The sequence below is a fragment of the Miscanthus floridulus genome, chromosome 5, assembly GCF_019320115.1.
Source record: "Miscanthus floridulus cultivar M001 chromosome 5, ASM1932011v1, whole genome shotgun sequence".
NCBI lineage: Eukaryota > Viridiplantae > Streptophyta > Magnoliopsida > Poales > Poaceae > Miscanthus > Miscanthus floridulus.
In genome coordinates this window covers 14450738-14522826 of record NC_089584.1, presented here as the reverse complement: position 1 = coordinate 14522826, position 72089 = coordinate 14450738, and the positions used below count along the sequence as shown (strand labels likewise).

Sequence of the window (72089 nt, the reverse complement as noted above, 5' to 3'; positions counted from 1 at the left end):
TAAAGTGTGCCCACTTAGTCCCCAAGCCTGACAGTAGGTGACGTAGTCACGTGGTGCCAGGGTCCAAAGTAAAGAAAAGCACAAGACCAGCCGAGCAGGCAGCTAGTCCCCGGGTGTAGCCCCGAAATGAGAAAAGCACATTCACCGCGAGGTGAAGTCTGCCCACTTAGTCCCCGAGCCTGACAGTAGGTGATGTGGTCACATGGTGCTAGGGTCAGAAACAGTCAAAAGAAGAAAGTCCCCAGTGCGGTGAGGAACCAAGTCGTATTGATAACGCAGTCCCCGAGCCACAAGTGGAAATCTTGGAGAAAACAAATCGTGGAGAAAAAATTGGAGTAAGGGCTATACAGTAGTAATTACTGAGCCGTAACAGATGGCGGAGAAGTCGGTGAATATTCGATGTGTAGTAACAAATTGCGGTGATAAATGGGTGATACGGACTGCAGTTGTGCGAAAGCCCAGGTAACGGCCCACCACGCTGTTTTGGAGAATGCGGAGAGGCGCAAATCATGGAGTGGTTTCCCAAAAACCCTCGAATGCGAAAGGTGGGGGGAGTGCTATATAACTGTGTCGCCGCACCCCATGCTCCCAGCTTTGCCACTTTGCCATTTCGTCTTCCTTCTTAGCCCTCGCATTTCTAGATTCATACACACTTCCGCCGCCAATCCCAAACCAGATCTGAGAGATGGCGCTGAAGAAGGGAGCTAGAAACCCAAAGATGGCGGCCGCTGGAGCCAGCCACGACAATGAGTGGGTGCCGTCGGTCATGGGGGAGGCGGAGATCAATAGGATGATGGAAGCGGGCGTTCTCTCGGACCGTGTCACCACCGGATGGTGACCAGCGAGCGGTGAGCCCTTCCCAATGCCCCATACCGATGTAGCTGTAGTTTTTGAGGATTATTTCTGGCGTGGGTTAGGTTTTCCCGTCCATCCTTTCTTGAGGGATCTGCTAGAGTTCTGGAGAATTAGTCTATGCAACCTCCACCCAAACACCATTTTGCACTTCTCCATCTTTATCCACTTCTGTGAGGCATATCTCGGAGTTCTTCCCCACTTCAACCTCTTCTGTCATCTATTCTGGCTGAAGAAGAAGGGTGGCAGCGGTTCGAAGGTGGTCGACGATGTTTATCTTCAACTCCACGATGGAATGACGGGCGAGTACATCACTGTACTGCTGAGCACCTCACTGAAGGGGTGGAACACTAGGTGATTCTACATGAAGCAGAGCCACCCCACCATCCGCTGCGACGTCGACCACGTTCCGGAGAACTAGAGGAGCTAGTCAGAGAAGCCAAGTAGCACCGACATAGAGCAGGTGAGGGAGCTCCTCGACCTAATAAATGGCATGAAGATGAACGACGGACTGGTGGTGATGAGCTTCATAGTGCGCCGCGTCCAGCCCTGCAAGGAGAGGGCCCACACAGGCTCTGACTTCAAGGGAGACAACGATAGCACCCGAGAGAGTAGGGGGAGGCTGACGAAGGATGAAGTGCTAGAGCGGGCCACAGAGCTATTCGCTCCAAATGCCTCATTCAGTGTGTCAAAGTAGACGAGGGCCTTCAACTGTATGAATCTGCCTCCTCAGGTAAACATCCCAATTGTTTTATTCCTGATGCTTTTTATCCTTTACCGTTGCCGAGCAGTGAACTGATGCACTCATGGAAAGATCCATTCGCAGGAACTAGCAGTGTACTTCTCGGGCGTGCCGAGGGGTGACTGGCCACAGGCGGTAGATGCTCGGCCACTAGCTCAGCCTGAGGAGGGTGCCATCAGCGCATCATTGGAATTCGGAGGCGTCGATGCTGGTTGGACGGAGAGTACTCCCCAGTGTCGGAGAAAGTCTGAGGAAGAGGGCAGCGGCAGATGAGCTGGCCCGAAAGAAGAGGAAGATGGCAGGTGCCGTTCCCTGCAAGCCAGGCGGCATATCTCTTGGTGGTGACCAGACCACTCGGACATGGAGTGTGGTGATGTCCGAGTGGTCGAATGATGACAAGGCTCCAGTAGCTCCTCCTCTAAGCACTGAAGCGCCTCCGCGCAACACGCGGCAGGCAGAGGAGAGGCCGATGGTGGAGACCGCGAGACCTCCACCCCAAGGCACAAGAGTCGATCCCAGGGCCGCGCCTGGGGGCTTAGGTAGGCAGCGCCGGTTTAGAAAAGTGTACCGGCAGGCCGACACGTAAGTATCCTTGCCTTGGAGTTATTTTGCTGTCAGATCCTTATCACGGTGCTATTGACAAGCTAATCTGATGTAGAGCGAGGCGTACGGAGGAGTTGAAACCGTCTGCCTAGACTGGCGAGTAGCCAGGGGCTGGTCTCAGCGTAGAGGCGACGCCGGTAGATCCCATCCTAGAGTCTCTAGGTGCTTGGTAGCCTACGGAGGAGTCAAATGCCCCTGCTGATGGACTTGGGGCAGCAAACGGTTGGCACCGACGGCAGACGGGTCAGCGGCAGTGCCTAGGGCTATGGCGGTAGCCGCCAAGTCTTTGGAGGTGGACGCTAGAGTTGCTGATGATGCACCAGAGTTTGCAACGAATAAGCCAGTGGTGCCCGAGGAGTAGACAACGCTCCCTCAGGCATAGGAGCACATGGTCGAACACGTTGTCCGGTCACCAAGCCCCTAATGGTGCCGCCAGCTGTGGAGGAGGAGGACGAGGTGGAAGAGATCGAACGTGAGGAATCATGACCCCAAGCTGTCTGAATCCTCTGCAAGCAAGGCGATGAAGTGGTGGTCGTTGAGGAGGAGGACACCACCAGGGATTTCAGGAGACTAGAGTCTACCCTGTCGACGGTGGTGAAGCAGATCAAGGTTAGCATTGCGTCATCAATGTTCATCTTTAACGTTGGAGATTAGAGTTCTTCATAGTCTTAGTGCTATTGCAGGGGATAGCTCGGATTGCCGAACAGTGGCACCAGCTGATCAAGAGGATGGAGCCCCTTGCCGAAGAAAACGCGAAGCTGAAGGAGGTGATGAAACTTATGGAGAAGAACGTCTAGAGGGCCCAGCGCGAGCGAGATCTTGCTGAGTCTCAAGCGCATGATCTGGAATACCAGAAGGGGGCTCTATCCGAGCAGCTAGCGACTGTGTTCGAGCAGTTGCGGGGCTGGTCCGAGTAGCTAGCCACCATCTCCGAGTAGCTAATGAGTGTTTTGGAGCAGCTGGAGCGGAAATCCGAACAGCTCTAAAACGTCTTTGAGCAGAGAAAAGGCATGGCATATCGGTGACTTTGCTTTGCATTGTTGAATAGTCATGTTGTTGTTGATGAGTGTTGTGCTTGTAGAGCAAGATGCGGAGCACGGCCAGCTGCGACAAATCATCGGGCAACTCAAGGAGGAGAAGAAAGCGACTGGGTGAGCGGAGAAGCTGGCCGAGGAGCTAAAAGGTGAGTACTTTGTGGTCAGGGTTACTAGTGGAGTAATTTCTTTGGTTGACAGATCCTTGTGATGCCTGCAGTGTACCGTCGAAGGACCAAGGCACAGTTCGATGTGTTGGAGTAGGAGGCCAGAACCTAGAGGGGCAAGCTCGATGCCGTAGTTGCTGGAGTCAAGCCGGTGCTCGACTGCGTCGACCTTGAGGTGGCTCCTTAGCTCGACGGTAGGCCATCGTGTCCAGACACCATCATTGATAGGTGCAAGGCAACGTGGGAGAACTTCAAAAGCTTCAACCACGACACCACCGTCACTGCTGTTACACACGCCCTAGCGGTGGTCTGGTCCCACTACCCTGCCATTGACCTTCAAGCGATGGGGGCTAGGTTCACCAGAGGGACGAGCGCGACAGAGCATCAGCAGCTGGAAGATGAGGTCGAAGACGTGGCGAAGATACTGGCCAGCAACATCGACCTGTTTGGTGAGATGGATGGCGATGGCGGAGCCCAATGATCTGCTCGAAGAATATTCTGTAATAACTAGAGAGCGTAGTTAAAACGCGCAAGAGCACAGATAAACATTTATGGATATGTATAAATGTTATAAAGTGACAAGTGCATGTTTATGCAGTTTGCTAGTATTGCGGTGAAAAAATCATTGTAGTGTTAACCCTAACGCAATTAGTTCATTATTGAACTCTTGGCCTTGGCTAGCCCATAGTCCATAACATCGAGCGCGGAGCCCATGCACATATAGGAGGAACAGGCATGACCGAGGAACCATAGTCGACCACCCATAATGCAGAGCGCAGAGCCCGTAGCACGTGTAGGGAGAGATCGGAGACTGGGTCTTCTCCATAGAGAACAGAGCAGAACAGGTGCTGCTCAGCGGTTGACAAAATAACTTGGAGATATATGTAGTATAAGTTGCGTCCGAGCAGTTAGTTCTTTACTAGGCTCCTGGCCTTGGCTAGCCCATAGTCCATAATGTCGAGCGCAGAGCCCGTGCACGTCTAGGAGGAATAGGCGTGACCAAGGAACCGCAGCCGACTATCCATAACATAGAGCATGGAGCTCGTAGCACATGTAGGAGAGATCAGAGACTAGGTCTTCTCCATAGAGAAGAAAACCGAATGTGTGCTGCTCGGCGGTTGGCGAAGTATCTTGAAGATATGGAGAAACACGCCAGAGCATTTATGGAGATCACGTATTGGAGTTTATTAAGGAGTAGCTTAGAGCTGGTGACCGCAAATGGAGATTAAATCATAATGGAGAAATAATGGAGACAAATTATGGCGACCAAAACTTCATTCATTGTGGAGTGAAGAATACATATCTAGAGTATTTCAAGGATAGAAACATATAAGGTGCTCGATGTGCCATGAATTGGGGACATCGAGTCTGTCCAAGTCGCATAGCCGGTAAGACCCTGGTCAAGTAACCTCCTTAACCACATAGGGCCCTTCCTAGGGGGAGGACAGCTTGTGCATCCCTTCGGTTTTCTGTTTTCTATGGAGAACAAGGTCACCGACAGTAAATGAATGACCTTTGATGTTGTGGTTGTAGTATCTCCGCAAGCCTTCTAGATATTTGGCTGTGCGGACGTAGGTGATCAGGTGTTCTTCCTCGGCCCTGTCGACGTCCTTTATCCGAACAGCTATGGCTTGCTCTTCATTATAATATTCCACCCTAGGCGATTGGAAGGCAATGTTCGCTGGTAGTATGGCTTTTGAGCCGTAGACCAAGAAATATGGAGACACACCGGTGCTGCGGCTAGCTTGAGTGCACAGTCCCTAGACCACAGCTGGTAGCTCTTTGAGCCATCTGCCCGGATGCTTTTCTTCTTTCTGATATAGCCTCTTTTTGAGGGCATCAAGGATCATGCCGTTCGCCTGTTTGACCTAGCCGTTGGCTCTAGGATGGGTGATGGAGACGTATTTGACGGAGATGCATCGGTCTTCGCAGAAGTCCCAAAAATGATGGCCAGTGAATGTAGTTTCGAGGTCGGTGATAATGTTGTTCGGGAGACCGAATCTGTGGATGATATCTTCGAAGAGCTCAACTGCTTTCTTTGTGGTAGCCGAAACAAGCGGTTTGTATTCGATCCACTTGGAGAACTTGTCGATGGCAATGTACATGTACCGGAAACCACCTGGCGCAGGCTTGAAAGGCCCGATCATGTCTAGTCCCTAGTATGCAAAAGGCCAGGAAGGTAGGATGGTCTACAGTTCTTGTGCCGGCATGTGGATTTGCTTGGCGAAAAATTGACATTCTTCACAATGTCAGAACGAGGTCTTCTGCATCAGAGATGGCTGTGGGCCTATAAAAACCAACTCGGAAAGCTTTGCCGACCAGGTTTCTTGAGGCTGCATGGTTGCCGCAGGAACCAGAGTGAATTTTGAGAAGTAGTTTCACTCCCTCTTCTTGGGTGATGCATTTCTACAGTATCCCTTCCTTGACACTTTTCCTCATCAAGTTCCCGTCCACCAGCACGTAATGCTTGCTTCGTCGGATTAGGTGTTCGGTTTTAGTCTTGTTGGTGGGTATGTCGGAGCTGGTGAGGTACTTGATGAGCTGTTCCCTCCAATCGGCGGCCGACGAAGGTACTGTAAGTACCAGCTACTCAGTGGGGGGAATTTCTTGCACTTCTTTCTCTTCCTTAATAGACAATGTAAAGAGGTCTAGAATGAAAACCCCAGGCGGAATCGCAGCGCGAGAAGAGCCTACCTTAGATAGGTGGTCGGCGAGCTAATTTTGATCTCGTACCACGTGGTGGTACTCGATACCGTAGAACTTCCCTTCGAATTTCCTAATTTTAGCGCAATATACGTCCATCTTCTCACTGGAGCAGGACCAGTCTTTGTTGAGCTAGTTGATGACCAGTGTGGAGTCCCCGTATACCATGAGGCATTTGACGCCGAGCTCAATGGCTATATGGAGTCCATGGAGACACGCTTCATATTCGGCGGCGTTGTTGGAGGCCGAAAAATGTATTCGGAGAACGTATCGGAGTTTATCCTTGGTCGACGTAGTGAATAGAATGCCAACATCAGCACCGTTAATGTTGAGGGCACCGTCGAAGTACATCACCTAGTGCTCGGGGCAAGTAGCGGGGATGGGCTCGTGGATCTCGGTCCACTCAGCAACAAAGTCAGCGAGCGCCTGTGACATGATAGTAGGCCTGCTTCTAAATTCGATGGGGTAAGTGTTGAGCTCAACAACCCACTTGATGATGCGGCCATTGGCCTCTTTATTGTGGAGAATGTCCCCCAGAGGGAACTCGGTGACCACAGCGATCTTGTAATGCTCGAAGTAATGGCGGAGCTTGTGTGACGTGATCAGAATAGCGTATAGCAGTTTCTGAACTTGAGGATAACGAGTTTTGGGCTCATTAAGGACCTTGCTGATGAAGTAGACCGGACATTGCACCTTGTAGGCCTACCCGGCCTCCTCACGTTCGACGACGATAGCTGTGCTAACGACGCACGAAGTGGCGGCGATGTAGATCAGTAGAGTTTTGTCTGGTCAAGGCTCCATCATGATTGGAGGCTTCGTTAAAAACAACTTGAGCTACTCAAAAGCTGTATCTACCTTCTCCGACTAGGAGAACCACTTAGAGGCCTTGAGGAGTTTGAAGAATGGTAGTCCCTTTTCACCGAGGCGCAATATAAAGCGGCTGAGAGCAGCCATGCAACCTGTAAGCTTCTGTATATCCTTTACGGATGTTGGTCGTTTCATGTTGGTGATGGCGGAGACCTTGTTGGGGTTGGGTTCGATGTTGCTGGCGCTGACGATGTAGCCCAGGAGTATGCCAGATGGAACTCTAAAGATGCACTTTGAAGGGTTCAACTTTCATCTGTACCTTTTTAGGTTGGCGAATGTTTCCTCGTGTTCGGCGATAAGATTGTCGACGGTCTTGGACTTGACGACCACATCATCGATGTAAGCTTTGACATTGCGGCCTATCTGTTGATCAAGGCACATCTGGATGGCCCTTAGGTAGGTCGCCCCAGCATTCTTGAGTCTGAAGGACATGGTGGTATAGCAGTACGCACCAAAAGGTGTGATGAACGACGTCTTGATTTGGTCATCTTTCTTGAGGGAAATCTTGTGATAGGCGGAGTAATAATTGAGGAAGGAGAGCAGTTCACAGCAGGCAATGGAGTCTACAACCTTATCTATCTGAGGCTGATCAAAAGGGTCTTTAGGGCAGTGTTTGTTGAGATCAGTGTAATCAACGCACATTCTCCATTCCTTATTCTTTTTTTGAACAAGAATAGGGTTCGCTAACCACTCAAGATGATACACTTCTTTTATAAATCAGGTAGCTAGGAGCCATTTTATTTCTACCCTAATAGCCTCCTTCTTGTCTGGCGTGAATTGTCAGAGTTTCTGCTTGATCGGTTTGGCGGTCGGTAAGACATTCAAGGAGTGCTCGATCTTCTCCCGTGGTACCCCTGGCATGTCTGCAGGTTTCCAAGCAAACATGTTGGCCTTGGCACGTAGGAAGAAGATGAGCGCGCTTTCCTATTTGGGGTCGAGGTGAGCCTCAATCTTCACAGTCTTGGAGGAGTCGTCGAGGCCGAGGCCGACCTCCTTGGTTTCTTTGGACTTGGCGGAGGCGCGAGGAGGCTCCAGTGATGGGATCTCCAGGTTGTCGGTAGGCACCATCTTGGCGTCAGTGACCACACTGGCCATCTGGATGGAGAGGTTGCTGGCTTCGGCGAGGGCAAGACTCTCTGTCTTGCAGGTGTAGGTGATGGAGAGGTTGGCCCGTAGGGCCAGGACTCTTTGCAAGACTCAGCACTAGATAAGCGTAGTGTGGTACAGCCATGAACTTAGCTAGAGCTAGCTGACCAAGTATGGGGGGTAGGCGGTGTTGAAGTCGGCGACGTAGAAGTTGATGTGTTTGACACGGTAGTTGCTAGCCGTGCCGAACTGTACTGGTAGTATGATCTCTCCAAGCGATTTGGATGCCCTGCCAGGTAACACACCCCAGAAGGAGGAGTCGGAGGGTGTAAGATCTCCTATCCCAAGGCCCAGCTCCATTAGGGCTCCAACAAAGAGGAGGTTCAGAGCACTCCCGTCGTCGACGAGCACTTTTCTGAAAAGCACTTTCTGGATGGTTGCGTCAAGGACAAGGGGGAAACACCCTATGTAAGGGATGTCCACCCACTGATCGGCCCTGCTGAAGGTGATGGGGACCTCGGACTAGGGGCGATAGCTGGGGTTGGCGACGGCGTCTTCCGCATTGACGGCGAGCACCCGGCGGGCGGTGAGCTTCTGATCTCTTCTATTTTTGGCGGTGGCAAGGCCTCCAAAGATGGTGGCAACCACCTTGTAGTGATCCTAGAAGGCATTGTTGTTGCCCCCAGGTGGTCGGCGGTCTCTGGCTCCATCGTTGTTGTCGTCGTCCGGCTTTTTGGCCTAGAACTCCTTAGCCAAGCCTAGGCAGTCCTTCATCTTATGCTTGGCGTTTTTATGGAGAGGGCACGAACCTTTGAGGATCTTCTTATACTACTCGTCATAGTTGCGCTTGACACGAGGTTCATCAATGGCAGTGACAATGTGGTCTGGTCGGCGGCGATGATATTGACTAGATCTAGATCCTTTTGGCCGATCACGACCGCTATCCAGATGGTGACTGCGGTCGTCGTAGCGGCGGTCGCTATGGCATCGGTCGTCGGGTCGCTCGTCGTTGCATCGAGTTGGGCGATGAGTGCCTGTGTCCTTGTTGAAGTGCACTTTGGCTTCTTTGGCATCGGCGTACTAGTTGGCAGTCGTAATCATCTCGCCAATCTCTATGGGTGGCTTACGGTTGAACTTTGAGCGGAGGTCATGGTGATGGAGTCCTTGAACAAAAGCAGTGATGACCTCGGCTTCCATGATATTGGGAATAGAATTCCTCATCTCAAAAAAGCATCTGGTGTAGCTACGGAGGAGCTCAGATGACTTCTGGTAGATGCGGTTCAGATCATGCTTGGTGCCCGGCCGAGTACACATAGCCATGTAGTTGTTGGTAAAAACCTTCTTCAACTCTTCCTAGGATCCGATGGAGTCCAGGGCGAGGCTTGTGAACCAGTTCATCGTAGTTGGCGTAAGCATAATGGAAAGATAGTTCGCCATGACGCTGGTATCTCCCCCGGTGGCGCACACAGCAGTGGCATAGGCTTGTAGCCACTGTGTGGGGTTCATCCGTCCTTCATAGGGCTCAACCCCAGTGATTTTGAAACCAAGGGGCCACTGAAGTGTTCGGAGTGCCCTCGTGAATGCTGGGGGCCCTTCGGGATTGTCGTCGTCATGATCTACGGCATTGTCGATGTTGAGTGGCTGGAGGGCTGAGTCCAGATCACCGAATTCTTGCTCGTATTCTTGACGGCAACGTACTTCTTCTTCATGGCGACCAAAACGGCGCTCGTCGATATGTCATCACGCGTCTTGGAGATTGTTAAGGTGTACCCAGACATCTTGTTCGACCTCCTGGTCATGCTGGTGAGGGTGTTCAATGCGGTTGCCCCTAGCTCCCCCTGGAGGGGTTGTCCATCATCGCGGTGCTAGTTGGCAAAATGACTTTGGCTAGGGTGGCGATTGGATCTCAGTGCAGCTGATCGGCTAATCAAGCTCGTGGAGTATGAAGATCTCTGATCTTGGCGGATCTCATTGACGTAGTAGTGCGTCGCTTTAAGCATGGTGGCAAGCTTGGCGACCTTCGGTGTCTACAGAAGCTGGGCGAGCTCATTGGTGGCCATGGCCAAGTTGGCGCTTGGGGTCTTGTAGATGTCGTGGTCGTCAACACGGATAAACTCATCATCGAGGTTGCGGTGGAGTTGGTGTGGCCTTCCTTGTGAGTCAAGCTGAGCCTCGGCTAGCATAAGGGTAGCCTCATTTGCTCGGCGCTGCGCACGGTTGACGTTCCTATTGACGCGGGCAGCGCGGTCCTCCTTGGTTTCCCCTTCCCGCGGGGGGCTATCGACGCTGACATTGAAGATTGCGCCTCCACAGAAAGGAGGGAAGGGAGGTTGCTCGGCGGTGGTTTTGGCGATAGTCTCTATAGAGCCCTGGGACTCAGAGTCTAGATTCTCCTACAGGATGGTTTAGAGGGATGCTCCGGGGCATCGGCCGATGTGTAGCATGTTGACAGCCGATGGGAGCTGGTCGGCGATCTGGTCAGCGGGAGGATGGACAACTCCAACCTGGTTGGTGAATTTGCCCCTTAGGGCATCTTGGTAGGTAGCGACGACATTGGTGAGCCCAAAGGGTAGGGCCATAACCCTTGAAGTTTCCTCTGATAGATCTGAACTGGAGGGTGGTCGACGATGAACCAGAGTGGTCAGAGCCAATTCCGTGATGGAGAGGCAACCGACGAGCTTCTAGCCAACCTGATCGATGGATGCGATCATATCATCGTTGTTGATTTGCCTCCTCTGGTAGCGGGGGAGCGGGCAACGAATTGTCAGCGAAGATGACCTCGGAGGGGGGTTTCGAGATTGGATCTGTAGTCACAGGTGTTGGGGTGATCGGCGCAGTATTGATCTGCACCGGCTCGAAGAGCTCTCCGACTCCGTCAGCATTGATGATCCACGATATCGATACGACCATGAAGATCTGGCCAGGTTGTGGGAGGGACGAAGAGCTTGCAGAACGTACCATCTTGTTCGATATGGAAACAGCATGCACACACCTACCTAGCGCGCCAACTGTCGATAGAATATCATCGACAGTCCTCCGAGGGGTATCCCACGAAGGTAGATTGATCGGCAGAGATGCGTGTAATCGAGAACAAGAAGGCAACAGAGACACATGAGTTAGACAGGTTTAGGCCGTCAGTATGACATAATACCCTACTCCTGTGGTCTGTTGGATTGTATTGGCTATCATATGATATTGCGTGAGTTCGGAGGGGGTTCCTGCCCGCCTTATATAGTCCGGGGGCAGGGTTACAAGTCGGTTAGATCTAGGAGATAACCGGAAAGTAATAACAGATTACAGGAATCATGGGATCATACGTATCCTAACAGATCTCGTAGTATCTTTAGGATATCTTCTCGGTGTCTTGCGGGAGACGCCGAGCAGCGTCGTGCCCCGCAAGGCTTCATCTTGTGGGCTGGGCCACCCCTGGGGGCGCAGCCCATGTGGTCCGCCGTGGGTATCCGGGGTTGTACGCCCCACACCATGTCAAGATAATTGCAATTGCAAATCCGACACCAAATCCCAATCCAGCAAAAAGGAATAGTACAATGTCTATTGATACCTTCTTTGACTGATGTAGAACCATATCTGGTGTCATATTGTTACATGCTTTGGACACTTGAAACCCACACAGATCAATATTTCCTAAAAATGAGAGATCGGAGAATGTCAAGAAGTGGGAAGACTCAGGTATTCTTCCCTGTAGTTTGTTGTAGGATAGATTCAACACTGAAAGAAAGTCCAATGATGCCAACTCCCATGGGATCTCTCCAGAAAGTTCATTTGAAGACAAGTCTAGTGACTCAAGTTGATGTAGCATGCCAAGCTGAGATGGTATCGGTCCAATGAGGGCATTATGTGACATATTTAGCCCACCAAGTAGAACAAGGTCCCCAATTGACTCAGGAATAGTGCCATAGAATTCATTATTAGAAACATCAATGATGACAATGGTCCTCAATATTTTAGAAAAACTAATATCAGATCCTTTGTATGTGATGGCAGTGGTGAACTGGTATGTTTGGCCAAGTAGATCATATTGATTTTCCATGACCAACGTCTCATTGACATCTTTAGTCATCATGGATCCCATTGACGTAAACCACTTGTTTCGCAATAATCCAGAGAAATTGTTTGAAGCCAAGTCAATAATTCGAAGTTTTCCAAACTCACAACTATTTTGATATTCTGAAATAGATGGCCCCACATCTCCAATGAACCTATTGGACTTTAGAACAAGGACTTGAAGTTTAGGAAGCATACTCATCCAACATGGAAATGTATCATTAATAAGATTCTTCCCAATATCAAAAACCTCCAAGTCTTTGCAAGCAACTAGAGATCTAGGTAATTGTCCTTCAATCTGATTATCACTAAAGTCTAATGCCTCAAATGCACAATCTTGCTTCAGGCTATTTGGTAATCTTCCATGAAGTTGATTTCCTTTCAAATTTAATACATTGAGGCGACTCATATCCTCCATTAAACAAGAAGGGATGGAGCCAATCAAATCATTATTGGAGAGATCAAGGAGCATAAGGCTTGTTGCTTCACAGATTGATTGTGGAATTTCTCCAGACAACTTGTTTCCATGAGCCATGAGTAGGGAAATACTACTTAAGTGAGAACCAAAATTGAATGGCATGGATGAGAATTGGTTGTTTGAGCAATCAAATAGTTGGTTCTGCGGTCCTGGTATAGGTATAGGCCCATCAAATCGGTTATAACTGATATCGATAACAAACATATTAGCAAAAATGATAGGGCCATATCCAATACCACTACTAAATTGGTTGTGTGATATGTTCATCAAGATGAGAGAGTTGATCCAATTATCCCATGCCCACTGTGGTAGAGGGCCATGGATGTGATTGTTTGAAAGGTCAAGAACTTCAACAGAATACATGTGCTTCAAGGTATTAGGGAGCTTGGATATGTTACAAGATGCTAGACATAGAGTATCAAAGTTTTGGATGGATGCCCATGAAGAATTGTATTCTCCATCTACTACGGAAAGCTTGTTGTTTGAAAGATTCAGTATGACTAGGTTGGGCATTTTGAAGAATGAGTTGAGTTGGATGGTACCACTGAAACTATTGGAATGTAAATTTACGATGCCTAATTGAGTAAGATTAAATAGATGTGGAGGAATTTGACCAGAAAAATTACATGCATATAATTTCAATTTAATTAGGTTCTTGAGGTTACTTATGAATGAAGGTACTTGACCAGATAACCCACAGTTCGAGAACTGTAGAGTTTCCAGAGAAGTCAAATTTGCAACCCAAGATGGTATTTCTCCTACTATACCAGCCCCAGAAACCTGTAGTGATGTTAATGATCTGAGCTCACCAATTGAAGTGGGAAGCTGCTCCTGGTGAAAGTCAGCTGCTGCAATACCTAATTTCTTCAAGGATTTGAGATTACTTATTGAACTCGGAATGGGACCAGAGAAGTTTGTGTTGCTAAAAACCAGTTCCTTCATAATACTATATGATGAGAAATTGGGAAGTAGACCAGATACCTTGGAATTATAACTAACATCAACAGCCGTTAAGTTTATGTTCTGGAAGATCCTCATCGGGAACCGTCCTTCGAGGCGATTATAGGCAAGCTTAAGAACACTGAGGGAAGGTAAGTCAGCAAAGGACTCTGGAATTTGGCCATAGACTTTGTTATAGTTTAGGTTGATCATGGTCAGTGAGCGAATGCTGGACAACGATTCACAAATTGGAGCATCGATGTGTGTGTTTGGTAGGCTAAGAACCTGAAGCTGTGGAGTGGAATTAGCAAAGGCACTGCACCATGTTGCCCCGTTGCCGGATAAGTCGACATTGCCTAGATAAAGCTCCTTGAGGTTGCTAAGGTTAGCGACGAATGATCCAATGTCTGGCTCTACGATGGGCCACCTTCCTTCGCCGAGTGGCAGGAAATAGTCATTGTCACCTTCAACAAGATAAATCCAGTTGGTGAAGTCCAGGGATACCAGCTTGTTGAGCCGCCGTATCCCGTGCGGTATGTTGCCTATGAAGTCGGTGTAGGAGAGGTTGAGGTAGGTGAGCTCGGTGAGCAGCTCAAACCCAACAGCCGGGAGCTCCGACTCGTTGAAGCTGTTGAAGGAGAGGTCCAGGTACCTCAGGGAGGTGAGCTCAAAAAGCGCCGGGTGGAGGCCGGCGCTCTGCAGCCCGCATTCCGCGAGGTCAAGGGTGGTGACGCGGCCGTCAGCGGCAGCGCAGGCGACGCCCTCCCAGCGGCAGCAGTCCATGCCGGGCCGCCACGACGCGAGGGTGCATGTGGAGTCGGTGGTGGAGAAGGAACGCCGCAGCCGGAGCAGCGCCGCGGACTGGTCCGGCCGGCACGGAACGGCTGCTGCTGGTGGTATGGTAGTTTGGTTGCTGTAGGTGGCGAGGGAGTGCGAGAGCTGATGTTGGATCCCAAGGAACAAGTGAACGAGCAAGTGCAGGTACATCAGGAGCTGCTGGCGGTGGCTGTTAATGGAGACCATCATCATGCTGACTGCTGAGAACTTGTGACTGATTCGTCTAGCTCGGTCGTTGCCCACGCTCTGGGCCTCTGGCCTCGTATTTATATTTATATCGAGCGACACGGACACGGCACACGCAAGTCACCCACACACTTGTCTGGTGACGTTTTCAGAAACAGAAAGATATATAATACGTGGACAGCTACGCGTTCACGAATCTAATTAACCGCCTTTGCACGCAAGTAATAATAACTACGGTACAACAACTAGAGGCACTTTCAGGGCATATTCGTGGTGACCCCTGACTCGTGACCAAGTCCTGAATCCTGATGCCGTGATGCGGCCGGCCGGCCGGCCGGTCTCGATCAGTCGCGGTTGGTAGGACGTACTCTCAGTACAGGTGGGTGTTTTGACTATATATACAGTGTAAAATAATAACTCTTCTGTTTTCCGTCAAGAGCACGCGTCTACACGCTAGACAGCATTACGCCACAAAGTAATTTCTAATCCCCGAAATAGTATTGAACTTGAACCATTTTTGTCAGGCTCTGTGGCGGCCGGACCGTAGCCCAAAAACTAAGTGCCGGGTAAGTAGCTATAGTATATGAGTTTTTTTTTATCATATATATAACTTCACTAGATACTACTGCCTATACGTGTTTATTGAGAACGAGAGAACTGATCGATGATGCTACCTTATGCACTCGTTTCGGCCCAACGTAGGTCTGCCCCTGGTGAGGCTAGCTTACCTGAGTGTGCCTTTAATGACGATTTTTTAGATGATCAAAAAAATATTAATTCCAGCTCCAAATTAATTAACACCTTCATGGAAGGGACATCAGAGATAACGAATATTACAAGCACAGACTAGGTCTCAACCAACAACAAGTATATCCGTAAACTGCATTGCACCAATTTTTTCGTCAGGCTACCTAACCCAAAAATTATATGAAAGCGGCGGCTAACTAGTTGTAGTATATGATTTTTTTTATATATAACTTCACTAGATAGTGCCTATATGTCTATAGAAAATGAGAAACTAAATGACACCTTCATTTTTCCATGAACTCGTTTTCGCACAACGACGTAGGTCTGCCCATGGCGTGATGGTAGCTTATCTGAGCAAGCATGTCTTTAATGATGATTTTGTAGATAGTAGAAAAAATATTTTAGTTTCGAACCTCCTCGTGGAAGGGGCATCACACCGTGATTATTACAAGCATAGAAGGTCTTAACTAACAAAAAAAATGATATTCTTTACTGATAAAGAAAACAAAAGGCCATCCATATGAGCCGCCAAGAAGCCCATTGCTCTTTGGCTCTACTAGCCGACGACATGACTTGCCCATTTCCTCCTTTTGGTCATTGTGGTCATTGATGCGCTATAATAGAGCCTAAAACCGAATGCAATGCATTATCCTGAATAGAGCCCCAAAGAAACTTTTTTGTTCATTGTTGTTAAACACAATTTCATTTTTTGTGAGCTAGATATCCCAACAAAACACTGTTATGCTCTTGTCAATTAATAACAGAAATTATTTGTAGTTTCATCATCGTTTTTTTAGGGAATTGTAGTTTTGTTGTCACCATGTTTATACCAGTTGTTGAACATATGCTCTCTTTATTTTGTAATGGAAGTACTCACAACACAATATATACAACACGCCGTAAACATTTGGGATAATAACATTAAAAAAACAGGTGATAGATAATCTCTTTTTTACTACAAAAGCATCACTTCTTACTACCATTCGGGCTTTTTACCTAGTTTGTCCTTAGTGCGAATGACTCCTTTTTTTAGATACCACAAAAAATCTTAGTCGTTTTCAATGCAATCTTCAAATGGAAAATTTCTTGCATAACCTTAATTCATTTATTGGCAAGATATTTACATACTGATTTAATTGAAAGTGTTCCATCACCGTGCAATTTCTACACAGATGGATCTAGATCCTCCATTAGGTTAATATTCACGACTCTTGTGCAATATTAATATTGTGCCAATCAGAAAGTTTATTCCCAACTAATGCCCTTCCAAAAGGTACTTGAGAGAATCTGAACTTAGCACTTCCACAATTGTTGCTTGTTTCCTTGGGACCCTAAGCATTTATTTTCTGAAAACCTAATATGGTTGCCACTTTTTAGGTTGTTTCTTTTCTCGCTACAAACAATGTACGGTATAATTTAATGCTTGGGGCCCTAAGCATTTATCTTCCCAAAACCTAATATGGTTGCCACTTTTTAGGTTGAACCTTCCTAGGTTTAGGAATTTGTAACTCCCATTAGGCTTGACCGAAAGCGTGAATCTCCTGCTCTTACTTACTTGAGTTAAAGTTTTCCTTCTTGATAATACTGATGTTTGGGAGGGTCTAAAGAAGCCATTTTACTAAATGTTTCGCCAAAAGGTTTTAGTTTCACCAGGGAAGTTATTTCTCTAGCTAGACTAGAGGAGCCGGAGAGGTGCACATAGGAGCTAGCAAAGATAGTCGTGCAAAGTAATTTTGTTCACATAGAAGATGGCTTCCGTTTTGTGGTTCGTTTTCTGCTGAAGTTTTAATATATATATGATCGATGACATTCTGCATCCATGGTTGATGTGGTGGCTAGAATAATTTTATTCCTTAATTAAGATAACATATTTATCGCAACACAAGAGTAGTAGTTTGTACGTCTCAATCATGAAAGTTTCTCTCGATCGATCCATTCATGAAAGCAGGTGCAATATAATAGCTTGTTATAACGACCAACAGCTGAGTGGGACGAGGTGAAGGAGAAAAAAAAGAGGAGATCGAGTACCTCTTGGCGCTCCTACACGTATGAACAACCAATATCGTCGATCTATTGCCAGCAGCCGGGGACGGTGATCGGGGACGGTGTGAATTGTCAGCAGCCGGCCCAACCAATATCGTCGATCTATTGCTACCATTTTCTCGTTGCACTGTGAGAAGCGAAAGCTGACATGTTGGCATGTCGCGGACCCGTGCGGTGCATGCATGGATCCTTTTGAGAAAAGCGTCATGGATTTCGAAAAAAATTAGTGGATTACGCTCGTCGCGACGGTATCATTGGCCACGCTACGTTCCAAATCGCAGGTCGTTTTAGTTTTGTTCTACTCCTATGGGATCGATTCACATTATAAAAGACAATCAGAGGTAGGTGGTGATTGGGGCCTCCCACTAAGCACAAAACCAATTTTAAGCCTCTTTATTTTTAAACTCCACCTACCGTAAGTCCGCTTCTTGGAGACGTCCTTTCCCACATCTCCTCCTATTGTACTGGATGTTGCCAGGTGAAAACCTTTCTCTGGCGGGCTACCTTCACTACTACAGAATGGACTTGTTGTCCCGAGCGGTAACAGCCTTTAGTCCCGGTTACCGCGCCGGGACAACGATCTCGGGACTAAAGGTGGAACCTTCAGTCCCGAGTCATCGAGCCAGGACTAAAGAGGGACCTTTAGTCCCGGTTGATAATACCAACCGAGACTAAAGGCCCTCCAACCGAGCAAACCTGGCGCACCCTTTAGTCCCGGTTGGTAACACCAACCGGGACTAACGGTTCACCCTTTAGTCCCGGTTGGTAACCTCAACCGGGGCTAAAGGTTCCTTTTCTTTTTCTTTTTTTTTGTTTAATTTGTTTTCAGTTCAGTTACACGTATTTGTTTAATATATAATATGTTTTTATGTACGTATTCTACGCTGCTAATATAAATACACGCATGCGTATAATTACATCTAATTCTCATCTTGAGTATTATTATATTCGAATAAAGTATGAAACTATATATATTATAGATATAGATATATATGTATATATGCAACACTTTCATAATCTTGTTCTTGAAAATAACAATATCAATAAACATTTAATTTACATCATTTATTCCTTAGGATCAAAGTAGAACTCGTCGTTGGGATTTAGCACTTTTTCTAGAAGATATCCTGCTATTGACTCTTAAACTGCTTTCAGATGGTCTTTTTGCATGACCCTTCGTTTCAACCATTCAGTCTTGCATTTGAAATAAAAGGAAAAGTATTAATACACATATATGTATATATATTCATTTAAAAATAAATAAAAATTGATATATACGTACTCTGAGGACATCTTCAGGAGTTCTTCTTATGTGCGCAGTGATAAATTCACAAACGTAGTATTCACACAAGTTATTACCTGGTTCCTGCCGCAAACACCACTGTACGAGAAGAAGATTATTCTCATCATCTCACACGTAAATTGAAGTACGATATAGTAATTAAACACGTGGGGAAGTGTATATAGTACAACTTACTGGTATTTCAACTACATTAAGTGGTGCCTTGCAATCCTTGCGATGTTGCCGAATAAACTCTTTCCAAACCCTGTGCGACCAATAATGTACGATCGTTAATAAATTATGGCAAAGTCTATTCAATAATAGTTGTGCGCGAGAGATCGAAATTACCCCTGGATAATGTCTATCATATCTTGGTATAGTGCCCGCTCTTTTCTCAATGAGTCAAAGATTAGTAACCGACTTGAGTTTAACTCAATGACAATGAGTATCCAGTGAAAACTGCATTGGTTTATACACACACGTACATGCATATAAGTTGTATTGATATTACATAAAATGTGTAGACTACATTATTATTAACACTTACTCAAAGTTGTACGGGAAAAGTATTGTTGTCTTGTCGTGCTGCTTCACGAAGAACATCATGATATTCTCCTGTGCTTCAGATATCCATTGCTCCTTGACAATAATACCGGTTTTGAATACGATATAAGGATCAATGAAGCCAACACTAGTGTCTTATATTCTTTGGAGCTCTGACATCTGGAATCTGTATATAAATATAAGTTACATGTGAGGATAATTATATACACGTACGCATGAAAGTGAGTTTATTAAATAAAAGTAAGAATCACTTACAAACAAAAGGAGCTAATGATTGATTTGTCCAGAGCGTCCATGTGGTATAGTTGATGCAATTCTTCAAAACTAATATGTAAGATGTCATCGCCACGGAAGTAATGATGGTCTCTAAATCTGACAAAGATCCACTGCTCACCCCTGCCACACGCCTGCATGTACCACTTGTTGAGCAAGTACATTTGCATACCCAATTCATTCAGAGCCGCAGGGTTGTACAGACTTTTGTCATATTTATAAGTCTTCCAGGTATCAACTTCTAGGTTTTGGATTGGAGCTTTGCCCATCAATTGATCCAAGGTTAAACCAGTATCTTGAAAAAAAGCATTAAGGGCTTGAACCGACACTTCTCCAGAGTTGTCTGGTCGATAGACTTCTATGTTGGAACCATATTGATTAGCAACAACAAGATTTTGCATTGGTTGCTTCTGTTGTCCGAGCTGTGGGACATCCTTCCCTGATGCTCTTTTCCTTTTCTTATCTGCATCATGTGACTTCACGAGGGAGCGGTCATAGTCTGATAGTGGCGAAGGCTTACGAAGTTCAATCATCTTTTTCTTGTGAGCATCGACCTTCTGCCTCAACACCTCTCGTGGTAGGTAAAAGTACGGCTTCTCCTTAAGCTTCGCTTGACTCTTCTTTTTGGTATCTATAAAAAAATCTTTCACTTTTTTGTCTTCTTCAGCTGCTATTTGCTCATCAGTCTTTTTAGAAAGTATTTCTTGAGAAATAACTCTTTTTCTCGGGGTCTTTTTTGCCGCCGGGACCTTAGACGTCTTTGTAGTGCGCCGCTGTGGAGGGGGTGGGCGGTGTTGGAGACCGGCGTAGAGGCGATGTGGCCGGTGTTGGTGGAGACCGGCGTGGAGGTGTTGGAGATCGTTGTGGAGGCGGTGGGGCCAGTGTAGGAGTTGGAGATCGTTGTAGAGGCGATGGGGCCGGTGTAGGAGTTGGCGATCGCCGTGGGGATGAAGTCATCTCGCCTCCCGCGACGCTATGATGAGATGGGGAATGAATAATTAGACTAGGCTGGGGGGAGATCCTGCTACAAAAACAAGTTGTGTGTCAATTATTTTTTAAGCCAATAGAAAATTAATGGAAAATAATATTTCATTCACTTTCATTCATACCTAGGGTGAGGTAGGGGAAGCGGTGGCGCCCCAGGAATGATGATGAAGCGTTTGCGCTATTGAATAAATGTCTTCTCTGCATCTCCTAGTGTCTTCTCCCCATCACCGCCTTCAATGTCAAGAGGAACATTGCTGTAACCTTTGAGCACTCTATCGACCGAGACGCTAGTATATCTAGGTTGAATAACTGACCCATGGATTCTTGGTGTCTTCGTTTGGTCTATTGGAGATACAACCTCGACAGCCACCATGATTGATGCATTATTACCATCTGAAATGTGCAGCTCACATGTTGTTAGAGGCTCGGTAATGTCATCAACAGGGAAGCGCAACCCAGCGTCGTCTTGAATAACTGGCAGCTCCGTAGAAGCACAACTGCTTTTCATCTGACCAACGGGGCTAATGGTGACTCCCGGCGTTGATTGCGATTGCATTTGACTCATTGCTAGCTGCACTTGCCTCTTGATCTCCTCCTGCATTCTTGCCTCAAGAATTTTTTCTCGTTCACGTGATTCAAGCAATGCTTGTCGTGACTCATCAACAAATTGCTCCAATGCACGGATTCGTTCTGCCTCCTTATCCTTTTTTCTCTGGCGGCTTCTGTAGGTATCCTTGTCTGCTGGGAATGCGTGTAGCCACGGAACCGCCCCATAGCCTCTTGTTCGACCACCGTATTCGGGATTCTCTAGGGCATATGTTAATTCATCCTTCTCTCTGTTGGGCTTGAAAACACCACTATCAGCTTCTTCCCTAGCACGAGCTAGTCTCTGTGTTGCTCTCTCAATTTTTGGCCAAAAATTAGCTTGCTAGTGTCTGGGTCTAGGCTTCCCCCATGAGCGTAGAACCAATTCTTCGTGCGTTGAGGCCAGTTCTTCTCTATTGTTTCAGGTATGATTCCCTTGGCAGTAATCTCTACTTCTAGGTTCTGCCACTTGAGAATAGCACTCTTATAACCACCTGATCTCATGCGATGATGGTATTGCTTCTGTCGGACATTCTGCCGATTCCTTATCACACGTTCCTCACTGTCTTGGGATGTCTTGTATTCTACGAAGGCATCCCAATGGGACTCCAACTTGACAAACGCCTTAGCATTGAAATTTGGCGTAGCATTCTTCAAGATAAACTTTTTATACAATGTCTTCTTCCAACTCTAGAACAATGTTGCCATCTTCTTCATTGTCCAATCCCTCACTAGCTCCTTCAAAGCATCATCTGCTTGTAATGTGAAATGCTGAGTGATATCTCTCCAAGCTAGGTTCTTGTCACGATCAGGTACAAAACTAACATTAGGAGCGGATATCTTCTGCTTCCATTCACGAGCACTGACTGGGATCCTATCTCTTACAACGAACCCACATTGATTGACATATGTCTGAGCATGTGGTCCCAATGGTTTGCCGGTGTCGGTGTCGAATTCTGATATTATGAAACGGCCCTCTAATGGCTTTTTTGGCCCTCGGACTTTCCTACTTTTGTCGGTGATTGATGTAGATCCAGAGACCGGCTACATGAGTAGAAACACAACGATTAACAACAAATATATGTACGCATGCATCTATAAGAGATGATAGATAATCGAATATACCTCGCCAGTATTTTCTTGCGCGGCAATTTGTTGATCTTCAACCACCGGCATATTCAAGATATCCTCATAATCAGCAAAGTACTGACTCGTGTCATCTACATCCACATTGGTGCCGACGTTGATAATATCCGTCATTATGTCATCACTCAAGTTATCATCTGGAGCAGCCATTTGTATCTTCAAGATAACACATAGATAGAATTACTATGGTACATAACATAAGTACATGTGATAACACATATAGAATTACTAAATCCAATTAAATATAATAACACATAATATTTTATCAACATGGAAATAAGTACATGTATATATATACACATAGAATGATACAATATATTTTCTCTCTCTCTCAACACATAGAAATAAGTGCATATGTCTATATCTCTAGATATGCATGTGATACACATAGAATATCTCTCTAGATATAATTTTCTCTCTCTCTCAACACATGAAAATAAGTACATGTATATATACATATAGAAATAATTAAGTACATATATATACATATAGAATCTCTCTCTAGATATAATATATATAGAGAGATAGAATATATAATTACAAAATCCAAATAATAAATCTAACATGAAATTAGATAAACTAGTAATAGATAATACATTTTAATCTAACATATATCAAAAACTATAATAAAAAACTATCTAAAAAAACTATCTAAAAAAATACTAATTAAATTTTAATACATTTAAATCTAATATATCAAAAACTATCTAAAAATAACTAAAAACTAACAATAAACTACTAATTAAAATTTAATACATTTTAATCTAACATACAGCCGAGACTTTGTAAAAAAAATCTTAAAAACATGGCCGATCGAGAGCAGCAGATCAAGATCGAGTTCGACGGAGGTCGTACGGCGTGGGCGCGCGGGAAGCGTCGACGACGGAGGGTGGGGTCGGGTGCGGCGGCGGAGACGGGATGCGGCGATGCGGGCCTAGAGAATGGCGCGGTCGGGCTGGGGTAGACGACGGCGGCGGCGCGGTAGAGACAAGCTCGACGACGGCGGATGGCACGGCCGGGCGGGGCTGAGCGACGGAGGCGAGATCGAAGATGAACAGAACAGACGTTCGATATATATAGCCCGCGACCCTTTAGTCCCGGCTGGTACCAGCCGGGACTAAAGGACATTTAGTCCCGGCTGGTAATACCAACCGGGACTAAAGGTCCAACCCTTTAGTCCCGGTTGGTCTTACCAGCCGGGACTAAATGTCCTTTAGTCCCGGCTGGTGGCGGGCACCAAAATTGCCGCCCACCCTTTAGTCCTGGTTTTTGGTTTGGGCCGGGACTGAAGCCCTGAAAATTTTGCCAACCCGCCAGCGTAATTGGAAAGGCCTGGGATTTTGTTTTTGTTTAATACTAGGTTAATCAATTAATTCCATAGCAACTTCAATACTTTGCAATATTTATTTTAAAAAATACAATTAATTAACTAATTATTTATTGTAAATAGGAAAATTTTGTAACCTAAAGTTTTTAATTTCTTTTATGAATATAGAATATAAATGTTACTAATACTAAGTATTTTGTTAATGCAAAAATATATTTGTAACTTAAAATTAATAAAACTAATATTATTCGATAGGAAATTTATTATCACATTATTGTAACGTCGATGTTTCAATTTTTTCTTGGTTTTTGACCAAAATTGACAGGAATTTTTTGTTAAACCTATAAAAATAGAGAAAATATAGTATTTTTTGTTCTACAACTTTTTCAAATGAAAAAATGGCCTATATAAGGATTGTATATATTAATGAGCTTAACAAACTCGGTATTCAAAACTTTTCAATTTGAGACAATCTAGGGTTCTGAAAACTAGTTTGTAGGCGTCGAAATTTAAAAATCATAAATTTGAACCATCCAAACTTTCTCAAATGGAAAGTTGACCAAAACAACAAATGTAGATCTTTTTTAGTTTAACAAACTTGATATTCAAAACTTTTCAATTTGAAGTCATTTAGAGTTCATAATACTAGAGTCAAAGTGTTATTTTTTTATTTGACCAAAGTTGACTTGGTCAAACTTGCTCAAATGAGACACTAAATGACCTCAGATGAAAAAACTTTGAATACCAAGTTTGATCATCTCAGCAAGATCTACAATTGTTACATAGCTCATTTTCTCATTTGAGAAATTTTTATCAAACACTAGTCACAACTTCTTGAATCTCATATATACTTTCTAAAACTATGTCACACACTTGTGAAATTTGAACTATTTTTTGTTCTACAACTTTTTCAAATGAAAAATGGCCTATATAAGGATTGTATATATTGATGAGCTTAACAAACTCGGTATTCAAAACTTTTTAATTTGAGACAATCTAGGGTTCCGAAAACTAGTTTGTAGGCGTCGAAAATTAAAAATCACAAATTTGAACCATCCAAACTTTCTCAAATGGAAAGTTGACCAAAACAACAATTGTAGATCTTTTTTAGTTTAACAAACTTGATATTCAAAACTTTTCAATTTGAAGTCATTTAGAGTTCATAATACTAGAGTCAAAGTGTTGTTTTTTTATTTGACAAAATTTGACTTGGTCAAACTTGCTCAAATGAGACACTAAATGACCTCAGATGAAAAAACTTTGAATACCAAGTTTGATCATCTCAGCAAGATCTACAATTGTTACATAGCTCATTTTCCCATTTGAGAAATTTTTATCTAACACTAGTCACAACTTCTTGAATCTCATATATACTTTCTAAAACTATGTCACACACTTGTGAAATTTGAACTACATTTTGTTCAAGCTTTCTCAAATGAAAAAATAGCCTATATAAGGATTGTATATATTGATGACCTTAACAAACTCGGTATTCAAAACTTTTCAATTTGAGACAATCTAGGGTCCCGAAAACTAGTTTGTAGGCGTCAAAATTTAAAAATCACAAATTTAAACCGTCCAAACTTTCTCAAATGGAAAGTTGACCAAAACAACAATTGTAGATCTTTTTTAGTTTAACAAACTTGGTATTCAAAACTTTTCAGTTTGAAGTCATTTAGAGTTCATAATACTAGAGTCAAAGTGTTGTTTTTTTATTTGACCAAATTTGACTTGGTCAAACTTGCTCAAATGAGACACTAAATGACCTCAGATGAAAAAACTTTGAATACCAAGTTTGATCATCTCAGCAAGATCTACAATTGTGAAGTCATAACATATTACATAATATCCGTCTCTAAAACATAATATATTAAACATACATCGTTATATCATGCGGGCACAACAGTGAATTTCTTCTTGACGTATGACCCTTGGTTATGATCTTGTCGTAACCATGGAGTGTCTTCATCATTTAACATAATGCTTAGATCTTTCTTCACTATGAAGGGTGGAATTCAGATATTTCTTTCATAATCTTCTGACATGTCTGACTTGTCTTCAATTCCCACTATATTTATTTTTCCAGAAAGAATTATGTGGCGCTTTGGCTCATTGATCAATGAGTTGATGTCTTCGTTTTTTCCTCTCTTTGATTTTGTAGACATGTCTTTCACATAGAACACCTGACTCACATCGGCAACAAGGATGAATGGTTTCTCTTTGTACCTAATATTGTTGAGGTCCATTGTTGTCATTCCATACTCTTTGTCGACTGTTATCCCTCCTCCGGTCAGCTTCACCCATTGGCACCGGAACAAAGGGACTTTAAAATTAGGTGCGTAGTCTAGTTCCCATATCTCTTCTATGCGGCCATAATATGTTTGTATATTCCCATTTGGATCTGTTCCATCTATGCGAACACCACTATTTTGATTGGTGCTCCTTTTATCTTGGACAACTGTGTAAAATGTATTCCCATTTATCTCGTACCCTTGGTACGTGAGGATATGCCATGATGGCTACCTAGCCAACAAATACAGTTGCTCATCAATATTGTCATCGCCTTGACATTCTTTTCGCAACCAACCACTGAAACTTTCCATGTGCTGACGCCTAATCCAAGCTTCAGTCTTCCCTGGAAATTTGGATCGTAAGAACTCCTTATGTATCTCGATGTACGGATGCACCAATGACGAGTTCTGAAGAACTATGTAGTGTGCTTTATTGAAATAATCGTCTTCCATGCCGATATATGTTTTCTTCCCTAAAGTTCCTTTACCACTGAGTCGCCCCTCGTGTCGTGATTCGGGAACGCCAATCGGGGCAAGGTCAGGAATAAAGTCAACACAGAACTCAATGACCTCCTCTATTCCATAGCCCTGGGCGATGCTTCCTTCTGACTTAGAACGGACTTTCACATATTTCTTCAAGACTCCCATAAACCTCTCGAAGGGGAACATGTTATGTAAGAACACAGGTCCAAGAATACTAATCTCCTTCACCAAATGAACTAGGATGTGTGTCATGATATTAAAGAAGGATGGAGGGAACACCAACTCAAAGCTGACAAGACATTGAACCACATCATTCTGTAGAGTAGCTAGTTTCACTGGATTGATTGCCTTCTGAGAAATTGCATTGAGGAATGCACATAGCTTCACGGTGGCTAGACGTACATGTGGAGGTAGAATTCCTCGTAAAGCAACTGGAAGCAATTGCGTCATAAGCACGTGGCAGTCATGGGACTTTAAGTTTATGAATTTCTTATCTGGCATATTTATTATACCCTTTATATTGGAGGAGAATCCCGATAGGACCTTGATGCTGCTTAGACATTCGAACATGCTGTCCCTCTCTTCTTTGCTAAGCGTGTAGCTAGCAGGACTTAAGTAATGACGTCCATCATCTGTCTTCTCTGGATGAAGGTTGTCTCGTTCTTTCATGCCCTGCAAGTCCTGGCGTACTTCAAGTGAATCCTTTGGCTTCCCGTACACACCCATAAATCCTAACAGGTTCACATAAAGATTCTTTGTCAGGTGCATCACGTCGATTGCGTTGCGGACCTCTAGGACTTGCCAATAGGGTAGCTCCCAAAAGATGGACTTCTTCTTCCACATAGGTGCGTGTCCCTTAGCATCTTTGGGAACAGATTCACTGCCTTGTCCCTTTCCAAATACTACTTTCACATCCTTGACCATTGCGAGTACATCTTCTCCGGTTCGATTATGAGGCTTCTTCCGATGGTCTGGCTTACCTTTAAAATGCTTTCCTTTCTTTCTTACTTGGTGATTCAATGAAAGGAATCGACGATGGCCAAGGTACATGACCTTTCGACATCTTTTCAAATATATACTGTCAAGGTCATCAAAACAATGTGTGCATGCATTATATCCTTTGTTTGTCTGACCTGAAAGATTACTTAAAGCAGGCCAATCATTGATTGTTACGAACAATATTGCTCGTAGGTCAAAGTGTTCTTGTTTGTACTCATCCTAGACATGTACACCTGGTTTGTTTCATAAAACTAGAAGTTCTTCAACTAATGGCTTTAGTTAGACATCAATATCGTTGCTAGGTTGCCTCGGACCTTGGTTGAGGATCGGCATCATAATGAACTTCTGCTTCATGCATAACCATAGAGGAAGGTTGTAGATACATAGAGTAACTGGCCAAGTGCTATGACTAGTGCTCTGCTCTCCAAAAGGATTCATACCATCTGTACTTAAGGCAAACCTTAAGTTTCTAGCCTCATTTGCAAACTCTGGAAATTCCCTGTCTATCGCTCTCCACTGGGACCCATCAGCTGGGTGTCTCAGCATATTGTCTACCTTATGGTCTTCTTTATACCACCGCAACAACTTTGCATGGTCTTTATTTCTGAACAAATGTTTTAAGCGTGGTATTATAGGAGCATACCACATAACCTTAGCAGGGATTTTCTTTCTAGGACGTTGTTCACCCTCGACGTCACCAGGATCATCGCGCCTGATCTTATACCGCGATGCTTTACATACCGGGCATTCATCCAAATTCTCGTATTCATTGCCATGGTAGAGGATGCAGTCATTAAGACATGCATGTATCTTCTGGATTTTTAATCCCAATGGGCAGACAACCTTTTTTGCTTTGTACGTAGTGGTGGGCAATTCATTTGGCTTCGGAAGCATCTTCTTTATGAGGTTCAATAAATTCCCAAATGCCTTGTCGGATATATCATTCTTTGCCTTCCACTGTAGTAATTCCAGTGTTGTACCTAGCTTTTTTTGCCCCTCTTCGGCCGTCGGGTATAGCAACTTCCTATGATCCTCAAGCATGCGCTCGAACTTAACTTTCTCTTTTTCACTTTCCCATTCTTGTTGTGCATCACGAATGGCATCGCCAAGAGCATCACCGAGATCATCTTCTACCGCTACCTCTTCTTCATCTCCCCCCATTGTAGTATCATCAAAGGCACCATACTGAGCAATAATGTCATCAATGTCTAAAGCTTCTCCTTCACCTTCTTCCATCATGACCCCGCTTTCTCCATGCTTAGTCCAACATATATAGTTTGACATAAAACCTGACTTAAGCAAATGTGAATGAAGACTTATTGAGCTTGAATATTCCTTTAAATTCTTACATAGGGCACATGGACAGCACATGAAACCATCCCGCTTATTTGCCTCGGCCACACCTAAGAAATAGTGCAAGCCCTCAATAAAGTCTTGGGAGCGGTGATCGGCATTGTACATCCAATAGCGTGACATAATCTGTATTACACGACAAATTATGAAAACCTTGAACATAATTTAGTTTTTTATTACACAACATAAATGACACACACGCGGTTGATTAATTAACTAAGTCTGGCTACAACGTAAGCAATCCCAACTATCACTAAATAAACTAAAACTACAATGCACTTCAGTAACATAATTATTTCGTGATCATACGCAACTAAAACAGACAAATCATTTTTCTGTTGAATATCAATAAGCTTCTCCTGCTGGCTCACTGCCTCATCAGCAGCAGCCGCTACCTCAAGCGCACCCAAATTCTGCACGTATGTAGCATAATCTTCCTCCCAGTACCAACCATCGCATCCATTGCCCTCCCACTATAATTAAAGCCAAAAAATATTTAGTCAAAAATATTCAAGAAAGGCAGGTCAATTAGCCATAATTATAAAATGCGTAAGAAACTCACATCGCGATCCGGGCACTTGTAGAAAACACGATCCTTGTTGGGTCCCTGTCTCTTGACTCGGTACTCCATCATAATCTTCTACTTACACTTGCCACAGATAATGAGAGGGAGTTCTGGCCTCAGTCGTTTCGCAATCGAACGAGAGGCCGATGATCCGGTACCAGTTGTCATCTACTTTCTATACTTATTTTTGCAAACTAGTGTAAATTTCATATTTTCTAAAATGATATATTTAAACAAAACTAGTACGGATTTCACATGTTTCAATAAATAACCATCCGTACTAGTTGACCTTGCTTACGTGATCATCTCGGTCAGCATTTCTCCACCGGACGGCACCGTACTTGGCCAAGGAAGAGCTCCGATTCTACGAGAAAGGGAACACGGTCTTCCACGACCGTTGCCGCTCTCCCTCATAGCATCAAAGTTCCTCCTTGACGTCCGTTACCGCTCGGCAGAGAACATGTTGGCCGAGCTGAACACGGTCCGCAAGTTCAACTAGTACGGATTTTCTATAATTTTCTAACTATTTACTAAGTTTTTTATTTCATGGAAAATTTAATTCTAAAAAAAGGCATGATTTCTAAGTAGTTCATTTCATGAAAAAAATAATTCTAAGTGACCTGCTCGATATCGGCGAGCTCGTGGACGTTTAGGTTGCCGAGGATAGTAACATTTGTAGATGACATTTGAAGGTCTGAAGTTATCAAATATCCATCAAATTATAGCTCAAAAACATGTTTTAATAAATAACCATCCGTACTAGTTGATCTTGCTTACGTGATCAACTCGGTGAGCATTTCTCCACCGGACGGCACCGTACTTGGCCAAGGAAGAGCTCCGATTCTACGAGAAAGGGAACACGGTCTTCCACGACCGTTGCCGCTTTCCCTTGTAGAATCAAAGCTTCTCCTTGACGTCTATTACCGCTCGGCAGAGAACATGCTCGCCGACTTAAACACGGTCCGCAAGTTCAACTAGTACGAATTTTCTACAATTTTCTAACTATTTTCTAAGTTTTTCATTTTATGGAAAATTTAATTCTAAAAAATAAAAGCATGATTTCTAAATAGTTCATTTCATGGAAAAAATAATTCTAAGTGACCTGCTCGATATCAGCGAGCTCGCGGACGTTTAGGTTGCCGAGGATAGTAACATTTGTAGATGACATTTGTAGGTCTGAAGTTATCAAATATCCATCAAATTATAACTCAAAAACATGTTTCAATAAATAACCATCCGTACTAGTTAACCTTGCTTACGTGATCAACTCGGCGAGCATTTCTCCACCGGACGGCACCGTACTTGGCCAAGGAAGAGCTCCGATTCTACGAGAAAGGGAACACGGTCTTCCACGACCATTGCCGCTCTCCCTCGTAGAATCAAAGCTCCTCCTTGACGTCTGTTACCGCTCGGCAGAGAACATGCTCGCCGAGCTGAACACGGTCCGCAAGTTCAACTAGTACGGATTTTCTACAATTTTCTAAGTTTACATATAAAATCATAATAAAGTCCAACATATAAAGTTACACATGCATCTACATCGTAAAATGAGATAAGCTACTGATAAAACATAAGAGGATTAAGTTTGTTACCTCCAAAATCGAAGAGCAACACCAATGGATGGGGAGAGAGCAAGAACAACAGCAAGCTGAAGAACAGAGGCAGTGAGTTTGAATGGAATGGCTTGGGCTCGGGGAGGAAGAAATGAGCTGAATTATAGGCCGGGATTATTAGTCCCGGTTAGGGGTCCAAACTAGGACTAAAGATTAATCTTTATTCCCGGGGCATCACCCAAACCGGGACTAAAAGCTTTAGTCCCGGCTAGTATTACCAACCGGGACTAAAGGTAATACCAGCCGGGACTAAAGATCCCTGTCCCGCGGACGACCGTTGGGTTACCAACCGGGACTAAAGGGTCCTTTAGTCCCGGCGGCAAAAAAAATGCCGAGGCTAATGCCAAATTGGGACATCGTTCTAAAGTCTGTTCTGTAGTAGTGCTTGTCGGCGCTTTTTAGCGTCGTTTCCTCCTTAGAGGCATTGTTAGGCTTTCTACTTCCGCGGTTGCTCCTTTGGCGTCTGGCCATGGTGGTGGCCCAAGCTATGCTATTTGGTGGCGCCCCGACAGGTCGTCGTGTTTCTTCAGTCCTTGTTAGTTGTTATTTGAGTTGTTAGTTGGGTCAATTCGACCAAGTTGGAGCAAGTAGTGGCGTGTGTTTTTATAGTTGTTCGGTTGTTGTACCAAAGTTGTATAGGACACACTAGTAGAGAACAGACCTTTCATCCGAGGCCAAAATAGGCTCTAGTCCCGGCATTTTTGCACCCAGGCCTAGAGAGACCTTTAGTCCCGGTTGGTGTCTCCAACCGGGACTAAAGGTCCCTGCCCAACGGCTACTGCGCTCGGCACAGTGGTAGGGGACCTTTAGTCCCGATTAGAGACACCAACCGAGACTAAAGGTGGACCTTTACTCCCGATTGGAGCCACCAACCGGGACTAAAAGTCCTCCAACCTTTAGTCTCGGTTGATAACACCAATCGGGACTAAAGGGTGACCTTTTAGTCTGGGTTGGTATTATGAACCAGGACTAAAGGTCTCCCATCCGGGACTAAAGGTCCCTCACGGGTCAATTTAAAAGTAGGAGCGCAGAGGACTATGTCACATGTGGTGTGCAGTTGAGTTGGTAAGGAATCTATGCGTGATGACAGAGGTCTTGTGTTCGAATCCCACACAGCGCAAGCGAGGTCTCAAGAAATTCGTTTATTTTTTCTACTGAGGAGGGAGCTTTACTCCCGGTTATTGACCCGGGACTAAAGGGAAGCACCCTTTAGTCCCGGATTCTTACTCCCGGTTGGGAAACCGGGATTAAAAGGGGTTCCCAACCGGGAGTAGAGCCGGTCTCTCTACCAGTGACAAGTGTCTGCTCAGTCTTCAGGCGGCACATGATGTCATCGGAGAGTCGATAACAACAGTAATGTGGTAACACAAATAAATAGCAATTCAATATGAGACATTATACATAAACTTAAGTTGCTATTCTTAGGTTTCGGTTAGTTTTTTCGGTTTTGGTTAACTATATGCCCACCTCTAGTTTTTTTACTAAGCTCTTAGGCCTTGTCTGGATTATATATATACGTTGTCCTAGCCACCGACATCATATTTTACAGCGCGACAAGCTTTGCGTTGACGTCATTGTTGAAGGCAATTATTGACCTTGACACTGACGCTCGTGCCAGCGTTCCCACCATGACCGATTCAAACGTTGATATCCTCGATTTTTTAGCGGTACAAATCTGCTACCAATTTAATTTACACTGCAATGATATGTATTATTGTCATCAAGCTAGTAGATCTACGACAATATAAAATGCCTTGTGCGGTATATATGTATCTACAGATAACTACCCTACGCAGCAAGCTGAAGTAGATTATTTGGCATCAATTATTTAAATCATGCAGTAGGTTAAGTTTGAATTTGAATTTCAGCCTCCGAGCTTACACTGTCTATATTTAATATTCCATGCATATATTCAAATATTCGATGGGACAACGTCTAGAGTTTAGAAGGTGAAACCAAACACCCCTTAATATAGAAGGCAATAATGCATGGCCGTGCATCCCTGCAGGAAATATATAAACAAAGCAACTCGAAGGCTTCTCCCACAAGCTTACACAACTACTGTCGGCCAGAAGTCAAGTCGTCAACACGTCACGGCATCGGCCAACCGCTCACGCTCTCATGCACGCGGTCGTGCTCTTCGTTTCGGCCGAAATAATCGTGGATTATTACTGTTGACTGATTTGATATGAGAGAAAAATATTATTCTAACTTATAATCCACATTTACGACCAAGCGAACATGCCGCTAGCTCCGTCCTGCTGAATCCAACGTTGCAGCTACCTCCGTCCTGCTGAATCCAACGTTGCAATAAGCCGCTGCTCGGACGCGCGCGAGCACCTTGCCTCGTGCAATCCATGTTGACAGTTGACACCCCTTCACGCAGCATCCACCGAGTACCATCCGCCATCGATCTCGCAGCCTTCTCCTTTGTATCCTTCTCATCGCGACGACGCCCACAGTGCCGCACGCATGGCGGCGCCGTTCTAGGCTTGCAGCCGCAACCAGCAACACGCCTGGGCCTGGCTAGAATCGCACGGGCCAAGGACATTGTAAGCTGACATTTAGTGAGCCGGCCCATGTTTATAGATGAGAGCCTGTTAAAATTTTCCACACGCCTAACATTGGTCTTGCTGCGTCACCTTACTTCATTACTCACCCCAACGCAAAGAATCTAATTCTCATTTTTCAATGAGCAATCGATTTCAAATTTGATCAAATATGTATTAAAAATACTATTATTTAGTATTATTAAATCAATCATGAAATATGTTTTTACAACAAATATATTTGGAAATACAAACGTAGGATATTATTTTCTACCAACCTATTCAAACTAAAAAATGTTTGATTTATTCAAAATCTAGGATTACACTCTTTTAGGCCATGATTATACTTCTCCACATATTTAGCTAGCAAAAATGATATATGTGATCTAACATGTGAAGTCCCCCAAATTGGTGGTGAATTAGGCATGAGAATATTCTTTGATTGTTATCCAAATCTGTACCTATCCATCAATGCCATCGAAAATTATAGGTTTCTTCCTCTTAATGAAAAATGCCTGCTCTCGAAAAGAATTTTTTTATAGGTTTCTTCGATACAATTGATTCCTAATTTTCTATTCCTAACGTGCCATCATTGTTATTTACATATAAACCATGTCGAAACATGACCACCTTTTTAACATAATGTGCATTTTACCCCTTTACAATCTTATCTTAAGCTGCCAGCCACAAGTCTTTTCATTCTCCTCCAAATCGGTCACATTCCTGTATAGATGACCAAATGGGTGGGACGACCCTATTAGCTGCATGCTCGTGTCGTGTTTGCCCGGCCATGGGTTGTGCCATTAGCCAAGACAAGACTCTACTACAGTTTAGCCGGGCCGGGTCGAGACCTGATGACATGCTAAGGCCGCGCGTGCCAAGCTGCACCACCATATGCCACCGTCGTGCTCGAGATGCGCCACCACGTGGGCATTGTCATGCCACAACGTCGTCACGTCCCTAATCCGTAGCACCGTCGTCGCGTTCTTGCTCCACCACGCGTCATGGCGCACGCGCCCCTGTGTTGTCGCTACTACAGCAAACGTTGGGCAGGGACGTGGCCCAGCACCACCATGCCGCGAAGACAAGGGCCAGTGCCTCGCAATATTTCTCTCCACACGCCGTTCGGGGCCACCCGCCATGGTCGCCTCAAAGTGCTAGACGAGGCTACGTCGCTTCTCCGCATGCGTCGAAAATACAAGAGAAGGTAGAGAGCACTAGCACAGAAACGACTTTGGATCCATTTCAAAATTTAGTTTTAGTCACGGTATTTTTTTGCGTCCGAGACTAGAGAAACATTTAGTCCCGGTTGGTAGCTCCAACCGGGACTAAAGGTCCCTGCCAACGGCTACTACGGCAGGCTTTTGCTGCAGGGGACCTTTAGTCTCGGTTGGAGGTACCAACCGGGACTAAAGGTTAACTTTTACTCCCGGTTGGTCCCTCCAACCGGGAGTAAAAATCACTCCCAGCTTTAAAGCAACGTCCCCATCCCCAGTCCCCTCTCTCTCGCATCGGCATCCCACTTCCCACCCATCTGCTTCCGTCTCTACCATCCCACCGCAGTCATCCGCCTGACCCGTGCCGCCCTCAGCCCATGGAGAAGTACCCTGTAACACCCTTGGTGTTACGCCTAAATCAAAATACTAAATCATGTCATGAGCATCATGTTTATGTATTATTGCATGTGGTAAATGAGAAATTAAATTTTAATGCACTAATTCTTAAATTGAGCTCTAATTTATTCCTTGTCCAAGTTGTCCTTCCAGCACGTCATCTGTCTCCACGTGAGAGCTCCATAGCCACAAAGTCAAATGATAAGTTATTGTCATTCACTAATTATTAGCATACCACTTGGTAAGATTTATATCTCCATCAATCTCGTGATGCGCCGCTGTCATCTCTCGTTGTTCTAATTATCCCGCCTTTACTTCGCTTGCTAATCACCTTGCTAAATTATCTGTGCACGACGCGCTGCCACTACCTTAGTGTGTCGCACACGCTACACATTAATCTCAATCACAAGTTCGGCCGCTGAGCACGCCGCTCGCTCACTACTCTGCAAACGCGGTGCACGCACCCTTTCCTCACGCCAGCACTATAGCAGCAGGAGTTTCAACATGTCAGAACGGCACCAGTGCAGATTTTCAACGCGACAGAACTGTAGCAGCGCAGAAGTTACTGTTTACGCTAGGAAAACACTGTAGCTCCGAAGAAAACACTGTACCACCGTGGAAACCACTGTTTGCCCGAGCAAACACGTCGTTCCCGCGGCGTTTTATTACCTTTAAGCAAGCTAGTTAGCCACTAATCTTACGACGCATCGCTGTTGCGCCTTTGCTTCTCCATTCCCGCGTCTCCTGTCTTTAAAAGGATACGCCGAGCTATTTCGCTCCGCTGCTCACTTGCTTCTCTCAAATCAAGTTTCTCTGTTCTTACCCATGAAAGCTGCGTCTATCGATTTCTCCCGAGCTGCAATAATCAGCTGAGGTAGCTAGTCTATAATTGATCTTCTCATTCTCTAATGTTTCCTTGACCTGTGGTCTCCTTCCCCATTAATTCCTTGACCTGCATGAATGAACCAGCACCCCACCGCCAAGCACGTTCAGCCCAAAGCCCACTCCAGTCCTGACGTGCTCGTAAGTCTAAGACCACTCAAAGTTCATCCTTGAATTAATTCTCTCATGACCAAAGATCACACCACCGCACACGGCACGGAGCCAGAGGACAACCCTGCCAACTCGTTTCGTGCTTCCAGACTACCTAGCTTGTCATGACCACCCACAACCAGTGCTATATATGGTTCTGCTCCGCTCCACGTAGGACAAGCAATTGCTAAGCTCCCTGGTGTCTCTCATCTTGCATGGCCTCCGCACATCGATCACCGTAGGCGGCACTTCATTCAATTCCGAGGTAGCTAGCCTGCAAGAATTCCTTCATTCTTCTTCTTTATTATTTTCTTGACTCGCGGTCTCATCTAGTATTTCTAGACCCACAGTCATGTGCAAGTCAACAAGTTCAATTGCGTGATTAGCCTCCTCCAATAATATTATTTTCTTCATCTCTGGAGCTCATTTGAATTTATTTATTGATTGTGAGATAAATTTTGTTAGATTCCTAAATTCATGATCTATCTGTTAGTGTAATTAGTTCGTATAGTTCAGTGATACCTTTAGGGTTACTTTATTATTTTGAAATGCTTATTATTATTATGGTTATTTAGAGAATGAATTTTTGTGATGCATGGTAGCTAGTGCACCTTGTTTTATTATATATATAGTAAATTGATATTAACAATAAAGATGCATTTAGTTGCTAAGATAATACATGAAATGTTTCATACCTGTTTAGTGGGAATAATAGGTAACTTTGCGTATTAGTCATTAGAGTTAGCTTAGTAGCTTGGTAGATGTATTCTTATTTTAAGAGTTGCGGTTGCCTATATATTAATTATTGCATCATTATCACAGCATGCATATAGAGGACGAGCCACTAGAGATCGTGACCTTCGGCGAGCAGGAGTACGACGAAGTCGTCGAAGAGTACGAGGAGATCCTCGTGCAGGAGGACGTTCCGGAGCCACCCGTCACTGACTTTGCTGACACCGTGCCTGCCCAAGGCAAGCCCCGGTGCATAACCCCTATTTTTAAATAATCACTGAATATATTTATATGATATGCATTTACGTTATAGGCATTTTATGGAAGCTACATGCATAAATATATCCACCATGAGTCCTACTAGTACAGGTCGAGTAGCTGCTATGCTCAGGATGTCGATAGCGTGAGTAACCTGTCGTTACTCGCAAATAGGTGATTAAACTATGATATCATGATGAAATAATGGAAAAGAAAATGGTGACCGAACAGGGATGTGGATTTGGTACTGGTGGGTGTGAGGGGTTGTGTCCTGCGGCCAACAGGGCATAGCTCGGTTATACTTTTTCCTTGTCTGTGTCGATTAAGGACCGGTCGTTGCATATGACTCTAGGCAAGTCACAGATTATTGTCCCGAGCACATACTTAGGTATGGGCGCAGGGAAGGCTTGCTGCTCTCTTGTCGCGAATCCGGCTCTTTCCGGACCGACTGATGGGAAGAGGAGGTGGTGGAGGTCCTTGCACCGCACTGAGTCTGGGACTCAGAGGCGGGGGCTTGGAGTCCAAGTTTGGACAGGGACCTGGACACCCGGGACAGGAGAGTGGTGGGTTAGTCCTGCTTGTGCCTGGGGTACAAGCGGGGCGTGTGTCTTCGGGGCACCCAGCTGGGCACATTGATTTGCGAATCGCCGGGTTATCCGGTACGGCTTGTCTACGGTTTAGCACCGTAGTAAGAACTGGAAGTGAAAAAAGAGAAGGAACAGTATCGATTGCTCAACTCTTGCTTGAAAGTAGAACAGGTGCTTATATAGATTGACTAGATGAAAACTTAATACAGCTGATGATAATAATGTATCAATAAGGACTCACTATTAGTATTGCTTTTTGCTAAAAGAGAACCAGCAAACCATAAAGCCTAGCATATTCCTTGGAGTCGAGAAAGTATTCCCACTATCGGATAAGTCTTGCGAGTACATTGTGTACTCAGGATTTATTTACCCCTGTTGCAGGCGACGCTTGAGGAGTTCCTTGTGTGGAGGATCCATCTGGTGGGCTCAGACGGAATCCTCGTTATCTTATCGCTAGATGTTATCTTTTAATATTCCGCTGTTTATCATTCCACACTCTGTATTTGGTATTGTAATAATGTACTTTTCAAGAAACTCTAATGTATGAGATAGACTTGTGTTGTAACTCGTTTTCATTATTGGATCCTTGGGAAAAATGTGGATCTTTCGGGTTCTCCCTTGGGGTGTGCCCGACGGACACTGCTCGCTATAGTTACTTTCGGGGTGCTTAGTGTCTGATGGAAGACGAGCGCCTTCGTAAGTACGCTATTTCGGGTGGTTCTGCCACATACCCCGCCCCTCCCGCTGCACGAAGCCGACCCTGCGGCCGTCGTGCGCACGGTTGCCAAGATGGCGAAGCCGAAGAAGGTCGGTGTCATGGTCAAAAAGGGCGGGGGCACCGAGTTGTTCATCGTCGAGAAGCCCATCCACGGCGGGGAGCAGGTTCTTTCAGCGTCGGTCACCCGCTTCGCATGGCCCCGTAGGAGGAGGAGGCGGCGGCAGCTGAGGAGGCTCCACAGGCCGTCGACGGCGTGGCCCCGTAGGAGGAAAAAGCAAGCCGCCGGTGGTGTGACTAGTTATCTTCATATGCTACTACTAGTATTATAGTATCATCTGCTGAGTTTTATGGTATCTCTACCAGTACTGTCATGTTAGGGTGGATGGATCTGAGTTTGTATGGTGATTGATCTATCCTTTGTCATCTGAGTTTGTGTATGGTGACTGTTATGTTAGTATCTGTTGTCTTTGCCTACTATCCGTATGTTGATGATGATTCAGGATGAACTGCATGCGTTTGATTTGCGGCTCTATATCTTTGATTCTGCGTTTATATTTCGTCATCCATTCAAGTCCGTAAGTTTAGTTGCTCTATTGAATTTCGTTGGATGGACTTAATTGGATGTGCATCCGTATTGGCAGGTCTAGTGTTGTTCCGATCTGGACCTTTAGTCCCGGACGAGAAACCGGGACTAAAGGAGGGCCCTTTAGCCCCGGTTGATATTACCAACCTTTAGTCCCGGGCGAGAAACCGGGACTAAAGGAGGGGCCCTTTAATCCCGGATTTGTGCTCCTGGTTGGAAAACCAGGACTGAAGGGGTTTCCCAACCGGGAGTACAACTTATTTCTGTACTAGTGGAGAAAGGATAAAAAGTGGCAGAGGTAGTGGAAATGACAGGCTAGAGTAGAATGAAGACATGTTAGGATTAGGTTATTGATATGTTCTATTGGTCGTTAAGTTGGCTGGTTTTGGTTAATTCAATAGTGTTCTGTTTGGGAGAATAAGCTAAAATAGACTGACTTGGCTGAAAAGTAGTTCAAGCGAACAGGCCAACACGTTGTGCTGGAGGAGTGGTCCGGACAGTTGTGCCGGCAGGGGCGGGCCTTCCTAGTTCAGAAAAAATGGGCCATGACCCCCTGGCAAACACAATTTGCACTAAGTACACACCGCATAGTTAGGGCCTCTTTGGCACGGCTTATGCTGGCTTCGGCTTCATCTATTTTGTGCAAATCGAGGCACTGTAGTGTGAAGCCGTTTTGTAAGCCGAGGTTAAAATGAACTAGAAGCTAAAAAAAGCTAATTTTTCTGGCTTCATCAGCTTTTGCTTCACCGATAAAGTCATTTTAGATGAGCCGTGCCAAAGGGGGCTTTAAATAGACGTATCCCTCTTGATTTCTTATTAGTCAAGCTCTGCCTCTGTGTGCCGGCACGGCCCCGATGACCATTAGGTCGGGTCGGGCCGGGCCGTGCCTAGATAAGGCCGAAACATCAGGTCATGGGCCGTGCTAACGACCGTGGGCCATGGGCCTTTGGCTATCTAGATTGCACATGTCTGTGCCGGACCACACGAGTGAGGAGCGCAGGCTCAGGGTGGCAGGACTAGCTGGCCATTGACGAGGGAGAGCCGGAGAGGAGACGGGCTTGACGCTTGGGGGAGGTCGGAGACAAGCGCCACGTAGGGCAGCGATTTTCCGAGCGGCGGGCAGCAACAAGCAAAGGAAGGGGTTTAGGCCGGGTGTGCGCGCTCTCACTCTCTCTCTCTCGCGTGGCGCAGCGCCGCAGCTGGGCGACCGCCGTTGCAGACCTACGGCAGGCGCCCAGGTCTAGCCTCGTCGGTTCCTTCGCCAGGTCTTCCTCGGGCCGGGGACGAGCACCCACCAGGTATGCGCATCCCTTCTCTTCCCTTCCTGTTGTGCGAAACCGAGCACGCGAACCCTAACTTAACCTATATGGGTATTTGTAAATTCGGATCTGATCTAATTGCAAGTGTATTTATGTATTATTTATGTATTATTATGCGTACCAGCTGCGATTTTTTTGGCGAAAAATATGGACCGTACATTTGTACATCTGGACACCCATGTACTTTACTGGGTCCGCCCCTGACCCTGAACTCATCATCTTCCTGTGTTACAATTTATTAAGTTTGTTAGGGAGTTTCAGTAAGAAATGGAGATGGTGAAGCAGTTTCCTTGTTCATGAAATGAAATGCTCCCATGTTGTCTTATGTCTTGCATCAATCTTTTTCATGGTTTGTTTTGGTATCATAGGAGGTTAGGTCATGCTGTTAATGCCATAGCAATGGAATTCTTAAATAGAACTGCACAATATTATTGGGATATGATTGGATTTGCCGGTTACCACTTTTTTGAGGAAAAAAAAGTAGTTCTGAAGTTGCTTTGCAAGCTCTAGTAGTCTAGTTTGAAGCTCTGTTTGATCACATCATAGAGGCTACTTTATGCCATTTTGACTCGTGTACTCCTCCAGTCACAAATAAGTGATATTTTTGGGCTGTGTGCAAAGAACCAATCTAAACTTGGACAGCAGATCATTCATAATATATCACAACAAGAATCAGTAGTCAAAGTTGTGTATTCAGGACAGTGCCGATGTCTATAACATCACTTACTTTTGACCGAAGGGAGTAAGGGGGTGTTTGGTTCTTTAGTCGCTTCTAAGATTCATGTCACATCGAATATTTAGATACTAATAAAGAGCATTAAATATAGATTAATTACAAAACCAATTACATAGATGGAGGCTAATTTACTAGACGATTTTTTTAAGCCGAAGTAATCTGTCATTAGCACATGTTTACTGTAGCACGATGTTGTCAAATCATGGACTACTTAGGCTTAAAAGATTCGTCTCGCAAATTAGTCGCAAGTTATGTAATTAGCTTCGTAATTAGTCTATATTTAATAGACATGCATGTGTCTAAACATTCGATGTGACAGGAATTTTAGGAGCGCCTGTAGAAACCAAACAGGGCCTAATACTATGACGAATATCATAGACTGTATTCATGAACAATAACAGAGCCTTTGAAAACCAGCAAATATTTTTTCAGTAATTTCTAGGCCTGTACAGATTTTATGTGGTACATTAGACTTCCCTTCTTAATATTCGGTATATTTAAGTTGTAGTACAAACCTGATTTTCTTCTTTAGCCAAGCATGGCAGGATGTTGTACATATTAAAACAAGAATTTATTCATGATAAGTTTTTGCACATGTTGGATTTGTTTGTTACCAAAATATTCTTAGAATTGAGTTTTCAGATGATTCAATGTTTGCAGTAGTGTTAATCTATTGTAGTCCAGGAGTTGTTATATTCCTTCCAGTTTTACAATGTTCTAATGGATTGAATTCACAATCCAGGTTAGAAGGTATACATTTGTCTTCATATTGTAGTTGACTGAAAAGATTGGGCCTACGCATGGGGGCTCCAAAACAGAGGTGGACTTCTGAGGAAGAGGCTGCTCTTAGAGCTGGAGTAGCGAGACATGGAGTTGGAAATTGGCGTATGATATTGAATGATCCAGAACTTAGCTCCACATTGCGCTACCGCTCGAATGTTGACCTAAAGGTTAAAACTATTCACTCGATTCCTTTTTTTACGTAAGTTTGCTTTAGTGAAGGGACTGCCATATTTGGGTATTCCTTGAAATCATGTGTCTTTTGGTTTTTAAATTTCCAGATTCATCTTCAATCTTAATGCTCATATGTTCTTTTCTATTAATCACTACTTAGGACAAATGGCGCAACATGAATGTAATTGTCACTTCATCGAGTGCTCGTGACAGGGGGAGAACTTCCACGAGGAGAACCCGAGCTGCTCCTAAGAATAATGATCACTCGTTGGCATTGAGCACAGTTACTTCTGATGTTGATGATGAGATTGTTGATTTAAATCCTATTCCTATAGCATCAGTGCCTGTTGAAGCGTGGAATACTTCAAATTCAAAGAAATCTCACTCAAGGTGATTGCATATGCATAAATGTAATAATACATAATTGTGCCGTTTAACTTTTTTTCCTCTCTTTGTTATCTCAATAGAAAACTAGATAGACTGAAGTCTTCACTTACTTTAATGGCTTTAATGCAGGCTAGACAATATTATAATGGAGGCTATAAAGAACTTGAATGAGCCTACAGGGTCACACAGAACTACTATTGCTAATTACATAGAGGTGTGCATTCTTCTCTTGTTTTTGTTTCTTTCTAGGACTTATAGACTTATAATATGCTTTATGGTCTGTCTACATTTCCATTTTCCTTTACTTTTGAATGTCAACATTATTTGCCTTTTTGTTTGTATTTAGTCAGCCAAAGCTTTTTATACACAAGATATCTTGTTAATAATAAATTTATTGTTTTTATTTTGACAAAAGTGTATAAGAAATCAACTAGGTGGCACTACCCAGCCGTCATGAACTCATGATTTTGCCCAAGTTGGCAGGTTGCCTGCCTATGCAGTGATGGCTGGTGCCACCCATATCTGTTGCAAGGATCATTACTCCTAAACACCTAAATAAATAGTGAACACCATTTCATACAGAAACAGAACTTCAGTACACCTGATTTGACTGTATAAAAATGATATATCACAGATATCAAATATTAGAATCCAATAAAAAAAGCATGTCTAGCTACATTAGATTTCGTCCTTTTGTTGGTCAAAAGTTAGCTATTGCACTATGTCTTCTTGCAGAGTTCTGATTTCATTTTGAAATCATCATGTTCTCTCTTATTAGCTAATAAAAATTCTTGGCCAACTGGGTCATGGTCGTCTTATTTGCTATGTGCACAATCAGGTTCTTACCCTGGTTTTATGTAGGAGCAATATTGGCCACCTAGTGATTTTGATCACTTATTGTCTGCAAAACTGAAGGATTTAGCTACCAGTGGGAAATTGTTAAAGGTAAATATGATTTTTGTAGCTCTCTACATCATTTTATGCTATGAGAAATAAAGTTAATTCAAAGATGAAACTACTAGGTGATACCACGTGAGTAAATTCAATTAATGTTATCACCAAAAAAACCTCTTCTTGGGGGAAAGGTCTCCCCCAAGGCACTGCATTAAGGAGAAACCGTAATCACAGGGTCAAGAAGGCCATGAACGCTGACTGCCTAGGATGCAACTGTGTATATCTCTGAAAGCAGTTACACAGTGAGGGACTTTTTGTGAAAACCAGGGTTCAAACCCTGGTCCTATGGCACCACAACTGGGTGGCCACTGGCCAACCACCACACTAGTGCATTCTCATGATATGATCTAATGAAGTAGTCCTAGATAAGTAAAATCTGTGCATAACACCATCAGAAGCCTAGTTTTCATCCAACTGGAACAACTCATATGCCATATTTGTGAATACAAGTATATGAAGGTTTATCATGACACATATGTTTGGCCATAAAGCATGTGCTCTGAGAAGGTGCACACGCATAGACTTGTTCAGTCATGCACCATACTCTACTATCTGTCTATTATTACAGTGCCAAACATGTTAATCAGTATTAGCAAGCACTGATTTCTTGTTTAGTGATGCACAATACTACACTGTTAGTCTATTACATAATGATTTCTTGTTTAATTTCATGTAGAATCCTTGTTAGACTGCAGGTTTCTGGCTGATCTTACTTTAAATGCTATTTTCAGCACAACTCAATTTGTGGGCTTTATGGTGTCCATGAGCCAATGAGCCATCTTTCATTGCTGAATGTTCATATTTTGATCCAATTAGAAGTTGCATGTTCTCAAATTGAAGAACCTTGAGCTTTTCAGCATGACCAGTGGAAGTTTGCAGGTGAATCGGAAGTACAGGATAGCACCTAGTTCACCACGCTTAGAGGGCCGAAGCCCCAAGATGATGCTGCTGGAAGACGTGCAAGGAGAACCCTTGAAATTAGGGAGTGATGCTAGTAGAACCCTCACGAGATCCCAAGTTGATGCTGAATTGGTTCGTATGGCAACTATGACTGCTGAGGCAGCTGCGGCTGCAGCTGCTCATGCAGTTGCAGAGGCAGAGGCTATCATGGCAGAAGCTGAAGCAGCTGCTAGGGAAGCAGAGGCTGCAGAAGCAGAGGCCCGAGCTGCACAGGCCTTCGCTGAAGCAGCAGTTTTGACACTGAAGAACAGAAATGCTGCGAAACTGGTATAGCTCTAGTCCATGAATCTTTTAGATATGCCCTCTTGTCCTTTCACATGTAGAATCCAGTTCCGTAGCCCCTTACGCAACTGATTGGTTACTAAAAGAACCTGAAATCAGAAGTTTTCATGAACCCGCTGGCTTATTCACCAAAGATTATGATTTCCAAAGGTAATTATGCCATGGCATAGGGAAAAGCATTCATTTGAACCTACTTTTGAAAAACAGAGTGCGGGAAGCAGAATCAAACTGCTTTTGAGAAGTAAGAAACAACCAATGGAATCTGCGGCTCTACCGAATTCTGACTCCTTGATGTTCATGTGCAGATGGCCCAAGCTTGATGCTACTCGGAACTGTTGCGTTCCAGCGGTGCTGCAGGGGCAGGCCACCTATGCATGTAGTTCATGTTAAACTGTTGTTCAGGTAAACACAGCTGTCCCTGTAGCCGTATAAAGTTGTGTTATTGGATCCATGTGGGTTCCAACACACCAACAGCGACGCCGGCAGCTTGGTTGTATTCCCCCATTGGGACACCATTTTCAGAACTCGGTGCCGTGGGTAAACTCAACATCAACATGCCTGTTTTCGCTGATTCTGAGCACGAGCGCGTGGACTGTACCAACAGCATTTGCATCGCTGCATGTGTTTGGACCTATCATGAAATAGGCAGTCTGGGGAGATAGCGATAGCATGGTCGGAGCTCTGCCATTCTGTCCTGCAACTGCAAGAGGAGCTCTCCTAGGGCTAGGAAGAATACTGGTCCACATGCAGTCTGACGACTGTGCGTCTCTTTGTAGTTTGGATTGGACTTTGGTTGGCTTGTTGGTGTGCCGCCGATACGGCCATATGCGTCGGCGTTTACCCTCCATAGAGGGAACACGCTTGTCAAACCTAGCGAAGATAACTAGAAACTCTTTATATATAAAAAGCAAACAAACTAGAAACTGTGTTTGGCAATTGGTCTAGGCAATTGGGAGGCGAAATGATTGCTTGATCAGGATCGGTTGGCAATCGAGAATAGCTAAATATCAGAATAGGAAGTGATGACAAGCTAATTCCTTAATTTTAGACTTGTGCCAAGTGTGTGGACATTTAAATTTCCATTTCATTAAAAAAATACTATATACATAGATGTACTCATGGGCCCCTCGTGGCATGGGCCCTGGCCGTCGCACCGGCTGCTGCCCAGCTACAGGTAGATATATGTTGCCTTTTGTGTTTATAATATGTGCGAGGCTGACGGACTGGTGTTGGATGGCAGAAAAATCAAGAGAAAACCGTGTCGGAACCTAACGATGGAACTGTGCGTGTGCGATCATCCTGTGCGTGATGCTTTCTTACCCGTGCGACACGGTAAGTCGGTACCTAACGATGCGCGGCGGTACATAGGACCGTTTAGGGCCTGTTTGATTTCTTCCTCGAAACTTTAGATGTTTAAAATTTAGAGCTGATTATAAAGCTTCAAACAAGTGATCTAAAATTAGATCTAAATTTTAGCCCACCTCCTCCAGAGCTCTCACCTTTCTCAACCGCCTGTTTCCTAGATTCTACACCCTTCATAATCTCTCTCTACATGTTAGCCTCCTAAGCTTGTTTCTGACCTTGACCATTCTGCCTAGGTGCTTGTTGTTGGCGCCCTCTTCACCTCGGTATCCACCCTCTCTTGGATGTCCCTCAAACTGCCTGTTGAAGCCTGGTGGTGGATGCTATGGCGGATGCTGCATGTGGGGTTGATCGGGTAAGAACTAAGAAGCCATATGGCAGCGGCGGCGGCTAATTGAAGAAGTGTGGTGGGGGTTGTGGCGGCGGATACTGAGGGTATTGATTCCACCGTCCGCCTCCACCTCCCCATCTCTCCCAATCTTCATCTGGACTGTGCGGCCTTGGTCCGCGTCCTCGACCTCTTCCCGCCATGGATTCCTTCACGATCCTAGTGAAGCTCTTCTTCTTACCCTTTCCCCAAACCTCTTCCGCGAAAATTCAACTTCGAAGGTGGTTGAATCCAAATATCTCCATCGCTCACGGGGTAGCAATCATTGATATTGAAGGATTTTGAGCTCCAAATGTCCTTCTGGATCCACACTAAAATGCGCTTGGAGCTAACCCTAACCTCTGGCTTGGACTCAGGGATGAATTAGAGTTGCCCCCAAAAGCTTTGGATCTCCTCCCCCCCTTCGACCGGGTTGCGGTTCCTAGATCTGTTCTCTCTCCCACCTCCAGTCCGACTTCGATAAATCCATGACAGACAGCGCGCCACCTGCCTCTCTTCCCGACCTCCACGCCACTCTATTCCTTTGGTGTCTCTTACCAGCGGGCCTCTCCTCCTGGTTTCGAAATCCAGGAGACGCGGGGGAGTCCCGTGCTTTCTCACTGGAGATTCCTGGAGGCTGGGGGCCACGTCACCTCGGCGTCGCCGTCCCCGCCTTCTCTTCGGTGTCGCCCTCTGTCGTATTCATTTTTATTACATGAAAATTCAGTTGATACAAGCCGATTTCCCCACCACCATTCTTCGCCTTGTAATTGAAGCTTCCACGAATGTACCTCATCTTCGCATTGTAAGCGATGACGACTACTTTATATATTTATGACTGAGTGCTCTATATGAACAAGACATGTATGACCTAGGTAAAGACTTAGAGAAACTCCAAGAGACTCTCTATATCATTCCTAAATGCTAAGAATAGAGTTTTTTGTGAAAAAATACTCTTCAACAGCTTCTCTAAATGATTATCCAAATATAGCCATTTTCTATTCTGGATTTTTCGCTAGCCAAAAATAGAAAACGAGAATGAGTCTCTAGAGTGAGCACGACATATAGAAAAACTTATGGAGAGTGAAAAGATATATAAATCGATTTTTATGCAAATGACTCTCCAAATAATAATTTAGAGAGTGAGATTTTGAAAGGCTCTCGGAGATGCTCTTGCTCTGTAACCCATGTCTCGTCTACGCTCGATCCAGGGAATCCGTTGGCATGGCCTCATGGTTGTGACTGCTTTGACTGGTAAGTAAGTTGCAATCAGAGAGCCGATTGGCCGAGCAGCATGGCGCCAGGGCCCATGGTACCGACGCTGCTTTGACTGCTAAATGATCGGTAAACGTAAATCAGAAGAGCTACGCTGATGTATAAAACTGGGGCACGGTGGAATCCTCCCTCTACACTAGGCATACTCCCCTCTGCCCCCACCCACCGGTAGGTAGTGCACACATGCCCTCCACAATGGCTTTTCATGAGCTGCCGGTGTTGCTCCTCCAGCTGCTACAAATAATACAGCTCGTAGTCGTCCTAGCCTTATGCTCGCTTGTACCTCCAGGCGCAGGCGGTGGTGCGTACACCAACCACACGACGATCACCGCATCGGTGCTTCCATGCCTTCCCGACCAGGCCTTAGCGTTGCTCCAGCTGAAGCAGTCCTTCTCCGTCACCAATTACTCCACCATGCCCTTCCGATCGTGGAGGCCTGGCACCGACTGCTGCGGATGGGAGGGCGTCCACTGCGACCACTCCAACGACGGGCGCGTGACATCTCTCGACCTGGGCGACTACGGCTTATTGAGTGGCGGGCTCAGCCCTGCGCTTTTCAAGCTGACCTCACTCAGGTATCTCAACCTTGGTGGCAACTGCTTCAACGGGTCTCAACTCCCAGCTGCTGGGTTCGAGCGTTTAACTGAGCTCACCCACCTCAACCTCTCTAGTTCCAGCTTTTCAGGGGAGATACCAACTGGTATCGGAAGTCTAAGGAATTTGGTCTCCCTCGATCTCTCTGCTGCTTTCGATATCCTTGACCTAGCCGATGATGGTTACAGTTTCAATTATGCTGGGAATAGGCTTGTAGAGCCAAACCTTGCAAGATTGATTGCGAACCTTAGTAGTTTGCTGGAGCTCCGTGCTGGCTTTGTGAACTTGTCAAATAACCCTGCGATGGAGTGGTGCAATGCCCTTGCCAATTATACTCCGAATCTTCAAGTTCTTAGCTTACCGTTTTGCCATCTGCATGGGCCAATCAGTGCTTCACTGTCTCGCTTGAGCTCGCTCGTTCTAATTGACCTACGCAAAAATCATTTGGATGGTCCTATTCCCCAGTTCTTTGCCAACTTCTCCTTTCTGGAAGTACTCCAGCTCAGCCGTAATCATCATGAAGGGTGGGTCTCCCCGAAAATATTTGAACAAAAGAAATTAAGAACGGTTGATCTTAGCAACAATATCGAAATATCTGGCATTTTACCAAATTTCTCTGCTGATAGCCGATTAAAGAATCTGCTTCTTGGTAACACCAACTTCTCTTGTACAATTCCGAGTTCCATCAGCAATCTCCAACACTTGAAGAAGTTAACCCTTGGTGGTCGAGGGTTTTCCGGGGAGATACCCTCATCGATGGGTCAGCTCACGTCCTTAAAACTATTAGAGGTCTCTGGATTCGGGCTAGTAGGGCCAGTACCAGCATGGGTGACTAATTTAACTTCTTTGTTGGTTCTCCAGTTCTCAAATTGTGGTTTATCAGGGCCAATACCTTCTTTCATCGGCAATTTTCCAAAATTGAGAAAACTAGCACTCTTCAGATGCAATTTTTTGGGGGAAATACCTCAACATATTTCAAATTTAACACACTTGAACATGCTCTTGCTTTATTCAAATAATTTGGTTGGTACAGTGCAACTCACTCCATTTTGGAAACTACCAAAGCTATTTGATTTGAATCTCTCAAACAATCTACTAAATGTGGTACCAGAAGACCAAGACAACTCTTCATTGGCATCCCTCCCCCCAATAAAGTATTTGGGTTTAGCTTCTTGTAACATATCTGAATTCCCAAATGACTTGAGAAATCTGGACCAGATTCATGGGCTGGACATTTCAAACAACTACATAAACGGGGCTGTGCCCCAATGGGTATGGGAGAAATGGTCCTCTTTTAGCTTTTTGAACCTTTCACATAACAATTTTACGAGCATGGGTTATGATTACCCTATTCTTCCTATATACGTCCAGTATTTTGATCTCAGTTTCAACAATTTCCAAGGGGCAATACCTTTACCACAGGAAGCAAATTGGATGCTGGATTACTCAAGCAACCAATTCTCAACTATCCCATCTAATTTTGGCACTTTCATCGTTGATACTGCATCTTTCAAAGCCTCTGGAAACAAACTCTCTGGAGAAATTCTAGCGCCGATATGCACTGCATGGAGACTGAATCTCCTTGATCTCTCTTACAATAATTTGAATGGATCAATCCCTACCTGCTTAATGGACACTACTACACAAACTTTACTGTAGGCGGGCATTTTCGGTTTCCCGCGGCGGGCAAAGCCGTCCGCCGCGGCCTAGAGGCCACGGTAAATCGTGGCCTTCCCACGGAGGGCCGCTTTGCCCGCTGCGGTTAATCGATTTCCCGCGGCAGGCACGTTAGCATGCCCGCCGCGGTTAAATGTTTAAAAAAACAAAAAAAAAAACCCAGGAACCCGCCGGCGAGCCCATTCTCGAGCCCACCGACGAGCCCATTCACAACCCAATACTGGCGCCACCGCACCTCGCTGGATCCGCCGCCGGGGTCTCCACCTTGCCGGATCTGCCGCCGGGGAGGTCATCCTCGCAGGATCTGCGCCATTGCCGCAGGTTGGGGCCGCCTCGCCGTGGATCCGTGTCGTCGCCGTGTGGATCCACGTTGTGGGAGCAGGGAGTAGACGCGGCCGCCCTGGATCCGCCGCCGTGTGGATCCACGTCGCAGGGAGTCGACGCGGCCGCCTGGATCCGCCGCCGTGTGGATCACCCGTCCCTGCGCGCCACGCAGCTCCTCGCCTACGAGAGAGAGATGAGGGAGGTACTGAGAGGAGAGAGAGGGTGGGAGAGAGAGGGAGAGAGAGATACCGGGCACGGCGGCGCTCTCCTCGCCAGATCCGGTCACGGTCCTGGACCCGCGTGGTGGCGCGCGCGACCTTGCTCGATGCTGCGCCGCGGAGAGGCCTTCACACGCCGGCGACACGCGCGACGGAGAGGTGGTGGCGCGCGCGACCTCGCTTGCCCCTGCGCCGCAGAGAGGCCTTCACACGCCGGCGAGGGAGAGAGAGAGGGAGTGGGAGAGGGAGAGAGAGGGAGTGGGAGAGGCCTGAAACCTAAGTGCTCATTTTATACCAGTACACGATACGGGCCTCGCCCTGGGCCTATTGGGTCTCGGCCTTAACCGAGGCGGGCTTTATAGGATGCCCGCCATGGTAAATCGATTTACCGTGGCGGGCAAAAGTGCCCGCCTCAGTAAATAAAAAATGCCCGCCGCGGTAAATCGTGGGATTTACCGCAGCGGGCAAAAATAGGAGCCCGCCGCGGAGAGCGTTATCGCAACGCTGCGCAAATTTGTTTTTGTAGTAGTGGGAGGACCTCAATAGTCTACAAGTGTTAAATTTGGTGGGAAATCAACTTCACGGGGAGTTGCCACATAGCATGAAAGAAGAATGTTCACTCCAGGAATTAGATTTTGGTAGCAACAAGATTGAAGGGAAAATACCTAGATCTCTGGTGGCTTGCCAATGGTTAGAGATATTTGACATCGGAAACAACCAGATTAGTGACTCTTTTCCATGTTGGATGAGTAAACTTCCTAACCTTCAAGTCCTTGTGTTGAAGTCTAACAATTTTACTGGGCACCTGGGACTGGGACCCTCTGTTGCAGAAGATAGGAGCAATTGTGATTTCTTGGAACTTCGAGTTGTCGATTTAGCCTCAAACAACCTTTATGGTACACTGCCAGAAGAGTGGTTTAGCAATTTGAAGTCCATGACGGCCAGTTCTTCTAACGAGACATTTATGGTGGAAAATCGATATCCTCATGGACAGGCATACCAATTTACTGTTGAGGTCACACACAAAGGGCACGACATTGCATTCTCAAATAATTTAGTGGCCCTTGTATTTATTGATGTCTCAAGTAACCTGTTCCATGGAGACATCCCGAAGTCAATAGGTGATCTTGTCTATCTCTCAGAATTGAACATGTCACATAATGCCTTGACAGGCGCCATACCCAACCAACTTGGCCGTTTGAACCAGCTTGAGTCATTGGATCTCTCGTCAAATGAGCTTTCAGGGGAGATCCCGCAAGAGCTAGCATCACTGGACTTCCTCACAACATTAAATCTATCTGACAATATGCTAGTGGGAAGAATACCAGAGTCAATTCATTTCGGCACATTCACGAATGACTCATTCTTGGAAATGACGGTTTGTGCGGGCCTCCGTTGTCAAAAGGGTGCAGCAATGGTTCGAATATTGTCCTGCATCCACTGAATAAGAAACCTGATGTCATACTATTCCTCTTCACAGGATTAGGATTTGGTGTTGGATTTGCATTTGTAATCGTGGTGACATGGGGAATATGCATTAGAAAATGATACTGAGAGACATCCCCTCTCAATCATGATGTATTGAATTTTAATCTTCTTTATGGAGATAAATGTGCCATGAATATGTATGGTAAGCAGGGGCTATGTTATGCTACTGTCTCAAACAGATCAGCTATAAGAAAATCAGAGTTTTTCTCTGGTGTTCCCTTTCTAGAGAACCTTGTGAATCTTTTTAGCGATGGTGCTTAGCAAGTATTTCATTAAGAGAAATAGAGGAGCTTTACTATGGTACTCCCAAATAACTATGGACCGTCGATCTAAGAGACTAAATAACATATTACTTTCTCGAAAAATAATTTTTTATATATTATTTTATTTGGAAAGAGGCAAAATATCTTGTAATTAGTCTCTATTAGCCAAATTACTGAAACACTTGATCCTTGCGTGATGGCCACATGCATACAGTGTTGTACCATTCACTTTAACAACTTTGGAAAAAAACATTTATGTACTCCAAGTTTTGAAACTTTGTACTACAACATTTGAAACTTTATACTCTTAGGCGTCAGACTTTACAATCACGAAAATTGTTCAAAACATATCCAATATGGATCAACTTTTATAGATCTCGTCATATTGAACGTAATAATGCAAACGGAATTAAAAATATATGTTTGACAAAAAAATTATCACATTTTTAAGTTTATGTACAGCATGCATATTTCACAAAAACATATTTGACACAAAGTGCACGTGCCGTCCTCCTCTCTCCAGCATACACCCTCCACGCTCAGTCCCCGCTCTCCCCTTGCGCCACGCGTGCGCTACTACATGGCGCAGCAGGCGCGCCAAATAGTATTCGGGGGTCCTCACATCGTTTTCTATACCATGTGTACTACACTAATGTCCTCACATCCTTTCCTATACCATGTGTGTGATCAGGATTCACGACCTATTTAATACAAGTTGGAATAACATGTATTCAGCGATGGTATAAAATCCGATTCCAATACGCGTTAAGTGACGATATGGAATTCGTTTCCAAAATGTATTGGAAAATGATAAACGGTGAATAGATCTCGCAGCTGCAAATTGTGCATGTGATCGTGCAATAAGATGTACGTTCTATTTCAACACATGATTAGTATATTTACTAATCTATATACCTAATATTAAAGGCAAAAAATGATTCTTCTGTCTGTTTTTTACTTCTCCCAATACCCTAGCACACCTGTTTGTCCTATTTATGAACTAGACTTATGACCCATACTCATATAAGTTAGAAAAATATTTGTCTAGGCATGGCATGGAGTTTGATTTCAAGATATATTGAAATAGAGGATGCGGTACGGAGTTCGATTTCAAGACGTATTAGAACTTGATAACTGGATAATAAATCTTTGATTCTCATGTCAACTAGATGATCACACAACAAGGTGCACAATCTGTTATGGATATGTTTGTTAGCTATTATTATGTATGAAAACTCTCTGAGTTGAGTTGTTGTCGTGCATATATCACTACTAGAAATTTTATTTATAAAGGCGTCTAGGATACCTCTATAGAGACAGGTGTCCCGACCACCTCTGCTTTTCTGTCTCTAGAAATCAAGGCTTTTTACTCTATAAATCGGATTTCTAGAGGCAGTTTGGAACAGGAGGCGCCTCTAGAAATTGTTGTGCAGAAATTAATAAATCAGGCCCAAAAATAGCATTTTGTTTTTATCCCGGGAGACCCCCCGACAGCCACATGCGCGTGCAGTCACAAGTCATATGATTTTCCGTGCGAAAACAAGCATTCCGCGACCGGCCTAGCGCATTCCTTCCCTAACCACTCTGCCCATTACACACTTTTGTCTATTTGTCTATTTGGGATATTCATCCTCCTCATTTTATCTTCATCCGATTTTAAAATGACTATTTGAGACTATAAATGATTTCAAATGAAAACTTTGTCAACTACAAAGTTGTATAACTTTTCGAGACTACAACTTTGGTTTTGGTCATTTCTTCATCCGAGGTCGTTTAAAAAATTTAGAATTTCAAATGTGTTAAATTCAAACATAATTTTTCATGCATAGATGATTTCAAATGAAAAAGTTATCAACTACAAAGTTATATAACTTTTCAAGATTTACAACTTTTGTTTTGTTCGTTTCTTCATCTGATGTCATTTGAAAAATTCAAATTTCAAATGTGATAACTTCAAGCATAGTTTTCCAATGAACAGATGATTTCAAATGAAAAAGTTGTCAACTTTGAAGTTGCATAACTTTTTGAGACTATAACTTTTGTTTTCATTGTTTCTCCATCTGAGGTCGTTTGAAAAAAATCAAATTTCAAATATGAGAACTTCAAACGTAGTTTTCCATGAATAGATGTTTTCTAATGAAAAAAGTTGTCAACTATAAGTTGTATAACTTTGTGAGATCTACATCTTTTTCATTGGTCGTTTCTCCATCCAAGATCGTTTAAAATTTTGAATTTTACTATGCAACTCATATTTTTAGAGTCGGCTGGAATTGATTTCTAGAGGCAACTGGAAATAGAGCCACCTTTAGAAATCGATTTTCAAAGGGAGCTGGGAATATATCCGTCTTTGAAAATAGGGGCATTTGTAGAGGTGGTTGGGAACAACAGACGCTCTACATATGCATTTCTAGAGGCGGTTTGGAGCCACAATTGAGGCAGCTGTAAATTGACCCGCCTGTGAAGAAAAGCTCCCGTCACTGAAAATCGATTTTGTAGTAGTGTATATCATGCTGTAAAACTTGATGCGGTCACGCTGCGCTGCCTTAAGCATGTACCACGACCTTGCCATCAATGAGAAGTGGAGGAGCTTAAGACATACTAAATGTGGCTATATCTTTATGGTCTTTGAGATTCTTTCAAAGTAAATTATCATTATAAGGCTTAAATATTAATATGCTCTTGAGGTTTAGCATTGCTTCCTTATCCTTTAAGCAATGTGGTGCAAGTTTCTAATGACTATTTATGCCATCGTAGTACTTAAAAGAAAAGAGTGTACTCTATGACCTAATCTTTCATTTTTAAAGTAAAGAAAAAGGGTAAATAAAAGGACACAACAGGCACATGAGCCTCAACTTAATTTAAGGATAAAAACGTTGTAATAACTAATAGGATTAAAAATTGAAAAAAAAAATAGATCCATGAAGAGGTTAAGTTTTTAACTAGATAAGTAACTGATTAGTTTACCATAACTGAATAGACATCACATAATATATATTATGCCTATTATGTGAGAAAATAAACAAAGAAAAAATATACCATTCAATATATGCAATTTTTATTAGTCAGCGATATTAAATAATAATTAATGCTTCTGTCTCCTAAAATTGTATAGCTTGTGTGAGAGCATTGGTTGATGGACTAGTTTACTTCAAATATAATGTTTGCTATACACTGTTTATTAAGATATGGAAAGTACTATCCACTGGCGATAAAACCTATCACTGTATCTCAACGCAGATAATGAAATAATAGAAGGATTTGGGAGATAATGTTAATGAACAACGGTCCTGTTATACCCATCTATATCCCCATCCTGATCACTTGACGAACGGCTATTTTAGGGGTACAACTCATACACAACTTTATGAGTTGTTGTGAGCTGTTTTTTTTTTTTTTTTGCCAAACACTCATTTTCAAAACAGCTTCATAGGTGAAGTTGTTTTTCTCCTCCTCTCACAAAGACATGATGAGTAGCTTATCCCAGCTTTATCTCACATATTATCCTCATTGTATTCCTTATTCCATCATGTGAAGCTGTTTTACCAAACACTTGCTCCAAAACAGCTCAGCTTTAATAAAAAAGCTGCTTATGAAGCTATTTTGTAAAAAAAAAACACCTTATATATTTAAGCTGAGCTGTGTCGGGCCCTTATTACCCCAGCTCAGGTTGCTGTTAAGCCAGTGGGGTACTACTGCGTGAATTATTGGGTCTCCGGCGACTTGGACTTGGATCGCGTGGCAGATAGTAATAATGGTATAACAAGTTGTGACTTGGATGGTATTGTGAGTCAAATCATTTTGACAGCAAAATATTTGAACTGGTCCACAACCACTAATTTGTTTTATCGTGTATGGTTCAGAGCAACCGAAGAATCTAACGCCATTGGAGTGGATCGGCAGACCCACACGCTCCTGCTCCTGCTCCTGTTCTACTAATCCGCAAAAGCTGCAGCCATGATCAACAACACCACAGCCCCTTCCGGTCAAGCTCTTGCAAAGAAATTTTATTCTCTCCCATGAAAAATCTGAACGTGTATATGGAGACAACCAATCATGTGGTGACCCTGGACCCCATCGGTCCCCGTCACAAAGCCTTGCCTCTATGTAAAGCTCCGACCCGGGAAGACGGCTAAGACCCACTCTACATGTTGAATGAACCACACTTGTTAATTAACTCTCTTGCACTTTCGTCAACGCTTCGCGTAAAAGGATCAATCCGGAGTTAACAGCCTCCCAAGTCTAGGCTTTTAACTTGGCTCAGTTTTCCTCCAACTTCTAGCGTGGTACTAGACTTCCATGTTGCTACAGTACACTGAAGCTACAGTGACGCAAATTCGGTTTGGCCCAACCTGGCCCACGGTCTCACACTCTCCATTCTCCAACCCAGGAAAAAATTTGGGGCGTGTATAATCAAGATGAACTCATCTGAAATTTGAGGTAGCTGGAGTCTGAGGAACCATGTTGGACAGCTTCAGAACGCAGCTTGCAGTTCCTTCTTCCCTGGAAATTTGGTCTGTGCACAATGACCATATCTTCAGAAATAGACCTGTCTCACTTCTAGGATGCAAGCAAATTTTCAAGGATGAGTTTGCAGGGGTTATCCTCTGGGCAAAGCAAGCACTCCGACCTTCACTTAGTTCATGGCTAGACAATTATGCGTGATCTTCCTTATTTTTTTGTGTCCTTTGTTTCGTGAACCTGTATTTGTACCCTTTTGTTTGTTTGTTTAATAAATCCCAGTAGGGGAAACCCCTCCGGTTTTCCTAAAAAAAAAGTTGAACCTATCTTACAACAAGTTGGAAGGAAGAGTACCGGAATCAACTCATTTCATGACATTTTTCAATGACTCATTTTGGGGAAATGATGGTTTGTGTGGGCCTCCGCTGTCAAAAGAATGCAACAACACGAAACCAGCAACTGTGATGGTGCCACATCATTCCGAGAAGAAATCTGTAGATATTATGCTATTCCTCTTTGTCAGACTAGGATTTGGTGTTGGGTTTGCCATTGCAGTAGTTGCAATGTCTTGGGGATTTCCCACTACAAAACGATTTTGAGAAGGCAGGAAGCCTTGTTATTAATTATGTATCGATCTCAAATAAATTTCATGTACGAGGGTCACTTTTTTTATTTGCTTGCAATAATCATTGTATTCCTGGGAACCGTTATTGCCACTGCTATTGCAGTGGAACTGTGGAAGCATACAAATTTGTTGAAACGATAGCAATTGCATGCACAGGTACAGACACGAAGTTGTAGACTTGGGCATTTTCGCTGCTTCCAAACAGCTTGGTACAATCGATCTGCAAAATTTGCCTGAATTTCCAGTCTTGGAGCAACCCCTTTGCAACCCATCCCTAACCTCAACGAACTGACACACGGGAGGCGCGCCGAAGCAGCTTTCGTGCTTACTGAGTGTGCTGTTGTCAGAAGAGCAATGGTGAATTTGTGACGACTTTGATCGAATATAATGCGACTATGCGAGCAAGCGTGCTTTAGTGTTTGTACGTCCAATGGTGGCACAGACCTCGATCGCACGGCAGAGGGCATTGCCTGATTCAACCCGCTGATAAGTGATAACAACCTCCACCATTGCCCATTGCACGGCGACCTTGACTTGACGAAGTTGTAACAGATACGAACGATTGGCCAACTTAGCTTATACTCCATGCTTCCAGTCGCTGATAATAGCCTGCACCACATTGGTGACCTTGACTTTGTAAAGTTGTAACACAGTGTGTTGATTGGCCAACTTGCATGCACACGTAGGACATGGCCCATGATAATCTCCAAACCCCCAATACACACCGTGTAAGGGATGAAAGTGGTGGCATCAATGGATATTTTCAGGACTTCGTTAGTTCATTTTAGTCAGATTTCATTTAGGCTGAAATCCAAATTGTATTCCTAGTATAAACCATGATGAGCACAAAAACCATAATTTCTTCAGTCACAAATAAATAACGTTGTGAGAGTATTTGAAATAAACTAATTAAATTAAACTTTAATTAATGCTTTTGGTTATAATATAATTATAAAATACTCGTCCATTCTAAATTATAGTCAGTTTAGCTTTGTTCTATGCCGAACTCTTTTAAATTTGACCAAGTTTATAAAAAATCACTGATATCTACACCATCAAATTAGTTTGATGATAGTTTCATTGTTTTTTATGGAATGTCTTGATATTGTATTTAGTTGAATTTTTGTATATGTTAATATATTTTTTCTAAAAACTTAATCAAAAGAAAAGTTTGACTTGGGGCAATGTAATGGAAAAGAACCTGTTCAAAATATAGGAATGCAAAAACACAAGGACATATAAGCGTAAGAATTTTGAGGCAACGATCATTTGGGTAGGCCAAAGAAAAAAATGTAGGAATCCCAAAGGGTTTTTAGCCATGATGCGGGTTTCCTTTCTCACTAGTTTGATGAAGAGTAAACTCCATGGCCGGTCCTCGAACTTGCAGAGATGTGTCATCCCGGTCCCTCAACTTAGAAAGTATGTCATTTCGGTCCTTAAACTCTGTTCACTACTGGAAACTACGAGTTTCCATAGGGTTTGAATTCCTAGGGAAAAGGCCCAAAACCGTAGGGAACCTGAGCCCCTACGGTATTTCGTAGGGAAATAGTCCTAGAGAACACTTCAACGGAAAATACGAAGGTGCCCTACGGTTTTGACTGAAACCGTAGGGGATTCTGATTTCCCTAGGAAAATGGCTCCCTAGGGAACCTGCTGCGCATGCTGACACAAATCCAACGTGTAAAGGTATTGTCCCTAGGACTTCAGGATTCCCTAGGAAACTGATCTCTAGGGAAATATATCTGGCATGGCATCATATTTGATCTCAAATAATTGTAATTAATTTTATATACAAAATTCAAATTTGAACACGTTGACACAATACCATCAGCAATAATTTAGTGCATTCAAACTCAAACAGTGCATCATCACATTACAATCATGGTGTTCATTCACTAATAATAATTGTCCATCTAACAGTTAAACACTAACTCAAAAGGAGTTGTCTAATCTATGTTAGTTTTGGTAACAGAACATAGGTGTCATGTTTTGGCGACAAAAGATAAGTGCCATGTTTTGGCAACATAAGAATTCAGAAAAATGAAAACTCGTCGATCGGAGGAGAGTAGTTGCCACCACCACTTGTAGTTGCTGCATTTTCGTGGCCACAGAATCTTCCTCGAGCAATCCTACTCAATGTTTCTTCAGGACTTTCTATTCCAACAAAAGAGCCACCAGTACAAGCCTATTCAATTAAACAAATGGAATTTTATTAAATAAATGGAAATTTCATGGTAAACGCTATGCCAAAAAATAGGTTCAAAGACATAGCATTTGAAAATAGGTTTCACTAGTCTAGCTGAAATGTGTACAGCAATTAACATTAACAAAAGACAGATGGAAGCACACCATGTAATCGAAATTGAAAATCAGGATGCATTCATGTGTACAGGAGATATAGATGCTAATGCTATAGCAGACATGTATTTTTGCTAGAAGAATTGCACTCATTTGCAGCCACAGCTGCTGTGCACGTGAGACAGGAAGAAATAACTGCAGTTACAGTCCTTCAAATAAGCAAATGTAGAGCAATTAAACTTACATTATCAGGAGATGGATTTAAAGATGATACATCAGCATACATAGGAGGCACAGGTGGTGGAGGCAGAGGACCAGGAACAGATGTGGAAGGCATACCATTTAGCTCAGCAACTCTCTACAATTCAATAATCAAATGTATATGTATACTCATTAACAGGTAACTCAAGTGGCAATAAGATGGATAGAAAAGGATGCATGTGAAACGTCACCTCCATAAATTTTTGTATGTTCTCGGTGTAAGCATGTACCATTCTACTCCACTCCGTCATATTTTGGGCATATTCCTTGGCCACACGACAGTCATGAGCTTCCTTCCTCAATCGCTCATCTTCCTCTTGGCGTTGGTGCCTAGCATTGCAGATTCACGATTTCTCCTTAAGTTCGGGAGGACTTCTTTGTAATTGACCATCCCATTAAATGTAGCCCATTTTTCTATGTGGGCGGCCACAAGAGCATTCATAAAGAGCTCTACCATCAACCGGAGAGTACAACCAATCAAAATCTGGTCCATTTAGTTCAATGGCCTTAGCTTTCTATTTCTCCTGCCACATAAATAAAATAATGTGTGGGCATTTGACTGAGAAGTAAAAGAGAGATCAGCCAGCCAGCCATTCATATGTACAGAAGCAATTCATATGTACTGAAACCATACTATTAAAATCCAACTAAAATTGGTTAAAATTTCTTGCTGCACTGAATCGATGTACCAAAACCATGCATTCAAAGTAATGTGTAGCTGTACAGAAACCATTTATCAACTCTATACTTTAATTTCAGGTCATGTACAAAATTAGTTGGCACTTCGGATATTCATATCGCACTTACCAAGCATGCAGTTGCCTCTTCTGTGTTGAGTGAAGTGGTATCTTCATGATTTGAACCTATATGAGTATGGACCCATGCCTCTATCTCACATACTTGTCTTCCTAATTTCTTTGACTACAATAATAACAAGAATCTAAAATTAATTGTTACTGCAAACAAGTAAACAACAGAATTTAGTAATTGGACACTAACCAATTTCTCCCTTATTGTTGCAATAGAGTTGGACCCTCCTTTGTACGGTTTAAACTTACGGCTGTAGCAATTGGCACGATTATTCTCCGATCTTTGCTTGAATTCTGGACTGCTCCACTCTGTGGCCAGAACGTCCCAACAAGATTGTTTACACCAAGGTGGGCATCGTGCAGCATACTCCTCTCGCGTCAAATAGAAATGTCTGGCAATCTTGTCACAAATAGTTATTTTCTCCACTTCATGAAAATGTTCCATTGTTGCAGTGATTCTTGCATAATATATGATGCTCCCTAGGAGGACTGAGCAGCAAGATCCAACATGTTCTCTTGATTCTACTTCTTTTGGCTGGATTGAATCGAAATCTTTGCTGCAAAAATAGTAATTATAAGCACAAAATAGACATACTATTAGTAAGAAACAACAGTGATACATTTGTAAAGAACTAGAGCTAAGTTGCAGAATTTACCCAAAAACCTTTAGAAATAGAATCAGCAGCTATTGATGCTTCATAATGCTTCCATGTTGATGCAACCACAATCTTGCCTTTGTACTCAACCAAACCAGGTGAAGTAGTTGGACAGATTATTGGAGATGGAACATTATCTTCGACAATTGGATTGGAAATGTAACGATGAGCTCCTTGAGATTCCCCATGTCAAGATAATTGCAATTGCAAATCCGACACCAAATCCCAATCCAGCAAAAAGGAATAGTACAATGTCTATTGATACCTTCTTTGACTGATGTAGAACCATATCTGGTGTCATGTTGTTACATGCTTTGGACACTTGAAACCCACACAGATCAATGTTTCCTAAAAATGAGAGATTGGAGAATGTCAAGAAGTGGGAAGACTCGGGTATTCTTCCCTGCAGTTTGTTGTAGGATAGATTCAACACAGAAAGAAAGTCCAATGATGCCAACTCCCATGGGATCTCTCCAGAAAGTTCATTTGAAGACAAGTCTAGTGACTCAAGTTGATGTAGCATGCCAAGCTGAGATGGTATCGGTCCAATGAGGGCATTATGTGACATATTTAGCCCACCAAGTAGAACAAGGTCCCCAATTGACTCAGGAATAGTGCCATAGAATTCATTATTAGAAACATCAATGATGACAATGGTCCTCAATATTTTAGAAAAACTAATATCAGATCCTTTGTATGTGATGGCAGTGGTGAACTGGTATGTTTGGCCAAGTAGATCATATTGATTTTCCATGAGCAACGTCTCATTGACATCTTTAGTCATCATGGATCCCATTGACGTAAACCACTTGTTTCGCAATAATCCAGAGAAATTGTTTGAAGCCAAGTCAATAATTCGAAGTTTTCCAAACTCACACCTATTTTGATATTCTGAAATAGATGGCCCCACATCTCCAATGAACCTGTTGGACTTTAGAACAAGAACTTGAAGTTTAGGAAGCATACTCATCCAACATGGAAATGTATCATTAATAAGATTCTTCCCAATATCAAAAACCTCCAAGTCTTTGCAAGCAACTAGAGATCTAGGTAATTGTCCGTCAATCTGATTATCACTAAAGTCTAATGCCTCAAATGCACAATCTTGCTTCAGGCTATTTGGTAATCTTCCATGAAGTTGATTTCCTTTCAAATTTAATACATTGAGGCGACTCATATCCTCCATTAAACAAGAAGGGATGGAGCCAATCAAATCATTATTGGAGAGATCAAGGAGCATAAGGCTTGTTGCTTCACAGATTGATTGTGGAATTTCTCCAGACAACTTGTTTCCATGAGCCATGAGTAGGGAAATACTACTTAAGTGAGAACCAAAATTGAATGGCATGGATGAGAATTGGTTGTTTGAGCAATCAAATAGTTGGTTCTGCGGTCCTGGTATAGGTATAGGCCCTTCAAATCGGTTATAACTGATATCGATAACAAACATATTAGCAAGAATGACAGGGCCATATCCAATACCACTACTAAATTGGTTGTGTGATATGTTCATCAAGATGAGAGAGTTGATCCAATTATCCCATGCCCACTGTGGTAGAGGGCCATGGATGTGATTGTTTGAAAGGTCAAGAACTTCAACAGAATACATGTGCTTCAAGGTATTAGGGAGCTTGGATATGTTACAAGATGCTAGACATAGAGTATCAAAGTTTTGGATGGATGCCCATGAAGAATTGTATTCTCCATCTACCACGGAAAGCTTGTTGTTTGAAAGATTCAGTATGACTAGGTTGGGCATTTCGAAGAATGAGTTGAGTTGGATGGTACCACTGAAACTATTGGAATGTAAATTTACGATGCCTAATTGAGTAAGATTAAATAGATGTGGAGGAATTCGACCAGAAAAATTACATGCATACAATTTTAATTTAATTAGATTCTTGAGGTTACCTATGAAGGAAGGTACTTGACCAGATAACCCACAGTTCGAGAACTGTAGAGTTTCCAGAGAAGTCAAATTTGCAACCCAAGATGGTATTTCTCCTACTATACCAGCCCCAGAAACCTGTAGTGATGTTAATGATCTGAGCTCACCAATTGAAGTGGGAAGCTGCTCCTCGTGAAAGTCAGCTGCTGCAATACCTAATTTCTTCAAGGATTTGAGATTACTTATTGAACTCGGAATGGGACCAGAGAAGTTGGTGTTGCTAAAAACCAGTTCCTTCATAATACTATGTGATGAGAAATTGGGAAGTAGACCAGATACCTTGGAATTATAACGAACATCAACAGCCGTTAAGTTTATGTTCTGGAAGATCCTCATCGGGAACCGTCCTTCGAGGCGATTATAGGCAAGCTTAAGAACACTGAGGGAAGGTAAGTCAGCAAAGGACTCTGGAATTTGGCCATAGACTTTGTTATAGTTTAGGTTGATCATGGTCAGTGAGCGAATGCTGGACAACGATTCACAAATTGGAGCATCGATGTATGTATTTGGTAGGCTAAGAACCTGAAGCTGTGGAGTGGAATTAGCAAAGGCACTGCACCATGTTGCCCCGTTGCCGGATAAGTCGACATTGCCTAGATAAAGCTCCTTGAGGTTGCTAAGGTTAGCGACGAATGATCCAATGTCTGGCTCTACGATGGGCCACCTTCCTTCGCCGAGTGGCAGGAAATAGTCATTGTCACCTTCAACAAGATAAATCCAGTTGGTGAAGTCCAGGGATACCAGCTTGTTGAGTCGCCGTATCCCGTGCGGTATGTTGCCTATGAAGTCGGTGTAGGAGAGGTTGAGGTAGGTGAGCTCGGTGAGCAGCTCAAACCCAACAGCCGGGAGCTCCGACTCGTTGAAGCTGTTGAAGGAGAGGTCCAGGTACCTCAGGGAGGTGAGCTCAAAAAGAGCCGGGTGGAGGCCGGCGCTCTGCAGCCCGCATTCCCCGAGGTCAAGGGTGGTGACGCGGCCGTCAGCGGCAGCGCAGGCGACGCCCTCCCAGCGGCAGCAGTCCGTGCCGGGCCGCCACGACGCGAGGGTGCATGTGGAGTCGGTGGTGGAGAAGGAACGCCGCAGCCAGAGCAGCGCCGCGGACTGGTCTGGCCGGCACGGAACGGCTGCTGCTGGTGGTATGGTAGTTTGGTTGCTGTAGGTGGCGAGGGAGTGCGAGAGCTGATGTTGGATCCCAAGGAACAAGTGAACGAGCAAGTGCAGGTACAGCAGGAGCTGCTGGCGGTGGCTGGTAATGGAGACCATCATCATGCTGACTGCTTAGAACTTGGGACTCATTCGTCTAGCTCGGTCGTTGCCCACGCTCTGGGCCTATGGCCTCGTATTTATATTTATAATATCAAGCGACACGGACACGGCACAAGCAAGTCACCCACACACTTGTGTGGTGACGTTTTCAGAAACAGAAAGATAATACGTGGACAGCTACGCGTTCACGAATCTAATTAACCGCCTTTGCACGCAAGTAATAATAACTACGGTACAACAACCTAGAGGCAATTTCAGGGCATATTCGTGGTGACCGACTCGTGACCAAGTCCTGAATCCTGATGCCGTGATGCGGCCGGCCGGCCGGTCTCGATCAGTCGCGGTTGGCATTTTGAGAAGGCAGGAAGCCTTGTTATTAATTATGTATCGATCTCAAATAAATTTCGTGTACGAGGGTTATTTTTTTTATTTGCTTGCAATAATCATTGTATTCCTGGGAACCGTTATTGCCACTGCTATTGCAGTGGAACTGTGGAAGCATACAAATTTGTTGAAACGATAGCAATTGCATGCACAGGTACAGACACGAAGTTGTAGACTTGGGGATTTTCGCTGCTTCCAAACAGCTTGGTACAATCGATCTGCAAAATTTGCCGAATTTTCAGTCTTGGAGCAACCCCTTTGCAACCCATCCCGTACCTCAACGAACGACACACGGGAGACGCGCCGAAGTAGCTTTCGTGCTTACTGAGTGTGCTGTTGTCAGAAGAGCAATGGTGAATTTGTGACGACTTTGATCGAATATAACGCCGACTATGCGACGACTTTGATCGAATATAATGCGACTATGCGAGCAAGCGTGCTTTAGTGTTTGTACGTCCAATGGGCCTATGGCCTGATTCAACCCGCTGATAAGTGATAACAGCCTCCACCATTGCCCATTGCACAGCGACCTTGACTTGACGAAGTTGTAACAGATACGAACGATTGGCCAACTTAGCTTATACTCCATGCTTCCAGTCGCTGATAATAGCCTGCACCACATTGGGTGAAATTTTCGTATTTTGATCTCTTTTGAAAACAATTTCTAGAAAAATACCAACGCCAAAACAATTTCTGAAAATAGACCATTTTTAGGCGTCTTAGCACATGACGCCGAGATATGAGGCTCGGCGTCGTGTCACGCCACGCCGAGGTACTGCCACGTCACGGACGACCGGGGTCGTCGTCGCCACGTTGGCGCGTGGGTCCGAGACGTCGGCGTCGTGTCCGCCGACGCCAAGTACCCAACATCGGCGCGGTCGGACTGAGCGCCGAGCTCTGGCCCCATCCGGAGCGTGGCCCAGGCGGCCCAACAGAGAACGGTGGCCCAGCATCTCGGCGTTGGGTCACTTAACGCCGAGCCTCCAGACCTCGGCGTGACCCGACTCAACGCCGAGGTCTGGACCCTTTAGGCCGCGCCGAGGCCCCTTCTTCAATTTGAAATGTAATGACCAACAAATTAATAAAATACATAGTAACCCTAATGACCAACAAATAACTAACCCTAATGACACCTACAATAAACAAATAACCCTAATGACCAAAATAACTAGAAACCAAACTAACCTAACATGTTCATCACATATAACAGTTAAACAACAATGCACTCAATCATCCTAAGCCATACATTTTGCAAATGCAAACACAAATATACCAAATCACCAAACAACCATGATTCCAAATGATTAGGGACAATGTAGGCACATCTACGCGGATAGAATGGAGGAGGGGAGGGACCATTACCTGGAGGAAGCTTCGGGAGCCGAGATCGTGGCACCGGGGGTCGATTTTGGGGGTTAGGGTTTGGTGGCGGCGCGGAGGAGAAGAGAAAGAGAGGGAGGCTGGCGGTTTCAGAATGAAGGGAGGAAGAAGAAGGGGCCTCGGCGCGGCCTAAAGGGTCCAGACCTCGGCGTTGAGTCGGGTCACGCCGAGGTCTGGAGGCTCGGCGTTAAGTGACCCAACGCCGAGCTGCTGGGCCACCGTTCTCTGTTGGGCCGCCTGGGCCACGCTCCGGATGGGGCCAGAGCTCGGCGCTCAGTCCGACCGCGCCGATGTTGGGTACTTGGCGTCGGCGGACACGACGCCGACGTCTCGGACCCACGCGCCAACGTGGCGACGACGACCCCGGTCGTCCGTGACGTGGCAGTACCTCGGCGTGGCGTGACACGACGCCGAGCCTCATATCTCGGCGTCATGTGCTAAGACGCCTAAAAATGGTCTATTTTCAGAAATTGTTTTGGCGTTGGTATTTTTCTAAAAATTGTTTTCAAAAGAGATCAAAATACGAAAATTTCACCCACATTGGTGACCTTGACTTTGTAAAGTTGTAACACAGTGTGTTGATTGGCCAACTTGCATGCACATGTAGGACATGGCCCATGATAATCGCCAAACCCCCAATACACACCGTGTAAGGGATGAAAGTGGTGGCATCAATGGATATTTTCAGGACTTCGTTAGTTCATTTTAGTCAGATTTCATTTAGGCTGAAATCCAAATTGTATTCCTAGTATAAACCATGATGAGCACAAAAACCATAATTTCTTCAGTCACAAATAAATAACGTTGTGAGAGTATTTGAAATAAACTAATTAAATTAAACTTTAATTAATGCTTTTGATTATAATATAATTATAAAATACTCATCCATTCTAAATTATAGTCAGTTTAGCTTTGTTCTATGCCGAACTCTTTTAAATTTGACCAAGTTTATAAAAAATCACTGATATCTACACCATCAAATTAGTTTGATGATAGTTTCATTGTTTTTTATGGAATGTCTTGATATTGTATTTAGTTGAATTTTTGTATATGTTAATATATTTTTTCTAAAAACTTAATCAAAAGAAAAGTTTGACTTGGGGCAATGTAATGGAAAAGAACCTGTTCAAAATATAGGAATGTAAAAACACAAGGACATATAAGCGTAAGAATTTTGAGGCAACGATCATTTGGGTAGGCCAAAGAAAAAAATGTAGGAATCCCAAAGGGTTTTTAGCCATGATGCGGTTTTCCTTTCTCACTAGTTTGATGAAGAGTAAATTCTATGGCCGGTCCTCGAACTTGCAGAGGTGTGTCATCCCGGTCCCTCAACTCAGAAAGTGTGTCATTTCGGTCCTTAAACTCTGTTTGGGTCTCCTATTGCATGATGATATATACTTATAATTTCAGCTTCGCATTCTTGCAATTATGTGCAGTGCAGTCTATGAATGAGCGAAGGAGCAACTCTTCCTCCTTGAGGATGCAAGGCAAGACATCACCGCTGAGATCTCACCTCAGGAGAAACAGCGTTCCCTTGCGAAAGAGCCAATCTGATCTGCAGCATGTTGGCGTGGGTGTGGTGTAACCTGCGACGAGGTACTCCCGCATAAGCATAAATTCTCAACAAGACCAATTGAAGGACAAAGACATGCCTAAATTATCAGCATCAGACAAAATCATCACCAAAATAGCTGAGAAGCTTAAGGAGCGTATGGAAGAAGATGAACAAGGAGGAGGCGGCGGCGAAGGGGGAGTTGGGAGAGGAGTAGAAAACGAAGCAGTACAAGAAGAAGATTGTGAAGGAGCAGAAAAAGAAATAGTAGAAGAAGAATGTGGAGAAAAAGAAATAGCAGAAGAAGAAGGTGGAGATAGAGGTGGGGGAGATATACAGTAGAAGAACTAGGAGGAGGCGAAGGTGGAGCTGGGAGAAGAGTACAAAATGAAGAAGTACAAGAAGAAGATTGTGAAGGAGAAGGAAAAGAAACAGTGGAAGGAAAATGTGGAGAAAAGAAATAGTAGAAGAAGAAGGTGGAGATGGAGGTGGGGGAGACATAGCACAAGAACGTGGAGGAGGAAGAGGAGAAATATTAGAAGAGCATGGGGGAGGAGGTCGGGAAGAAATATTAGAAGAAGAACACGGAGGAGGAGGAGGACGACGACAGTGAAGAAGAAGAGCAGCAGATAGCCCCGGTTTATCTCCATAAAGATCAGTATGTACACATCCTGCGGCAAGTGTTCCCGAAGACCATCACCAGCAACAAATCCGCATCCAAGCAAGCTACAGATACTATATTGGGAGAGGATCAAATCAAACAAATGGTCGATGAGTCAAAGGAAGAGATCGTACTGGAGCCGGAGGAAGGCAAACATGACAAAATACAAGAGGCAGCTCAAAACACAGAAGCCATTTTCAAAGAAATAGTGGACCAGAAAATGGATAAAGTTAAGCATGAATTCAAAGAGCAGCTGAAGATCAAAGGGCTCGTGGACGATATTAAAGATCAATTGGAGGATAAATGTCCCCTGTTTATCCTCAAAATTGATGAGACGGTGGATTTACCCAGATGGGAGGATACCAGAAATGCTTTGACCCTGTTAGGATGCAGCGCTGATGTACTGATTGTAAGCTGCATAATACACTGCAGTATGTTTTTCTCAGATCCTCTTCTCTTTCTCAAATAGTCTCATCTTCTATATACCGATTCCACTGAATCTTACACATCTTTATAACTCAGCTCCTTGTAACCCTTTTTGCCGTCTCCAAAATCCTTACCGGAAATTCCTCATAAGTGAGATCTTCCTTAACTGTAAGCTCTTCTAACGGTATCTGCTCCTCGAGTATACGCAAATATTTCTTTAATTGAGATACATGGAACACATCATGTACACCTGACAAGCTCTCAGGCAATTCCAACTGATAAGCTACATCTCCACGTCTCTCCAAAATCTTGAAAGGTCCAATATACCTTGGTGCTAACTTTTCTTTCATGTTAAACCTTCTCACACTCCTCGTAGGTGATACTTTTAGGTAAACATAATCCCCTATTTTGAAAACAATTTCTCTTCTCCTAGTGTCAGCATAACTCTTCTGTCGAGACTGTGCTACTCCCAAGTTATCTCTAATCATCCTTACTTGCTCTTCTGCGTCTCTTAAAACATCCGGTCCGAACACTTGGGTTTCTCCCGTTTGATTCCAAAACAACTTGGTTCTACACTTTCGTCCATGCAAAGCTTCGAGAGGTGCCATATTGAGACTCTTATGATAATTATTGTTATACGAGAACTCTGCATAAGGCAAACTCTTGTCCTAACTTGTACCGTACTGCAATGCACAAGCTCTCAACATGTCCTCTAATATCTGATTAATCCTTTCAGTTTGTCCATCTGTCTGAGGATGATATGTTGTACTAAAATTCAACTTTGTTTCCAACGAACTATGTACTTGTTGCCAAAAATGAGACGTAAATTGAGTACCTCGATCAGACACAATTTTCTTGGGAACTCCATGTAGACACACTATCCTCTCCATATGTAATTGGGCCAACTTCGGTCCTTTATAATGAGTCTTGACCGGTATAAAGTGAGCAACTTTAGTTAACCGATCCACTATCACCCATATTGAATCATAACCTCCCTGAGTACGTGGTAACCCGACAATAAAATCCATACCAACTTCTTTCCACTTCCACTCAGGTATCTTCATTGGTTGTAATAATCCTGCAGGTCTTTGATGTTCAGCTTTGACTCCTTGACAGGTATCACATATAGCAACATACTCAGCAATATCTCTCTTAAGTCCATATCACCAATACTTCTCTTTTGGATCCAAGTACATCTTAGTACTCCCGAAATGAATAGAGTAAGTGGACTCATGTGCCTCATGAAGAATCACATCTCGTATAGCCTTATTCTCAGGCACACATAGTCTTTTCCCAAACCACAGAGTTCCATTATCATCCATACGAAAACCTAGTGCCTTGCCAATCACTGTGTTCTCCGCTATCTCTTTCAACTTCGCATCCTATAACTGACCCTTATGTATTTCTTGCTCTAGTATAGGCTCTAACACCAACTCTACTGCATTAGTGACGAAACCCAAGTTTAGTCGCTCAAATTCAGCACATAATTCACTTGACATAGCTGCCACTTGTACCTCCTTGGCGTAACTCTTCCTGCTAAGAGCATCGGCAACAACATTCGCCTTTCCAGGATGATAGTGTACCTCCAGATCATAATCTTTAATCAACTCCAACTATCGATGTTGTCTCATATTCAGATCCGTCTGAGTGAAAATGTACTTCAGACTCTTGTGATTAGTATAGATGTCACTCTTATGTCCGATAAGATAGTGCCTCCATATTTTCAGGGCATGAACCACTGTTGCTAACTCCAAATCATGAGTAGGATAGTTTAGTTCATGCTTTCTCAATTGTCGGGATGCATAAGCCACTACTCTGCCTTCTTGCATAAGAACACATCCGAGACCTTGATGAGATGCATCACAATAGATAGAGAAATTCTTGCTCAAATCTGGCAAAACCAATACTGGGGCTGTAGTCAATCTCTTCTTCAATTCCTCAAAGTTAGCCTGGCACTTCTCGGACCATACAAACTTAGCATTTTTCTTCAACAGAGCTGTCATAGGCTTGGCAAGTTTAGAGAAACCTTCTATGAACCTTCTATAGTATCCAGCCAATCCAAGAAACTATGAATCTCTCCCACATCGGTTGGTGGTTTCCAATTCAACACATCTCTCACCTTGCTTGGATCTACTGCTATTCCACCATTAGAGACAGCATGGCCTAGGAAAGAAACTTCCTTCAACCAAAACTCACACTTGCTTCGCTTAGCATACAACTTGTGTTCTCTGAGCTTTTGCAAGACCAACCTTAGATGTTCAGCGTGCTCTTCTTCTGTTTTGGAGAATACCAATATATCATCGATAAATACCACCCCAAACTTATCCAAAAACTCCATGAACACCTTATTCAAGTACATAAAGTATGCAGGTGCATTGGTCAATCCAAAGGACATAACGGTGTACTCATATAAACCATACCTCGTAGTAAAGGTTGTCTTGGGTATGTCGGTTGCACGAATCTTCAACTGATCATAACCAGAACAAAGATCAATCTTAGAGAAAACACAAGCACCCCTCAACTGATCAAACAAGTCATCAATTCTAGGCAACGGATACTTGTTCTTGATAGTAACCTCATTTAGTGACCGATAATCAACACATATTCTCTTAATACCATCCTTCTTGTCTACAAATATAACCGATGCTCCCCAAGGTGATGACCTAGGACGAATGAAACCTTTCTCCTGTAACTCCTTTATTTGTTTCTTAAGTTCCTCTAATTCATTAACCCTCATTCTATATGGACGCTTAGCTATAGGTGCAGTTACATGTAATAATTCAATAATAAACTCAATGTCATGGTCAGGTGGCATACCTGGCAAGTCATCGGGGAACATATCCGGAAACTCATCCACTACTGGGTCCTCCTTGTTGATGCAATCATTAAGCTAGTTCACTGTGGCTGTCGGATGTGCTTGCACTACAACATCAACACTGATTCTATCCCCATTCAATGCGGTCACAACAACTACCTTCTCCTTACACTGAATTACTGCTTGTTGTTGCATCATCCAATCCATACCCAGAATAACATCAATATCATATGTTCTCAGCACAATGGGGTTCACTTGAAACTCTACCCCCTTAAGGATAGACTAGTTGGAAGACAACGATAGGAAGCTTGCATACTACCCCTGGCGAGTTTACTAATATGGGATTTTGCATGGCACATAAGGGTATGCTATGTGTTCTAACAAATGCTTGTGATATGAAAGAATGCGAAGCTCCAGAATAAAAAAGAATAGTGGCAGGAGTGGAATTGACATTGAACGTATCGAGAATGACTTCTGGTTCCACAAGCACCGTCTCTGTAGACA

General features: G+C 43.9%; 3 protein-coding genes and 1 pseudogene across 3 annotated transcripts; 2 read left to right on the top strand and 2 right to left on the bottom strand.

Moving 5' to 3' along the window:
* Positions 1 to 11147: 11147 nt before the first annotated feature.
* LOC136449565 (receptor-like protein 7) lies at positions 11148 to 14599 on the bottom strand. Its single transcript, XM_066449620.1, has one exon. The coding sequence runs from the start codon at positions 14563 to 14565 to the stop codon at positions 11458 to 11460; it is 3108 nt and encodes a 1035-aa protein (XP_066305717.1). The 5' UTR covers positions 14566 to 14599; the 3' UTR covers positions 11148 to 11457.
* Positions 14600 to 39891: 25292 nt separating this feature from the next.
* LOC136449567 (single myb histone 5-like) lies at positions 39892 to 45064 on the top strand. Its single transcript, XM_066449622.1, has 7 exons — positions 39892 to 40187; positions 41687 to 41894; positions 42059 to 42288; positions 42415 to 42499; positions 43147 to 43230; positions 44119 to 44466; positions 44787 to 45064. The coding sequence occupies exons 2-7, from the start codon at positions 41745 to 41747 to the stop codon at positions 44799 to 44801; spliced, it is 912 nt and encodes a 303-aa protein (XP_066305719.1). The 5' UTR covers positions 39892 to 40187; positions 41687 to 41744; the 3' UTR covers positions 44802 to 45064.
* A 2572-nt stretch (positions 45065 to 47636) lies between these two features.
* On the top strand, positions 47637 to 52108 carry LOC136449569 (receptor-like protein 7; annotated as a pseudogene).
* Positions 52109 to 58959: 6851 nt separating this feature from the next.
* LOC136449566 (receptor-like protein 7) lies at positions 58960 to 64413 on the bottom strand. The gene is made up of 6 exons (XM_066449621.1): positions 61157 to 64413; positions 60691 to 61057; positions 60499 to 60612; positions 59883 to 60215; positions 59675 to 59788; positions 58960 to 59317 (listed from the first exon to the last, which is right to left on the bottom strand). The coding sequence occupies exon 1, from the start codon at positions 64368 to 64370 to the stop codon at positions 61290 to 61292; it is 3081 nt and encodes a 1026-aa protein (XP_066305718.1). The 5' UTR covers positions 64371 to 64413; the 3' UTR covers positions 58960 to 59317; positions 59675 to 59788; positions 59883 to 60215; positions 60499 to 60612; positions 60691 to 61057; positions 61157 to 61289.
* Positions 64414 to 72089: the final 7676 nt, after the last annotated feature.

What these genes read in the sequence shown, in the direction of transcription:
- LOC136449565 (XM_066449620.1), bottom strand. Translation starts at nt 14,565, where the DNA reads ATGATGATGGTCTCCATTAACAGCCACCGCCAGCAGCTCCTGATGTAC.
- LOC136449567 (XM_066449622.1), top strand. Translation starts at nt 41,745, where the DNA reads ATGGGGGCTCCAAAACAGAGGTGGACTTCTGAGGAAGAGGCTGCTCTT. An exon ending in CTATTGCTAATTACATAGAG is followed by an intron (nt 42,500 to 43,146) that starts GTGTGCATTCTT and finishes GGTTTTATGTAG; the next exon opens with GAGCAATATTGGCCACCTAG. An exon ending in CCAGTGGGAAATTGTTAAAG is followed by an intron (nt 43,231 to 44,118) that starts GTAAATATGATT and finishes GGAAGTTTGCAG; the next exon opens with GTGAATCGGAAGTACAGGAT.
- LOC136449566 (XM_066449621.1), bottom strand. Translation starts at nt 64,370, where the DNA reads ATGATGATGGTCTCCATTACCAGCCACCGCCAGCAGCTCCTGCTGTAC.